General features: G+C 27.7%; 5 protein-coding genes across 5 annotated transcripts; 2 read left to right on the top strand and 3 right to left on the bottom strand.

Annotated features, from left to right (window-relative positions):
• Positions 1 to 4,267: 4,267 nt before the first annotated feature.
• LOC113551882 lies at positions 4,268 to 21,293 on the top strand. Its single transcript, XM_026954434.2, has 6 exons — positions 4,268 to 4,471; positions 15,450 to 15,704; positions 15,827 to 16,130; positions 16,203 to 16,451; positions 18,072 to 18,893; positions 20,940 to 21,293. Coding segments are annotated over exons 1-6 (1,638 nt in total). The 5' UTR covers positions 4,268 to 4,465; the 3' UTR covers positions 20,942 to 21,293.
• A 3,552-nt stretch (positions 21,294 to 24,845) lies between these two features.
• LOC113554915 lies at positions 24,846 to 26,645 on the top strand. The gene is made up of 2 exons (XM_026959012.1): positions 24,846 to 25,118; positions 25,938 to 26,645. Exons 1-2 carry the CDS (start codon positions 24,846 to 24,848, stop codon positions 26,643 to 26,645), a joined length of 981 nt encoding a protein of 326 aa, XP_026814813.1.
• Positions 26,646 to 33,975: 7,330 nt separating this feature from the next.
• On the bottom strand, positions 33,976 to 36,204 carry LOC113554076 (ubiquitin-like protein ATG12). The gene is made up of 3 exons (XM_026957755.2): positions 35,786 to 36,204; positions 35,580 to 35,716; positions 33,976 to 34,242 (listed from the first exon to the last, which is right to left on the bottom strand). Exons 1-3 carry the CDS (start codon positions 35,847 to 35,849, stop codon positions 34,120 to 34,122), a joined length of 324 nt encoding a protein of 107 aa, XP_026813556.1. The 5' UTR covers positions 35,850 to 36,204; the 3' UTR covers positions 33,976 to 34,119.
• A 1,551-nt stretch (positions 36,205 to 37,755) lies between these two features.
• LOC113553434 (neuroglian-like) lies at positions 37,756 to 48,258 on the bottom strand. The gene is given in 23 exon segments (XM_026956761.2): positions 37,756 to 39,514; positions 40,176 to 40,264; positions 40,343 to 40,550; positions 40,757 to 40,923; positions 41,008 to 41,178; positions 41,248 to 41,515; positions 41,675 to 41,861; positions 41,923 to 42,041; positions 42,101 to 42,335; positions 42,401 to 42,726; positions 42,729 to 42,768; positions 42,839 to 43,119; positions 43,183 to 43,274; positions 44,021 to 44,198; positions 44,269 to 44,544; positions 44,632 to 44,822; positions 44,900 to 45,061; positions 45,127 to 45,266; positions 45,347 to 45,540; positions 45,608 to 45,723; positions 45,795 to 45,924; positions 46,366 to 46,478; positions 48,083 to 48,258. Coding segments are annotated over 22 exon segments (3,789 nt in total). The 5' UTR covers positions 46,442 to 46,478; positions 48,083 to 48,258; the 3' UTR covers positions 37,756 to 39,371.
• Positions 48,259 to 55,345: 7,087 nt separating this feature from the next.
• On the bottom strand, positions 55,346 to 60,716 carry LOC113552301 (6-phosphofructo-2-kinase/fructose-2,6-bisphosphatase-like). The gene is made up of 9 exons (XM_026955106.2): positions 59,497 to 60,716; positions 58,543 to 58,659; positions 57,519 to 57,679; positions 57,170 to 57,455; positions 56,998 to 57,101; positions 56,700 to 56,921; positions 56,395 to 56,632; positions 56,176 to 56,303; positions 55,346 to 56,041 (listed from the first exon to the last, which is right to left on the bottom strand). Exons 1-9 carry the CDS (start codon positions 59,615 to 59,617, stop codon positions 55,940 to 55,942), a joined length of 1,479 nt encoding a protein of 492 aa, XP_026810907.1. The 5' UTR covers positions 59,618 to 60,716; the 3' UTR covers positions 55,346 to 55,939.
• Positions 60,717 to 63,297: the final 2,581 nt, after the last annotated feature.

The following is a 63,297-nucleotide window of genomic DNA, read 5'->3' as shown; positions in this document are numbered from 1 at the left end:
TTTGTAGTACATGGTACTAGTAGTTTTTTAGTACATTTTATTGTATTCTGACACTGCTAGATTTTATTAAATATATATTCATGTTTAGCTTAATAATTTTAAGTTATTTAATTATTTGTATTAAAAACTTTAAAAATAAATTAAAACAATTTTAATCTTAGAACAAGGGTAGATAATTTAATTTTTACTTTATTGATTATATAATAATTTAATTTAATTTATACTTTACCGATTGTACAATAGTTAAAGAATTAGTTATGCCACATAGGTATGTAATATATGGCGTAGTTTAGGACACGGATTTGTTCTACGCGTGTTTATCTTTATTCACAATTTATATTTTACATTTTCATCTTACATTACCGTATAATAATATGATGTATTGCTGTATATTACACAACGGTCAAATTGGCATGCAACAAAATAATAATATATAATCTTTTCGATTTTATAAACTATAAACCGTATAAGTCCTTAATCCATTGTCCACAAATCCGTCAATACTAACATAAATTGATGATTTTTAACTAAAGAAAACTTCAATTATTCTTGTAAAAGTGTACAATTCCGCTTTTTCTGTATAAACTATATTTATTAAAATGTTCTTACTTTATAACTTTGATTTTAATTGATTCGAATTAATAATATTAAATTCTTTAAGATTAGATATTTATTAATATTATGTAATTGGTAGATGTATATTGTTTAGATAATAATATTTCACTATTTTCCAGAAAAATTGATCATTTACAAATATTAGGCACCTAATTGATAATGAAGCTTAAAGCTTCTGTTTTCTATGCGAATACAATTATTAAAATTAATTATTTATTTTGTTCATAATTTTGTACTTCCATTTTTTTTATGTGCCTATAACTTATAGTATTATAAAATATTCTATATATTTATGTAATTCGTAACTTTTTAATATTTTTAATTAATAACCAATTACTCATCTTTAATTAGTTTAGTTAAATTTAAAGTTATTTTTAAAATGATTGCTAATTATTAATAACTTCACATTTTTTTTTATATAAGTGTAAAGAAAATGGGTTATCAAAATCTAAAAACTGAAATTTGTTGTGATAGAAAATGAAAATATATATTACCATACCAACGGAAAATTAAAAGGTCGATTTTGGTAGAAAAGTGGAATATTCGGTTATAATAAACTATATTTATTAAATATTAATGACTTAGAAGTATATATTGCCAATTGTCATATCTCTTATGTTTTGATTTAGTACGTGTATTTTTTTCTATATGATACTAAATATGATACAAATTTAATAAAATTACTACTATGTTATCAATGCTATCACACGTTAGGTTAATTAACACTAGGTAGTTAAAATATATTTTCATAATAACATTTCAATTGAATTATTACCCAAGTATTTTAGTGATATTAATTCAATATTAATTAATAATTATTCTTCATGTATAATACAGTTTTTACATTTTTATTTTAGAATCATAAATACATTTTGAATCTTATTATTATGTTACTTATGCATTCACTTTCATTATTATGTTTTATGACCATTGTCCGTAAGGTGTAATTATTAATCTGTGTGTTATATTATTAACTTTCTTCGATATAAACGTACACTATACAAAATAAATAAACATAATAAATAGATACATTACGCAGTATAAGGAAGGATGTACCTAACTTATAATTTGCATAAAACACGTTATTGTTACCAGATTTATTTAACTAGGTACCTATCTATTACTTATATGATTTTGTTCTTCATTAGAATTTTTATTTCGCATAGGTACTTATTTTAATGTTAAGTTATTTATAAGCAATAAGCATATAAGCGTATTTATAATATGTCAGATATTCAAATATCCGCATCGGATACTTTAGCTAGATCTAGGATTTAAAATCAGTTAGGGAATTTAATATATCTCCTAGCCATAAGTTACCAATGATTCGTAATAAATAATAATAATAACACCTACGTATGATAACTATATGTGTGAGATTTCAAATCTAGTGGAAAAAATTATTGATTGTAACTAACGCATTTATACTGTCGAGATTCAATTTCATACGGTTTGCGTGATAATTTTCCACTCGTACCACATGGAATAATGGCAACAACGAGATCAAAACACAGATAACCGTGTCCGTGATCGACATGTCATAACATCAAACTATGTTATAGGAAATCATCAACGATTCGACACAATATAATAATAATAATAATAATATTATTATTATTATTATTATTATTATTATTACCGTCCGTGCGCCATGAAGGCGGCAAACGTGGTAAATAATGGTCATTTAACCGAATATGATATATTTTACTTGAAAATATATGTGGATCACTTCGGGCGAGTTCCATAGACACTTAAATTGGTCAAATACTCAAATAAAAGAAATATTATATAATTTGCGAATTTATCGAGTATAAATAGTATAATATTATGCTTTCCAGCGATAGGTATTCCCATACTCAAATTATTTTCGTTTTCCCTGCCCTGTAAGTAGAATGATTTTAATATACAATATCTTTTTCAGCGTAGGTTTTCAAACAGTGGCGTCATTTGGGGGGGGAGGGTGGCAGGGTGGACATTGTTATAAATAATAGTTCATACATTGAGGTATAATTCCCCTCAAAATAAGTCATCATATAGTAGCTAATAGCATTGAGTATACAAAATATATTCAATGCTAATAGGTAATATTGGGTATCCCTCTACATATTATTTAGTCATTGTAATCTCTCAAGAAATATGTTATTTATACCTAGAATATAGATAACCGTGATAGTAACTACTAGTTACTACCCTAGTAATTGTATAAAATTATGTAAGAAGTATAGATGGACATTTAATTGAATTTTTATAGGGATGCTATAATTATCCAATGTAAAGTGATCTGCAGAGGCTTCGCCCTCGCCACTCCTTTTCTACACAAGTATAACATATCACCTTCGATTTTTGTGGGGATAAGCCCCCCACCGATGTTAAGAAGGCTATTTATATTGAGACAAAAATGTAATTGTTAGTGAGTAGTTTTTTTTTTCATTATGGGCAGGTCAAAACTTTTGCCCCTCCCCTCAAAAACTGAAATGATGCTACTATTTTCAGAACAAGTTAACTTATTTACATTGAGAGACTCGGGAAAACAATATAATGCTTACGGTTTACCTAATTATTTTGAACTCTTGCGTGGCACATTTTATATTATTAAATTTTTTCTTGATATATTATATTATTAATATTGTAGCATATAGAGTGGAAATAATAATCAAAATTCATGATGTATGTTGTTTGGAAGAAGAAGGTTCAAAGTTCAAACATCTTAAATTCCTGCTTTGTGTTCAAAATAAATAGATACAGACAACTAAAAAAAATAAATCACTTTCTGTAAGGGTTCTAAAACATAATGATAAAAATGTTAAACTTTATAGAGAACGATTGACAATAAAAATGATAAGACAAATAACGATGGCTAAACGTTTTTAAAATTTCGTTTTCTTTAGATATATTTTTATTACATAAATTAATTATTTAATCTTAAAACTACTTACTCAAACCAATATTAAACTGATATAATCTTACTTAATATTGCTATAATGCCTATATTATAAATTATAATTTAATACAAATCAATAATTATTTTATTTTATCATAATGTATAACTACATAAGGGTTAATATAGATATTATTTGTATAATGTTAATTTCAGTGCCAAAATGAAATCACCTAAATTTAAAATTAAAATTTCTTTTTACGTTACACATATATTTGGCTACAAATTTCCATATAAGCTTAAACATAATAAATTAATAACTGGTTCAAAACATGTTTTTTAGCAGTATGTAAAATATCTAACTCAGTTACTCCGGGTGTATGAATAAAACGGATTTTAGGAAAAAAGGCAATCTCCAATTCAAGGCTGACTGGGAAGACCACCTCTGGAAAAAAAGTCATTTTTGTATTCTTGTCTTTCAATTGTGTGCCTATGTAAGTTTTTTTTTTATTCATTTGAAAAACAAGTCTAGTAAATATGTAATAGTCCCCTCCATCAAAGTTCCTGAATCCAAATATCATGTTTTATATTTTATACTGAGCATGGTTGGGTTTGAGTGCCCGGTATAAAAATAATAACAGTAATGTGTGGAGAAAGGACCTCGTGGTCGTTGTGTAAGACAATATTATTACCGTGTTCCGTGGTGGGGTCACTGCGCGGTAACCGTCCGGGTAAAAGCCTCATGTGATGATACCGAGCACTGTATGACGTACGGAGCTCGTGAGAGTGCAAGTGCTTCCCGCGCGCCTGATATAGTGAGAGTGCTTATTTAATTTACATAAATTATTTTCTACCGGTGGAAATATATTATTTTTTTTATACGGAGCCATCGATTTGGTTGTTATTTTTATTATTTTTGTTATTGATATTGTTTAAGTATAAATACTGTGCTATTGATGTTAAATTGTTAAAATGAAGGTACGTTTAAACAACTTTTTTTTTTACTAAGTATATATTTATTTTTCTTTACTATATTTTGATAGCCGTTTGAATTTATTTAATTTAATTTTAAGCCGTTATCATATACCTAATATATTATTCATAACACTTATTGATAAAATTAACAGAATTAATTTAGACCAAAAACAAATAGACTTATAAACCTAATGTTACCCAATATTAAATATCAAGTATTTTAGTTTCTAGAATATTTTTCAGAAGTAAACATTCTGACCAATGTGGATTGATCATTAACTTACACTTTAAATTTCAGTAATTTATGTGTCTACGAAAATATTATAATTTTTTGTTTGGTATAAATTATTATGTATATATTGTATATTACTAAACTATTTAAACTATGGAGTAATAGTATACCATAAATGCTGATTAGTTTAATTTACTTAAGGAAATTTTAATTTCTAAAAATATCAGCCGTTTAAGTTTAAATTGCCCATAACGTTTCCTATAACGATGTATTTTTCAGTCATTGTTTTAATTTACAATTAAATAATTTATATCTTAATTGCATTTTAATTTAATAAAATATGTTCAGTTAAGTATATCATATTTTAATGACAGTTGATTTTTATTCTAGATAAATTTGGTAAAATTATTAAATTGGAATAAGTAATATTTTAATATTTATATAGAATTATATTATTAAAACAATGTTCAAATAATTCATTCAAAAATCATTTATACCTACCTTCTTTTATTTTAATTAAATATACGTAGTTTTTTATAATAAATAATAATTTATTTTTCTTATATTTATATATATATATAAAAGTTACGTATGGTAAAAATGTCATAACAATGTCATTTCAAACGCGTGTACTACATAAACATTCTAAAACCTCTGATATGGAATTTTGATACTAGAATATGTAATTATTATTATCATAACGTAACTTTTTTTGGCATTTAAATGTTGTATTTATATACTAAATTATTCAGTTTTCTTAATAGTAACGTGTTTCCAATGGTTTTGATAATAAAAAAAATATTTTGTCTTATTTTAATTCTAGTAAAAGTTTTCACTAATATTTATTTAAAATTGAAAATATTTAATTAAGAAAAATTATATTTACCTACTAATTAGTGTCACATTGCATAATGCTTTCACTATTAGAGTATTACTGAATAATTGATGCGACATCATCCTCATTAAATCATGAACCATTGTATATTTACTTTCGCGAATCGTAGCTATTATTAATTACTTGATTTCGTTAAGAAACTTATTGTCATTTTAATCCTTGACACAAGTCCTAAACGTCAGACTGCAAGTATATTATATTGTGATATTGTCATTTGTCATACTACGGAAATTTTTAAAAAGTACTGCTATAGTGCTATGAATTTATGGACCAAATATAACGAATATCCATAGATATTTTTTATAAATATCATTACTTCGTTAGGTATACTGAGTTAGAACTCAGTGGTCGAGCCTTAAAATCGAATCAATTAATATTTGCATGGATAATTTAAAACGTAATAGTTACAATTGATTATTATGAACTTCAAAAATATCGTAAATACAAATTACCCGATGAATGGTATATAAAATATCTATATTTGTTGCATTCGTATAGCTATATGCGTATTTGCCGCCAAAACATCAACCTGCGGCAGTGTTGACGTCTGAAGGTGAAAGTCAGTTGTAACGGCATAAACATCTCACGCGCGCTATACAAAAAAAAAATGATATTAAAAAACTGAATACAATAGTAATAATAACGATAATAGATATAAAAATAATAGTTACAACTGTAGAATAAATGATTGTCTTTTCTGTATCGGCAACAGCACAACCAACATGGATAAAGATATAGGTACCTACGTATTTAAAGTCGTTTCAAATGGGACTTGAAACGTAGTGGAAAATGTCCAAATTATTACATATGTGACTATTAAAATTTACATGAATTATATGTTACAATTTACAATTTGATGGATCTACTCTTGTGCAGACGAAATATTTTCACTATAATGACATAAAGCGTAATTAAAAAAAAAAATATGAGTAGGTACTACATTTTTCTGAATTAAATGAGAAATAATATAATTATCACTGCATTTGATCGTCACTCATCAGGTTTTAATTTTAATACACTATAGAATTGACTTTAAATCAGTATATTTAATTTAACTAAGGTACAGTTATTAATAATTACCTAGTTTGTGTGAATATGAAAGTACGATTTCTATGAAAAAATTATATAGATCAATATAGTATTGAATATTTTATAATTAAGAAAAAACAGTATTTTTCTTTTTTATTAGATAACAGTTTACATAAAATAATTAGTTTCCATAGATATGTAAAATCTAGAAAATTAAAAATTAATAATTATCATTATAATACTCTACAGGTTACAATAAATATCTAGATGATAATATAACGATCGCTTTAAATTAAAACAATAATTAAATTGTCGGTTAGATTACAGTATACTCTAATTTACAATTCTCCAATATTATCACCAAAATCCACGAGCAAAGTTATGACCTGACAGACTTATAATGTGCTGTTTTTATAACAAAACATTTCGAGTGAAGTTAAAATACGATATACCTAATATTCACAGAAAGATAAGACACGTGGGTCTAAATAAAATATTTATTCGGCATAACTACAATAGTTTAATGTGATCACTGATCATAATATATCTACTGCAGTTAACAAAATGAACATAAAATTAATTTGCAAAACGAAAATTGGAAAACAAATTAAGTGTTGAGCGCTAAACGGCTCCGGCCGATGTTTAGGTTTGATTTGGGGTCAACAAAAATAGCTTGCTGTCGGTCGCCACTGAGACGGTGGCAATAATAATTTATTATTAACCTTATGTACTTCGACGGTGGCAAATTTCGCCGGGCACGCGCCGTCATTGAAGCTCGACCCGTAGGCGATTATTGGGTAGCGTATATATTACCATATTATATACTTTGTATCGACGACATTTCGCGTTTAGAAAGCATGAACGACTCGGATATCACCCGCGATATCAGCGCTACACACAGTGCTAATATGCACACCTTACGATTTTTCGTCGATCGCGTCGTCAACTGTCATCACTCATCACCATTGCAATTTTATATGACGCACAGTGACCATTAATCGTCTTCATAAACATCTGTTGGTGATCTGCCAGCGGATTATCATGAAATACGTACATATTGTTACACGTGATATAACAATAGTAAGTCGCAGCCTACAGTCGATCAACTGTAGCGGTAGAGAATAGTTCGACCCGTGAAGGTCGTCATCGAATGATTTCGCGCAACTGCGGACGCCACGCCATATAGATATGATTTTTATTACTTGCATTCAGTACATGGTAATCTTGTAATGATCGTTAATTTAGTATTTTAAAAATAGCTCTATGGTTATGCGTGTCTTATTAAGATCCCAAGTGAAAATATTTATTATTTTTTGTTGTGTCATCAACGTTTTTTATTTTGTTAATGTTGAAAGAAGAGCGGAAAATCTATTTATGTTTCTGTGAGACGGTAAACTATGAAATGGTAGATAATTTCCGAGTGGGACTCCAAGTTAAATAATATAGGTTAGATAATATTAATATGTATAGATATATAGATATTCTTAAAAAAAACAGTTTCTATACGTTAAAATATAACTACTTAGCCCACCTAACTAAGTCAGAGTAGTTTTCAAAAAAAAGAGTACCTATACACGGATATTTTGGTTCATACTAAGCGATTTTTTTTAGTGGATATAACATAATAAGTATGATGTTAATACATAACAAATACATTTATATTCAATTATTTCGGAGTTACATTTACTTGTATCTATATAATAACAATATAATGCTGTAAAGTAGTGTAGTACAATTTATTATGCATTTATTTTCTTTAGATACATTTTTGGAGAGCTAGTATACACTGAATAATTATTTTATATCGATATTTGTTTATGCATTTTTAAAATAATTTACTAAACTACATGTAAAAATGTCACTGAATTGATTTTTCGTTTTGAAAATTTATCCGTTCATCTATAATATAGGGGCCAGTTGGTAAAATATATTATATACTACTTTACTACTAAGAAAGCAGTGCCTCTTCGTGTGATTGGTGGTTCAAATACTAAATAAATGATATACATGTTTAAATAATAATACATTTGCTCAGATTTTAATTTTTAGAATTTATAAATAAATTTATAGTTAAATCGTATTTTCAAATCTTTGTGTTACTTAAGGAGTATCCTGAGACGATACAAACTTCTATTTTTTAAATGAGAGCCTTCTTTTCTAATATAAATTATTAAGATTTAGAAGACAGTTTTTCTAAAAATATTGATGTACCTTATTCAGAATTCGAATAAATAGTTTCTCAGTTATGAAAGTATAAATAATAATGATAATAGTCCTTAAAAATGTTAATATAAAAATATAAATTATAAATAATATTTAATTTGTTGTTATTATATTTGGAAAATTTTTACACATTATAAATACTGATGCATTAAATTAACTAACTCAAAAACTACTAGTTTGAATTTTGATTGTGATACGTAAAAATTTTTAAAAATTGCCTAATACTTTACAGTAGAACAGGGGCTTCTCATTCAAAAAATAAGAAATTGATACCTCCTCAGGACACTCGTTAATACTCTATATGTTGAGAAAGTGACACATTCATTTCGTTCGGATTTGTTAAATAATTTAAAATAAGCATATTAAACCATGTGATTATAATCATCACTTAATATAATCTATACGGATAAGGCCGTAATTGAAAAAAACTTCTGGGGGGTTCCAACATTTTTTTTAAAATATAAATGCTGAAAATTTATAGCCAATAAACTATATTCACCACTAACATATTTCTATTTTTAAAAATGTCGGAAGGTCCGGACCCCTGGACTCCCCAATTATGGAATAGTAGTAAACTATAGTAAACCATATGGAAGATTCGTACATATATATTTTTTTTTTTTGTAATAAAATAATAAAAACTTTTTTGTTCTCTTCGCGGGGAGACGAAACTTACTGTTATTCGCAATACAATAATTTAAGAATCATTTAACCATTTAATTTTATAAATTAATATAATAATAATAATATATTTTACATAATTATTAAATTATGTAACTGAATTATTTTTAAATTATAATATGAGTATGTAATATGTATAGGTACAGTTCGCCCATACAATCTCACCGGTTGGAAATACACAGTTGCTTATTAGTTATTTGCACACTTTTTTTTTTGACTATTCAGTGATCACTATTAAATTAATTTAAAATTTGGAAGTATAATTATCTACATCAAACTAACTTGAGTGATTGGTCAAAACCTATAGAATGGCCTGCGGTACTGCTGAAAAAATATGTACTTTCTTTGAAACTCTGAAGTTTGCTCCAAGGACACGTCTAAATATCTGATTCTCCATCTCTAATTCATAGGTTATAATTACCCGTTCAGACTACGTGTGTGTATCATTATCGAGTCACACTACCGTTAACGTTTGAGGTTTTACCAAATATACAACTTCGATCCTGTTTAAGGTGTAACAAAGGTAAACTGGTTTAAACTACCTGTGTAAATGTATAACATTTCACAATATTTAAAATCAAATAAAGATTTCACCTACTTTTGTTACGTAAGGAAATGATGATGACTGTGCATAACAATACGTTTTTAATGTTTATTAGGTACTTAACAGAAATACGTTACAATAAAGTAATTGGCAATGTCCCAACATATACATCAACTTACTTATAATTTAATGGGAGCTGCACAGTCGACTAATCGAGTAAATAAACAATGATACCGCCAAGATTTTTATGGGTTTCATTAAAATACGTAATTTTTTCTTTGAATTAATTAGATCACCCACATATAAATCAAACATGATAACCACTAACATTTGAACATAAGTAAGAAGGTACCTAATAAAAAAAAAAATTATGCTGTAAAAATAAAACTTGAAAGAATTACGTAAAATCAGGATATTTGACTTCTACAACACCATTTCTATTAAAATTAAACTAGATAAAAGATAAAATATTCTTTTTTTTATTCAAAATGGCTTTGATTTATTTAAAAATATACAAACATACTGTTTACGTATTATACAATATGATCTATATGGTTATAAACATATAGAATACAGCCGTATAGGCTAAGAATTTTTAACATATATACCCAGCGGCGCAACTAGGGGGACGGGTGTGCAATGTGCACAAAGGTCTTCAGTATCTCCAAGTTCAAATTTAACATTCCTTGTTTTTATACATCTAACTATTATTATTTTAGTGAAATATCATCAATTGGTAAACTGCAGTTAACTGTTTTAGCATCCCACGTTTTAGAGATTTAGTTGCGCCTATGTATGTACCTCTATACAACTTGTGGTTGGAAAAATAAATATACCTACTTATTCATTTTACAGTATTTGAATAATCATAAATAATAAATATAAACGAAAATAAATATTTATATTTCAAAATGTGTGTCCACATTGGAGTTTGTCGTTTTGAATTGATGTAGTAATCCCAAGATATAAATAATATGTATATATACTTAATACAATATTAAATATATTGCGTAATTAAAAAAAAATATTTAAAACAGAAAAACTGAAATTCCAAAAGCCTTTATTAATTTCCATTAGTCTTTAAAAAAATAATGTACTATTAATAAGCCAATCAAAATATACTATAATTCATTAGAAACTCAACATAAAAAAAAATTGGTTATATCACAGTTAATAATTTTAACAGTAGTTAATTCATTTAATTAAGGGCACACGCTCTTTTATATTAAATAAATAAATAAGTAAGTAGAAACAAATAATTGTAATGTTTAGTGAATTATTTTCATTTATTATAAAAATATACTTTTTTAGATAACTTTATTTTATAATATTAGAATGATATTATAAACAATAATAAATTACATAAAATATAATCTAATACACTTTCAATAATATTATCAATATAAATTAAAAGAAATAAAACACTTCGTAAAACTCTGGTCAACCCATATTAGTTTAAATCGTAAGGAAGAAGTAACACCAAATTAAATTTGTCATATGAAGACGTCACATAGATATCTGATCTGATGACAAGACGTTCATTCCGTTATGCCTAACATACAATGTACAAACTACAGTTAACACATTTCTGTCCTCAGTTCAAATAACTAAGAGGCTAAAAACGAATTTCACATTCCAGAAAATCAATATGAAACTATTGGTCTATTTTAAAATGTATACGAATAAATCTCTTATTTAAAAAAAAATGTAACATTAATTTATGGATTAATCTAATGTAAATTCAATGTTCACCTAAAATAATTGTTCTAATGTAAACTAAAAAAAATTGAAGTTGATGTGCTCAAATAATGAAAAAAAATAGTATAAAATAGTATAGTATAACAGTAATAAACTAATAAAATGTATTATTATCATTATTTAATAATACTATTAAAAATTAACTGAATTAATTAAACATTTATACTTTATGTCACATAATATTAAATGTGATACACATATAATTTTATATACGCCGAGTTTGTATTAAAAAAAAACGATTAAATTAAAAATTTTCTAAGAAAATTTGAATATAATTAAAAATCAATATTGATGAACATGAATTTAGGTATGAGTTTAGTTTAAAATATTAAACAATTTATAAATATATACATATATAATATATTAACTTTGTATAGTAATAATTAGTTATCAATACACAATCACAAAATTACAATACTAAAAAGCTTGAAGATAGAAATACAATTAAATTCATAAAACCAACATTTTTACTACCTATTTAGAATTTGAACATAGCTTTACTCGTAAATTAAATATTATAGTATCAATGCATTTCGATAAATATAATGGTTAATAAATAATAACAATACTAAAACCTTATAAACATAAATGGAATTAAATATGAGTATTATAATTTATAGTAAATTATATTTTTTTCATAATTTAAATACTTATATCACGAAAAAACAATCATAATACAGATGTATTTATGTATTTTAATTTAATATTACGGAGTGAAAAGTGATATGTACAACAACAAAATTAATTATTATAAAATAATGTTATAATAATGTTACTATAAATACATACCATTCGGTTCATAGTATCCATCCTTATGTTATTATTATGATGATGATTTTGACGGATGAAGTTGATTTTTCTTTATAACATAACGTAAAATTACATAACAATGTAAAGAGTTCTTAACATACCATAACTAATTAATATTTCGTTGCACTTCCCTATTAGCCGGAGACATATGTATCTAAATAGCGTGTTAAATTTTTTTTTATGTATAACATATTAAATAATTAATAAATTATAAAATATAAGTAAAAGTTTTGAATAATTCAACAATCAAATTCAATGTAAACCAACAAAAATAAGGAGGGGAGTTTGTGGTCATAATATGCACATTATTATTCGTTGTATTGTTATATATTGTGATGATATGGAATAATACTTAATAATTATGTTAATAATGTGTTAACTGGATACATATAGATATATTGTACACATTAATAGTCTGCAAAATATTAAGTGGCAAAAATTGTACATAAGTCTCGTTGCATTAAATAATACTTTTATGTTTGTATACGATAACATTAGCTCAAAAAACAAAATCAGAAACTAAAATGTATTTCTAATTAAAAAATATATTTTATTGTACAATGATTACGATGTGCCACTTAAAAATATAAGTAATATTCATGTACAATTCTGTAAATCACCCATTCCGGAACCTGAAATGAAAGCATTACCACTTCATCTCGTGACGTCAACAGGAAGTATTGAATATTGTATCATTATCACTTTTTAATGACACGTCTCGATTACACGAAACACCTCATTATTTTTGGTAATATTCGTGAACATATTTCTCCCAAAATAAATACATAATATAATCACCTTATTGATTATTATATAATTCAAAAAGATACAAATAGACAGATGTACCTATGGTTGTTTACACCTATGCCATGAATTAAGAATAATATTCATATTCATAAAAAATACTGAAAACAAAATCTTGGTATAAATTGATTAAAAGCATTCTAAAATATAATAAAGTAATATTGCATTTAATTCGATTTTATTTACTTTGACATTTGACACTCTGATTTTGGGTTTTTATGAATATTCAGACTTATGTAACAATATAATAATAATTAATTAAATCCAATACATTTTTGTCATAATATTTACTTTCGTTAAATTCTTAAACAATTTCACTGTATATGATAAAATAATAAATAAATATACCTTTACTGCGAAACGAAGAAAGCAAGGTCTGGGTCGTTAAGGGTCAACTATATAGTATCTACGTTACGCAACTAAAATATCTAAGCAGCTTTACCTGGAACCGGTTCAAATCATGAAATAAAAATAAATATAGGCATAAATATTACGACTAGGAATTTTACTTCTGGGGAAATCTAAAAAACTACGTAGACGACAATAATCAATATTAATATACAACTATATTTTACTAGACTTTTATTAGGCTCGATTATTTTTACTTCAAGGCTACACAAATAGTAAAATTTATAATAAGAATTATTTTAATTATTTAAAAGTAAAATTAATTTATACCTTTCACTTCTACATGTCCATATTCTATTCAATAAATTAATTTTCAAGAGCTTAATTTGGAAAAATAAAGAAAAGTGTACTCGTTTATATTATTTTTACTTCCTTTCAAATAATAACGGTTTTCTTTGTAAAAAAAAACCTTTTTATTCAAAGAAATGTTAAACGATAATGATAATTTTAATTAAATCACAGCCCATAATATATTTTTATATAAATTTGTATAGGTACTTGAACTATGTAAGATTTAAATGTTAATAAATAAATACTTATCAGTTATTCAACATAATTTATTATCAAGATGTGTTTTTACATATCTCAAATAAAAATAAATACTACATAATTTATTTATTTTTAATATTTTATCGTTTTTTTAATATTAAAGAAAATAATTAATTATTTTAATAAAATACAAATCAATCATTTATATTTTATTGAGACAATACCGAAATATTAAATTTAACTATTAAAAATTGTGTTATGAGTGTTAAAACAATAGGTGAAGTTTGTTTTAATCGATTGCTTATTATACACATATTTTGAATTAGGTATTCAAAATGTATGAATGTAAAGTATAATAAAGGATCTAAGGGTAGCTGATAAAAAAAAAAAAATCAGATTAATGGTCTGGTGAGCTAGTAAACGAAATCGGATTAGGTTTTAATATTTATATTACAATGTTGCAAAATCAATAACCGTATAAACGTAATCAATTCGAATTGTATCTTAGAATACAATTAGTCACAGTTTAGTCATTAATTAACACGTAATACTATAGTATAATAATAAAGTGTTGTTTAATGAGTAATGAGTAATTACAATAGACAATGTATTTACTATTAGATACGTAGCAAACAGTCATAACAATACATGTAAAACAATACTTGTAATAATTATTATTTATTAAACTAAATTACATATTTTAATATGTTAATTGAGTACGCGTGCGATGAATGTTATAATAAACAACCCATATATCAATGATATGATATCATATATTTGTAAGCAGTGTCTAAATGAGGTAACGTATTACTTTCATTTCAAGATGACCGGAACTAGCTATATCAGGATAAACGGGTTCTGTAATAACAATATTAAACGAATCCAAACTTTCTCCTACTATACAGAATAATAATAATAATATTTAAACTTATCATCACATAACTTACTAATCACGCTTTAAGGTTTAAGACATAAAAAATGTTTCGTAACTCTTACTATAAGTCGTTCGTTGTTCTTACGATATTTTATGAAATTAGTTCTGCGATTTGATACACACACCGTCATTACAAAAATATCAGCTGTTATTTATGATGTTATTTTTTTACAGATCTTAGTGTTGACAATTGTCATTTTCGCCTTTAATGGTTATGTAACGAGAGCCACATCACTGGACCCTCTTGAAAACGTAGAAATTGATGAGACGAAAACCGATAGAGATGATTCGAGAACTAAGAGATCTGGAAACATATTTTCGTCACTATTGAAGAAAAAATTAGGATTACTCGGCTCATTATCCGGTACGTCATCGGGTAAATCTATTGGTCATTCGGAAAACTTTCCAGAACATTTCGAAGAACCATTGGTATGTCATATTTATAAACTTTATTTTAAGATTAAATCAAATGTACGTGTCTCAAATATTAACAATAATCATTTATGAATTATTTATGAAACCAACACGAACTAAAAAATATTATATTTTAGTCTTACCACACAAAATCGTTCAATTTGTGGGGCATTAAAAAAGCGATCATGTCTTCGGTGTTTCAAGCTGCTAAAGCGATAACGGGTGGAGTAATTGCTCTCAAAGGACAATTGATCAAAGCTAAAGGGCATGTGGTCGTGGCCAAAGGTAAGCTGATGCAGACCAAAGGTGAAGCGATTTCAAACTTTGGTAAAACCATTGCAACACATGCATTCGACGTCCATCAAGAACCACAGCTGGACATACATTCCAGTGTGGGCTTATACAACCATCTACCTGTAGCGCCAATACATCAACCAACTAGTAAATATTTTACATCGGCAGCTTTTTTTTTTTTCTATTCAGTATTTTAATGTACATATTTTCGATTTATAGGTTACGGAACTGCTACTGCTTTTGGGTATCAAGGACAAGTGTACCCGAGCAACGGATATCAGAGTAATGCGTACTCCAGCAACGCGTACCAAGTTGCGGCCCCTAGTTACCAAACAGGATTTGGGGTGCCACAAACAGGATACGACGGTGGCGTGGCCTACAACGGATATGGCGGTAATGGCTATACGGCAAAAAGAGCTGCAGTGCAGAATGCACAGGAGTCCACTGTCAATCAAGTGCAAAATGCATGTAAGTATAAAATAATACATTTAGTTGATACATTTTTACTCAATAAGTATTTAAAAAGTAAAAAGTATCTTTTTCGATAATTTTAAAGATAATCTATAGCAGAACTTTGTACCAAAACTAATACGTAATAATATCAAGACCCAACATATGTTGACCGTTTTAATTTTTAGATAGAAACACGCCTATTAGCCACTAAAACTTAAATAAATTATTTAGCTTAGCCGTAGTCAGAATTATTATCAAAAAGTTTTAAATAATTAATTAAAACATTTATTTGTAAGTACTTCTTGCGATTAAATTAGAAGTAATAGGAAAAAAATGAATTGAGGCATTGTTTTTAGTTTAACAATCTATGGAGCTCTATATCAACTGGTAATTTAATAGTGATCAACTGTAAATTTTCTATTTTGTAATACAAAAAAAAATTATTAAAATATTTATGTCTATATATCAAGTAACTATATTTTATATTTTTTCAGGAAAAGATTATGATAATTTAATTGAATTGACTTTAAAATTCTAACACGTATGTTACATATACGAGTACATGACATTTATTTTTAAAAACTCGAATTAATCAGTATAAAATATAAATTCGACTATAAACGGAAATGTTAAATAATCTATAGGCTATATGGGTTATAATGGTTATATAACCCGAATTTCTTTGTCACAACTGAAACTCAAAACTCGAAAGTCTTAATACATAATAGGCTCGTGGTAATAAATTTAAATATTGCCCACTTGTTGGCCAGTTATTCAATTTTGATGATATTTAAAAAATATATATAAATAGTTATGAAATTAACATAGGCAACTGTAGTTTTAAAGTATGTTTTGAATAGGTACTAAAATTAATAACTTGTAGAATACATTATTATTTATTTGTATAGGTAGGAAGATTTTTAATTTCAAAATCATATTTATGATACAAATTTCTTAAATATCGGCATGTATAAGAAATTAAATGTTTTGAAATTCAAGAACTATAACCGTCATCAATTTTGCTCATTTTACTTTTAAATTAAAATACGAGTATACCTCATCTATATTTATGATGTAAACAATAATTTTCAATATTCACCTACTGCAACGTAATAATCTCTTTGTAATATAATATAGTTATTTGTATTATCAATCGATTTTGTTATTTTAATTGCAAACATGTTAAATTAAAATATTTTTGTACTTAGTAGGTATTAACCGTAACATTTTTTTTATAGACTATGTAGTCAATTGACAACAATGTAAAATATTACGTTATTGTGTTGGTTAATACAAACCGAGAGCCCCACGGCATACATCCTCATGTAGTATGCCACGGTAGTAGTCAGTGATAGGTACTTTCTACAATTTGACCATTTTGTACGTGATTAATGAGTATACCACGGAGTCACGTACACGGAAAATAAACATGCTAAGATGTACATCACCACTTCGAATTTCGTAGACATATATATATATATATATATATATTAGAATACGCTTATTGGATCATAAAAAACTTGGCACGGCCAAGTCGGTCGTATATAAAAGCAACAATTGAATTTTGTATTATTTTCAACGCGTTATATATATTATAATATAAAGTTATTATTACTTAACATGTATTTTGCGCAGTCGACAAGGATTCGGTTCACGCAGGATTGTTGATCTTCAAACCAATCAAAATGCCTGTGCAGAACGTACCGACGGGCAATAATCTGGCGTCGTCTCAGGGCACGGTTAGCTCGCAACAGGTGATCGGTCAACGACCGTCGCAACAACTGGGCGGTGGATTCAATCCTACAGATCTTAAGACGCCGCAGCAAGGTTACGGATTCCAAAAACAGTTTCCCGCCGGATTCCAAGCAAACGCGCAATCTGAAGAATATTCGCAGTACTTGAACCCTGGTTACCAAGCACAGAACTTTGGTTACCAGGCACCCAACCTAGGTTACCAATTGAACAGCGGCAGTGCCGAACAGATCGCAGGTCAAAGTTACAGCAACGGACTGCAGAACTTCGACTTCCAACAGCCGGCCAACAGTCAAGAGCTGGGCCAACAGTTGGCCGCAATCTCTGGCCAACAGCTGCAGCAGCCGTCCTTTACGCAGGAGGGTTACAGCGGTGAACAACGTGACTTGGTTTCGGGCGCGGATGAGCGAGTAGCGCAGCCGTCGTACAAACGCGCTAGTCTGGTTGTCAGTCCCAAGCGAAGTGTACCGGGATCGACATTATCCGAACGACTCGCCATTGCAGCAGGACAATCGAAATCGACGGTCTCCGCGGGCTACGACGACGGCGATGACGCAAAAACGAAAAAACGAAGCGCACCGTTGCCGCCGTCCCACGAAGACGTAATCGTGCCGTTGAAGTACCACAACGAGTCGACGGCTGAGGATCAAGCCAGATTGAAGCAAACCGTCCAACGTTTCTTCAGCATGCTACAAAAACAACGCTGTAAGTATAATAATAATTAAAGTATATAAAGTAATATCCGCGAAATAAATAAAAACATCGAAAAATATTAAGCCCGAATTTGTACTACGAAAGCAAATGAATAAAAAATTAATAAACGAAAAAAATTCTCTGTATAATAATGTAATGGATATATTATATAGGTAATAGGTAGCCCAGGTACGTAATAACTGATAAGACTATAATGATAAAATATCGTAAACAATACTGACATTGCATTGTCATAATGAAGATAATTAAACTTAAACATTTTTTCTGAATATTTAAATCATGCAAAAATATACTATGTGTCTATGTGATACACTAGAACTAGACTATTTGAGACCTTTGCGCAAACCAAAATCTAGAGACCCTGCAATAGTATGAGGCCTGTGGCCCGTAGGCGGTGCACACTCTGCACACACGGTTTTTACGACACTGGACCTGGCTATTATCAAATTTAACTGTAAGAACATATCTGGGTTTTTTACAATAGTTTTTTATAAGTGAACTATGAGAATTTTCAAATATTTATATTTTACATACTAATAACCAGGGCTCGGGACTTAATGTACTTAAAATCTTAAAATTATGCGCATACATATGCATTTATTTTTAATTAAAAAATACATACTTTTTCAAATTTAATTTAAAAAAAAACAAATCTTGTATATATTAGGTACTAAAAATTTATATTTCATACATAATATATTATTAAAAAAAAATTTCAAACTGTTGAATGGGAGGTCTTTGGATTTTTCAACACTCAGCGTCTTCTATATCTAGCAATTACAATTTTTATATATTAAAAAATAATCATTTTATAATTCTAATCATGTATTTACCTGCGTTAGAAGTAAAAATAATATTGTCTTCAGAGCTAAAAATAAAATGGATTCCTCGTAACGCTATTGATTATCGCCTTATCGGTATTATTGCCGAAAAAATCATGTAGATAAAATTGATTAATTTACTAAAAATATTATTTAAGAGTAAATAATCAAAAATTATTTTAAAATATGCAATAAAAATCAATAAATCTTAAAAATATGCATTTGTAAAAAAAAATTCCAAAATATGCAAACATATGCACAATAAATTTTTAAACTTTAACTCTAAACACCACAACACAAATTTGTACTGAATCAGATTTATTCTATTTACTACCTGAACAAATATGCAAATGCATAAAGTCCCGAGCCCTGCTAATAACTCACTTAAAAATTAAAATACTGTAAAACACCGTTGAGAGAACACAGATAATCTTTTCACTCTAATATTTAAGCTAAACACACAAAATTACAAAGTTGGAACTAATGAAATATATTTTGGTATGGTATGCGTTAGTAAGACGAAGATAGTACATACGGACACGACGTCCTTCTTAATACATAGTTTATATACTATTACTAACCAATTCGTTAATATTGTTCCATTTCAATTTTTTTACTCTTTAAACCACATGCTTATAATATAGCTTACGAATTGCGTAATTAAAACTGGTATTTTTAATCAAATTTCGTAATAATTTTTTTTTTATTAGGTTGTCAAAACCACATAAACCTTTACGTGTGATCGAAACTATTACTATACTGTAATACTTGTACATAATAATAATGTGCTGTTACTAATTAATAATTATTATTAACGTGAGACAATGTAAAAGAGTATACTTGTAGATCTTTGTTTTTCGTAAATATGACGATATCTGATACTTAAATAGGCATTTCATTTAACCCTTTCAGATCCCATGTCCCTCACTTGTCTATAATAAATTACATATTTTATGATATAATTAATCTCCATGATCATTTTTATGATTTATAAATTATTATTGTCTAAAACGATAGTGTTAGAAAAATATATCAATAAAGAAAATTTTTTAGATTTTTCTATACCTAGATAACAACAACTTTTTCTCATTATTACGACTACAAAAAAGTCACTAAGTATTAAAACCTAATTAATAATGATTTATTAAGAAAAAAATTGCTTTACGCGAACAAACAATAAAATTATTTAATAATTATAAACTGATTTTTGTTCTAGGAGTGTATCTACTTATGGACTTAAAAGTAATCTATGGAATCAGAATAATTGTGAGAAAAACCATTCACACAAATCAAACATAGTCGGAATCATCTACAAACGACTATGTTTACATAGCTAGTCACTTTTATGATGTATTATTTTGTATGCATGTGCAACCCATTGTTTTATATAATTTTTTTATTACTTGATTTTATTCTTACGTTTTTATTGAAACATATCAGTTGCTCAAATTCAAATAAGATGGAACATATTTGATTAAAAAAGGTTTGCGAAGAAGTATTTAAAATTATCATAACAATTATTTATTAATAATAAATCGTGTTTTGTTTTTTTGAAACCAAGAAAAGCAAAAATGATTTATTTTATAAACACATAATATATATTATAGTAATAGTAGTATACCTATTGTAAATTGTTAATTGTGTATTAGTATATTATGTAGTTTAGTAATAATCATTTAATACGTTTAATTTAGTTTATAATAAATTATGGGTTTAGTAATTATATACAACACGTATAGTTTAGAAAATATAGTGTAAATATGAATTTTGTCACAAATTAATACAAATATGAAACTATTAATTGTAAACTGATTAAAATTATTGTATAAAATAATATATAAAACACCCATAATTTTAAATTATCAAGATATTTATCTATTATTTTTATTTTTTAGCCGATACTATACCTAAGATCTAATTAGTCTTCTTCTCCTACTTCCTATTATCCTATTATGTACATAGTAAATATTGAAACGTTAATATATTAAGGTTGTTGATTCTTTTGAATTGCTTGAAAGTTGGCGAATAACATGTAGGTACGTATTTTCTTCTTCATTCAACATCGTGAAATTTAACATTACACTATATTTAATATTACTTATAAGTATAGGCATAACGGGGTGAGTGAGAGGTAGTAAATATCTAAAATTTAAACAGTAGTAATGCCTTTCTTTGTATGTTTTATATAAAGTAGAAAAATGAATTTTGGATTTGTAAGTTGTTTAATTTTATAAAAGTATTTATAATATTTTTTAACAATTAACGGCAGAAATAAAAATAACAGCTTAGCCTCAAGATTTTTTTTATCACCAGAAACGATAGGTACTAAATATAATACTTCTAACCACTGAACGTCTACATGGTTACCTCAAAGTTCGTCTTCTTCTATTGATGAATTTCGCCAGGTAGTCCGGTACAGAATTGATGTTGTTAAATAAAATAAATTTATTTTTATATTCAGAAAGGCAGAACTCACACATAGTTCCGAGAGTATCAACCTACTACATAAGGTTATCGGTGTAAAAAAGTATTAAAATAAAATAAGAAATTAATGAGCCATAATATGACACCATCTCTGGACTATATCAGGACCGGTAATTGAAGGTATAGACGCGGCATCAACCCGTACCTTTACCATGTATGCAGTCACCAACGTGAATAACTGTTTAATACTTTTATATTGCGATTTATTTTTGAATGAATAAGATTTTGAACAATACTAATATAATGTATACATTTACAATAGAGACTAATTATTGAAATAACGTAAAAATGAAAGATTAAAGCTCGAGTCAGTTAAGGATATAATCCGAATGATTTCCCAAACTTATAAGTTCTAAATAACGTTATCACTTATCAGATACAAGTTTAATAATTCAACATTACCTTGCCCCAATATTCAGATGATCAATCCTCGAAAACACGATCTCGAGACTCGTCTGAATATTGGAGGATCGTGTAATCGAGAATTGATCTAATAACATTTATTGTACCTACCAAAACAGTGTTTCGTAAAATATATAGTTTTATCTGGCTTACAGAATGATCATATTATTATGTAATTGTTTAATAATATTAATATAGAAGATTTATTATCAATACATTTTTTAATATTTTTTTTATTTATATTATTAAATATAAATTTGTTTTTATAATAATTATATTCACAATTCACTAATATTTCTATTTAACTAATATTATACATTATTTTCTTTTAGTCGACTTACATATTAATTTTTTTATTTATATAGATAATCTTATTTTTTGTTCCACGTACTTAGTAACTAATTTCATTTTTTTTTTTTTTTTTGATACAATAATGAGCATGAATACATTCTTTATTAATTTTTTTTTATATAATATAGTGTAAACATAATATGTTTACCCAAGTTCTGTAACATGCTGTTCTTAATAAATTTAATTTATAGGCTTATGCCATAGACTAGGATTCCTCAAAATAGATGTAGATCTAATATTTTCAAAACATTATGACATACAGAAAACCATATAAAAACCAATGTTAAGCATTAAGATGCAACAGGAATACTATATATACATTAATATCTTAACCCAATTTTTTCTGTTGCCTGATAATAATTGTTATTTGATAAATTCAATAGAACAGGTTAGTGTAAATAATTACCTATATAGTTACAAATTTTGATGTATAATTACTATATTGTACTGAAATCTGTAGTATAAATTTAACTTATCTTTAAAAAGTAAAGATAAGTTTGGATTTACCTATTTAAAATGTGAGAATTTTGAACAGTTGTTTTTTTTTTTTATGGCGGTATGTAGTCCAGGAGTAGGCCCGAAGGCCTAGTTCGGACGCCTTCGAACAGTTGTTAATTTGTTATGACACAAACTTTAATACAATATTATTTCAATCAAAACATTGTTATAAAATAAATTATATACCCACTACAAAATTATATGGTTCATCAAGTAAAATAATATAATATAACATTAATTCGATCGAATACAGTAAATGTTTGGAAGTTCTGTCCATTTTGATATTCCTATGTTCCAAATATATTAATTAAAAGCTAAAAAAACATATGTATATGTCGTTTTTAATACTGTTATAATTATGTATTTATATTTTTTAATATAGGTAACATAAACAAAGCCAGTTTAATCAAATTGTATTAAAAAAATACCTTCACAATTAAAATATAATTTTATTATTTTCAACTTACCGATATTTAGCAACTTGTAACAAACATATCAACGAAACAAAATATAAAATAACCAGAAGTCCAGAATCATCATAGCGCTAAAAATTACATTGTTGAATGTTTTTGTGAAATGAACAACAAAGAAGAAATTCCAACCAATAACCTCACAAATCCACAATACCTCGTAAGTAATGATGAGTCATGTTGTTACAAGAATATCGCTTTATGGCGTAAATATTGTGTCCGTATTAGAGATAGTAAATTCCCTTTTATCTATTATAATATAAGGTTGTCAACACTGTTTTGTTGAACCGCGAAAATTTTTTTTCTGTATGCATTTCAGTGAAAATACTACATATACATTTAACATTTTAACATATAATTTATGATTTGTATGTATTTAAAATTTACATATTGATTATTCCTCCTGGCTGCATCAACAATAACAAAATTTTAATGAATCAATAATGAGCTAATAGTTTCTTAAACATGATTTAGTGGCTCGTGATTTGTCCATTATTTTTTTTTTGAATCATTAAATTAATTACATTTTCATGCATATCATATCGGTATTAAAATATTAAATGAGAATAATGAAAGAAGTCAATATAATGGACTCTAGATGTAAGTCGTGAATAATAATAAAACGTTATAAATATACAACAAAAAAGTTTGCGGAAATAGCAATTTTTAAGCAAACCCAGATTAAAATAAAATTGATTTTATTATTTATTTTTATTATTAAAACACGGCACCTTCTCGATATTTTTATCAAATGTTTATATAAGCATTTTCTATAGGTACAAAACATAATTTTTAAGATTTTTACTTTTTTACTATTTATTTATTTAATTATATTATTTTGTTGTCAATAGTTACACATATAACTAATATTTACAAACATTTTCATGTCGAATAACACTAAAATACTCTAAATCACAATGAAGAAAACTCAAAACTTACGAACAAATGGGGAAAAAAAGTCCAATTATAAATTTACTACATATCCTATACGACCAAAAGCCAGTAAACGAAAAATTGATAACAACATCAAAGAAAAACTATTTCAAGCCAAAATTCACTCATACAAAGTTAAACAAAAAGTATTATTAGACAATATCAAAGAAGTGATCACAGTATACAAGAAATGCATACATATGTCTAAACAAATTTCTCAGCCAAAAAGTAAATATTTTGAAGACGTTGAGTTAGCGGTAAGTTATTAAATAAATTATTTTAATATTTTGGGTACACACTTTGGTAGTCTCTAAAAAGTTTCTTCGTCATACAAATCAAAATTAGTTATTATAAAACCGTTAAGAAGGTTAAAAGGATAATACTTCTTAATATTGATAGTCTTTAGTTTTCATAAGAACTTATGATAAGCGTCTGTTCATTTTAAACAATAATAGGCATTTCAAAAATGTTTAAATAGGTACCTAATCATGTAATTTTTTTTTAGTTGGTAATATATAGTAATATAATTTGTAATATATTAAGTACTAAGCTTGGTCTAAGGTTGTTGATTAATATTGTTCATATGGCCAATAAGGAGGGAGGGCTATAGTGTATTAGTATAAAATATGTTTAATAATGTACGAGTATACTTAGCTATTAATATTAATAAGTTTTAAAAATAAATACCTACTTATAACAACTAATAAATTAAAAGTTTCTTTATTTGTAAAAACATACGAAATCATAATATTTTATAAACTTTTCTACGTTGATATTATAACTTATGTGTTATTTAAGAAAAATATATTGTGTAATTCATGATTACCTAACAATAACCATTAAATAACGATACACTTTATCACAGTAATTAACGGTGTAAACAAAAATAAGCAGTAGCCCTAATATCCACCAAGGTCAGGCTTAGAATTTAAAAATCTCTAAATGTGCATAAATCACTAAGATTTTTTTCATCCCCTCTTAAAATAAAAAAAACATACAATTAAATTCGTTATTCGAGGCATCGTAGTGCCAAAACAATTAAACGTTATTATATAATGTCAGAACGTGATGATCAGGTGGCTCGGATCGTAGACGAGGCATTCGGGATGCGAGTGCAAGCGCATGACACAAACGACGAGGAAACGATCAAACGACGGGACGCGAAAGAGTCGACGGTTTCGACGCTCAGGATGAGTGACATAAGAGTGTGGGACCGGCGGTCTCCGAACGACGGGGTCCTGAATTCGATTGCCGGAAGATTGTTAGTCCATCACCGGCGGTTACAGGCGGAGACGGACCGTCTGGCCGCGGACAGGGAACGGCTGCGCTGGTTGATCGCGCAATCGGTGTCCAATGCAAGCAATCCGGTCGACGAACTTACACGGGTGTTGGACGGCGACCTGTCCGCGAGTGTACCGGCCGTTTTGCAGAAACGTGAGCTGATCGAAATCATGACGCGTATCCGGGACGCTTTGTCGGCGAACCGAGGGAACAGGCTGTGCGTGGCCGAGAATGGCGGGAACTCGTGTTGCAATCGACGGCTGCACGGTCTGACGGGCGCCCACGAGTTGCGAGAGCTCCGGAAGCGGCTGGCTCTGGTTACGGACAGACTAAGAGCAGCTGAAAAGGACAAATCTGATCTGCTAGGTATCGTGGAAAGGAGCAGATCCGACCCGACTCCGATCGAATCGCTCCGGGCCGTACTCAGCAAAGAGAAAGAGAAAAATGATCACTTGCAATCGGTTGTCGACGTCATGTTTACTGCCATCCACAAAAATGCGTGAAACAGGCAACATCGTCATTGCATCAACGGTACTCCTCTGATTATTTGTATGTCGTATAAATAAAGTTTAAATTTTCATTTTTTTACAGCTTCAACCCTATTACACGTGAACCGATGAACCCACGAAAGTATCTATTATTAGTATAAACAGAATAATATATTCTAATTATTCTGAACTTTTCAGAGTAACTAACTCTTATGTCTTTTGCAACTTGAAGATACACATGTTTCTATCACATGAATGTCCATTACTATGATTATATGTCTATATTCATAATATTCTAAAACCCCCATATCTGCAGTAAATGTAAAACTTAGACGGTGAATACTCGTGTTTTTGTCCCACAGACATCTGTTAATATCATCATTTACCCACCAGACAATCCAAACTCCTACTTCGTAATAGTTCGTACAACTTCGACATAATCATAATGTGTATGTAATTTGAATACCATGAAAATAATTAAAGAGTCTTTAAACAATCTTCCTCGTCCTACAGATACTTCGTCTATTAATACCTACTTTTTCTTTTCGTTATACATTTTGACTGTTCGATGCGTCGTAGGTTATGATTGAATTGTTAGTATTTAGTAATTAGTTTTGTATTTAAAAACTATATTAGCATATGAGCAGAAATCTAAATTGAAAGTAGAATATTAGTTATAAGTGTTAAATTATAATGTTTAGATTTTGTTAAACACAATAAAGTTGACGAGACCATGCCTATGATTTATGATTTATTTGTATGATCATGTAATCTTGCATTGACAAGACACAATCAAGGTTAGCTTTAATTATAGGCAAGTAGTATATGACCTACATCTGAACGGTCTTAGCTACTTAAAATAGTCTATAACGACTTTCTTTGGCTGACCACCTTCATCATACTCCCTATGGCTTACATGCCTATAATAATATTATGTTTAGGTTTTTACGTCATCTGGTGAACGATCGTATTGAGTCGCGTATTAATTTGTTATGCGTTTATGGTATACCAGTTAGAAAAATGTATAATGTCCATCTATAATCTCTCACAATCTTGTAAAGAAACCTCAATAAATATTTTCAAGTTATCGGCGAAAAACTAAAATTTATAGAAATTGAATTTACGATTTGTAAACCATTTATGAATAATAAAAAAGCAAAGGTAATAGTAGTACTCCTCGAGGGACACCCTAATACCCGACGATGTAGCAAAGATAATTGAAAATTTATCTGAAATAATAACCTTTATTGCGTCCTTCCTGTTTATTGTTATATAAGAGCTTAATTAAGATAAAATTGTGGGGGAGGGTTAGGTAAATTGAGTCCGAAATACCGTTTTTGTGGTTAACTGAGTCCTGAATTTGAAAAGGTATAAGGTAAACCGAGTACCTGTACATAAATAGGTTTAGTTTCCAAAACAGCACATTTTCCTTCTCACTTTTACAGGCTTAGTACTATCTGTTATGTTAACATAATTGGCGTGGTTAAAAATGAGCTTTTTTTGCTTTTAATATTTAATATAATTCACAACGTTGTACATAAAAATCACAATTAATTAAATATAAAATATACAAATTCAAGTCAATTTTTTTTTTTTATTACTATTTATTGTTATTATGTTAGATAATTTATTCTTAACGAATTTAAATCTTGAAATATTTTTATTTTAATATTCCAACATTTATTGTCTCAAAAAAATTGTTTTATATTGTTATTTTTTTCATTTTAATTATCTACCTCTTTACTCCGTATTTTTATAAATATATCTATTTGAATGTATTTATGTAAACAAATCGATAATTGATTATCACTAATTGGTGACTATACTCACTATACAGACTCATTGAATGTAGAAACTTTTTATTTTTAATTAGGTACATCGTTGTTATTCATAAATTATTCTTTCGAAAAATATTATTACTTGGGACTCAGTTTTTACGGGCATCATTCATTTGGGCAAATAATCCAAAATTTACCTGAGTATAGCATATATTAGTTAGGCGATAAATTAACCGATCGTTTATGTGAATTAATTTATAAATTATACAGGGATATATACTGGGAATAATAGGGAAGTAACATACTTACCTATACAATAATTTTTATATTTGTATTTACTACAATGTATTCAACTCAATATTATTATTATATCGTTTCGGCTGATTGGTGATAATTATTTATAACTTTATAAAAATTAATACTATCAACACACAAAAAATCAATATATTACGTAAAAATACTAAAGAAAAACAAAACTATACATTAAAATCAAACCGGAAAATTAACAATATTAATTATATTTAAAAAAATGGGCATGAGACACCATGCTAATTATTAATTATTATAATTAGTTAGGATTTTTAATACAATATATTATTATGATAATTTATATAAGAATATAATATATAGTGTGTATAAATAAACAAAATTATACACATTTCAAAATGTATAGTAAAAAAAAATGTCATTTTTAAAGTAGAATAAAAATACTACTTTCGTAGGTACATTTCGGCATTTCGTCAATTTGCCATACACTTGCTACACCACTGGCTAAACCTATTTAATACCTACTTATAGCACTTTCATAGTTGTTATTATTTCTTATTATCGTATGTTAGCTTCAGACATAATATAAAACGTAAACTATTTATTTATATTTTATATTATAATTATAATTTATTATGAATGTTAATAAAATAATATGCTGGCTGAATAATATTTGTTATTAATTTTCTTTTAATAAATATAAGGAACTAATAAACTATACCTATTAAATTGTTTCCTTGTTTCTTTTTGTTCAAGTAGAATTGTTTTTTTTTTATTCTAAATATAAATCATTATACTGATATAACACTTTTAAGTTATAACTTACAGTTTCAAAGATATACACATCAACAATGAATGCAATTTTAAATTAACAACGGTTCCTATTCTTCAGAACACAGATCCTAGAATAGTTTTATGTATCTCAATAGTCAATGTTATATAACAGTTAAACATATAATGTAGAAAAATGATTGTAAGCCCACATGATGGTAAGAAATTACTTTTATATAAGTTTTGGCAGGCCCGGATAGCTCGATGAATTATACCGAGAAAACTCGATGGGCCGCAAAAATTTTGGGCCGTTCAAGTTATGACGATCTGCTGACCGAAAATATATTAAGAGTTAAAAGTATAAGAAATGAAAACTAAATGTCGGACTTAAATATACCATAGTTACATGGTTGCAGGTTGTTGATATTAATAAAACTATAAAACTCGGTGAGCCGAATTTATCCAACCCGGCCCTGAGTCTTGGTCAATACAGCTAACAGCTAAGTTAAACTAGATACTTTATTCAAGTAAGATAATTTTATGTATTTTGTAAATATATGTATATGTATAGATATATAAACTATTAAATTATTTTTAGTATTTATTGTAGTTGCAATGTAGTAGTCCTATAATATTTAAGTATTTTAATCGCAGCTTTATACGTATTTAATACATTTACGGATAGAGGATCACCTGTGATTGAGGCAAATGATAATGAATTTGGCAATTGCGTTTTGAGTAGATGGGAACAAAAATTGTTCATGTCGCTGTCGCATCATCCCCGAATTATTCGTACCACGTAGGTACCTATTATATTATTATTTTATTATATTACTTACTGTCCGTGTAACTCAATTCCGGTGTGTAACCACTTAATTATCCAAGATCCAACACATCGACTATAGTTATATAAATATTATACGTTATATCACCAGCCGGAAACACATACACACATCATACATACCTATACCTATTGACCGTTTTTTCGACATTTTATAATATACAGTATAATGTTAAAATTTGTAAAACTGCGTAAATTTTTTTTTCTAGATTTTTATATTAAGCTAAATTATACTATATTATTGGTAGTTGGTACATTATTTAAATTATTTTAATGCATTCATATTTTGTGTGCTAAACGCTACGGAATTTATTATATTTTTAACGGTGTACCTAAATATTTGTAAAATTACTACAATAATATGTCTATTATCTTGTGCGTGAGTTTTGTTAAAATAATTTTTATCGTCATACAGGATCAGATGGATCAGCTAACTAATTTGCGATCTGTAAAATAATTATACATCATTTGGTGAGTAATATTTATTCATTTCAGTTGTTATACTTTTATAGACTAAAAACCCTAGAGCATTGTAATTTTAATAGTTCAGCTGTATGTCTAATCTAAATATTTACAGTATCTAGTACTAGTATTATATCATAGACAATTATATTTATTATTAATTTATGTATTATGTTGTATACTTATATTATTATATAATAATATTTATATATTAAGTATAGTTTTAGTATTAGAAAAGTGTTGAATTTAAATAATAGTATAACCAGAGGAAGAGTATTGTCTTTGATGTAAAATGTAACATAATTACTTTTTTTCAAATAATAATTTTTTCTATATATTATATTTCACAAATAAAAAAACTTGCAATTCATCCATTTAAATATGTTAGTAATGCTAATTTATAGATAATCGAACATTTTTGGTTATTAATGATTCAAAATGGTTGTTATTATTATATCAAAACGTATAATTCATAATTTATATATTCTAGTTTCGTCAAATTATTAATTTAGGGAGTAAAAATGGGTAACCCGCAAAATATGTTACCCTATTCCATACTTGAAACCCACCCATACAGATTATACAGCGACAGCACCTTACCTGGCTTCCTCGTAAATTTTACCCAGTTTCAAATGAGAAACTCAAAAACAATTTTACCCGGTCTTGAACGCAAAACCCGTAACCCATAATATTTTTACCTGTATTTTAATACAAAATCCAATTAACAGGTACCCAAACAATTTTTAACCTATTTTAACTCCCTGAACTTATAATAGGATGTGACTTTAATAATTTCTCATCACCTACAGTCTCACTTATTTCTTTAGAAGCTAAGACACGTATTTAAATTAAACACTAGTACATTGGAAATAGGCGAATGCCGTGCTACGACAAAAATAACATTATAAATTTAAACCAATTAACACGAGTAATTGCATTTGCTAATCCGGCTAGCTATATCTATATCAATTGTTATAGTCGATTGGCATTCGCTCGTTCTCGCTTATGATGTGCATTAGGCCTACCGGGGACACCACATTAAAAATAAAACGCGCCTTGTGTAATACCTCAAAAATAACACGATGTTTTGTTGTATGTCGTTTAACAATAAAGGTGGTGAAGAAAATTACACTAACCTGTTACCTATTTTAGATCTTACAATAAATTCTTACATAAAGTAATTATCAATTAAATAATTATTTATATCAAGAAACGAGAATTATTGATGTTTTTTAAAGTACAGAGATTCAAATGTATTACAATAGGTACAATAGTTTTTTTAAAAAAAATGTATTCTTTAACTTATTATTAAAAGACTCCCAAGTTAGGTTAATAGTTATTAATATTTAATATTACCCCTTATTTTACTATCAAAAGCACAAACGAAAGTGAGTTAAATTTAATATTATCAGAAATATTGTATGTATATTGTACTAATATTAATGTATTGTATTAATCATTTTATTTTTATTTCATGTAAATTTAAAACTTTATATTTTACTTATTTACTGAATCATTGGTTAAGTATTTGTGTTGACATACGCAAATAAAAATGTTTGTATGAGATTTTACTAAACATAGACTATAATTCCTTTAAAATTATTTTTTATTCAGAATTATCGGCAATCTGCTTGACTTCTGATAGCTGGTAGATGTGTTAGTGCATGGCTAAATACATTTAGCCATAAGCTAGTGCTAATATCATAAGCATTGGCAGCATTGGCATCAATATTTTCACTTAAAAAATAAAATCATTAAAATTAATTCATTAGTCATCACTCATTACCTTAAACATATTTACAGATTGTATTATAAATTATTTTTTGATGACAGTATCCTTACAGTTGACTGTATAATGTAATGAGGTTTACATAGGCTATACTTACAAGTTATAACATTATTCAAAAGTTAAATTTTTACTTTTTACTTGACACTCGTCAAATTTTAATTTAATGATTTATAATTTTATATAAAAAATGGTTTTGAGCAGTGATGACTTGTCATCAGCTTATTATTATTATTTTTTTTTTTTAGCTTCAATAGCCCATCTAGGGCCTTTGCTGCTTTTACTATTTGATGCCATCTATCTCCGTCTACACACTCTTCTAATTTTGATCCTGGTGCACATTCTTCGAGGTCTAATTGTATTAAGTCTATCCACCTTTACCTTGGTTGTCCCCTAAGTTTTTTCCCATCAATAGTGCCAATCATTATGTCTTTTATTATATCAGTGGATTTCCAGGCATGCCCCGCCCATTCTAACCATTTGCTTCTTAAAAAGGACTTGATATTGGGTTTTTAATATATTTGGTAGATTTCATTATTGGTTCTTCTTCTGTATTCACCATTTTCTATGATAGGGCCATAAATACGTCTTAGTATTTTCCTTTTGAAAGTCAAAAGTTTCTCTTCATCTACCTTTGTAACCGACCACGTTTCGCATCCATAGGTCAGAACTGGTCATAGATAGCTTGAGTAAAGTGTAGATTTTGATTTCGTAGATAATAACTTTGATTTGAATAATTTTCCTAGTGCAAAGTAACTTTTGTTAGCGGCAGCAATTTTAAGTTTTATCTCGTTATGAATATTATTTGAATTATTTATATTAATCCCTAAATGTTTAAAGTCAGTAACAGCCTGAAAAGTATAATTGTCAAATATTAGGTTTTGTATGTTTCCAGTCCTTCTGCCTATGACCATATACTTGGTCTTATCTTGGTTAATATCAAGTCCTATTTTCTTAGCCGCCATTAAAAGGTCAGCCGTTTTTGTAATAATTTCTTCACGTGAACACCCAATCACCATAATATCATCCGCATAGGCAAGTATCGTTTTATTTCCAATTAATTCCATTCATCGATAAACTGGCAAAGATCTTATTATTTTCTCTAGGACAAAGTTAAACAAGGTTAGGCTTATATTACTAAGTATATTTTATGATATATCGTTATGTTTCTTAAGTTTATTTATATAATTAATAAAGTAATTTATTTTATAGTTATTTTCAGTTATATTTTGTGTGGTCCACTATTATGGCGTATTCCAAAAAATATTGTAAATAGTTAAATAATAAGTGTTTTTTTTTTTTATTGTGATTATTGATATATAATATAATAAATAAATATTTACTTGTGGTAATACAAACTTTTTAATTGAATATTGTTTACGATATCATATTTTGACCATCTGAGTATACTAGATTTAGATTTAAATAATTGTAAAATGGTTTTATTTTTATACACAATATACATATTTATTAATAAAAAAAATTCTATAATTATAATAACTTATAAATTTATAATACAATGTCACAAATTTAAACATTTTTAATTCCTAGGAAACAAAATGTAAGTTTGTGAAATTTATGATCTCACCCCCAAGCTTGGGTTTTACAATAATGTAATATGAGATGACCATTTGTGTTGTAACATTCATACAAATTTTTCATTGTCTGATCAGGTGATGGTGCAAATGCTTGATTCACATATAAGAACTGCAAAAAAATAAGTATAATTTAATAGGTATAAATTAAAATTGTTCATAAAAATTGATCTAGGTCAATATGTAGTAGATAATTCATAATGTTAATTTATAGAGCATAAATAGATCTCGAGTGAGTTTTGGTAGATTAATATTATACGGAATTTTGTTACAAAATATTTAAGTTTTGGTGTACATACTATGCACTAACAAATAAAGTTGTTGAAGAATTTGAAAAACTTTTAGAAACTAATTATTATGTTCAAAATGAAGAAACATTAATGCCATTAATAGATTATTTTTAAGGAAATTGGATGGGTCCCTTATATAGGAACAAAAAGAGAAAATACCTTAATTTTTTAATAAATATGTGGAAATGAAATTCTTTAGTGTTTGCTGATTCACCCAGAACAAATAACTCCGAAGAAAGGTGGCACAATTTATTATTGTTTTCAATTATGTTAAGCTCCTCAATGCACTCATCAATATGGAAGTTTATAAATGCATTGCAAAAAGAGGAGCAAGTACACCAATTGACAATAGAGCAAAAGTTGCAGGAATTAAAGTACCATCAAAAAATCTTTATAAATATTGGAGTGTTAAACTCAAAAAAATTGTCTAACTTATAAATATCGTAAAATATTTTTTGTTATTTTATTAATTAAATTTTAATTCTAAGTTGTAATATTTTTTTTTAATTAATGTTTGATTATTGAATTCTGTACGATGCTACCAATTGTCATACTATGAAAAGTAGCTCACGATTAATTTACGCTCTATCAATTGACAGGATACCATAAAAAATAACATCAAACTCGAAAGTTTATTTTTTTGCAATGTTTTATGTATTATTGTATTTATAACTATAAAATGATTGTAGGTATATTAATACCTATAATAATATAATACCTATACAATTAGTTATGTTTATTTTGAAATTTTAAATTAAAATTTTTTTTAAAGTAAATAAAACTCATAATAGTATGCAGAAGTTAATGAGTATGTATTTTTTTGAAAGTTTTGGAGAAATTGATTTATAATTAAATTTTAATCATGAAATTACAAAAATAATGATTTTTTTTCACAAATAATAAGATCTATAAATAGTAAAATATATAATGATATACTGCAACTTCATGAAAAACCCAATATATCAATATAAAAATTAAAAATGAACTATTAATCTTATCTCATTTTACCATAAAACCCATAGTTGACAGTATATTATGTAAATTTGCGTGAGTCTTGTGTTTTTTGTTGATTAACATGGTATATACAAAATAGATTTAAAGATAATATTTGTAGGTCCTTTTAAACATAATTTTACTCATGAATATTTAATATATTTACCAAACTATCAGATGGTTCTAGTTTTAATAGTTTCCGTAAAAAATCATTAATAGATGCCACTGTTTTTTCTTTTTCAACCATCCATTTATTTGTCTTGAGAATTGGTGCATTACCAGTTGCTTTCAATAATATCTCAACTATAAAAAATATAAATATATTTTAAATAAATAATAACAAATTAAAATCTAAATGACTTGAATATTTACTTTTATCTTTGTTTTCAGTAACAACTTTGGAGGTATTAAATTCATTAGTAAGTTCTTCATTCATGGTAAATGTTTAAATGTTTAATAATTTTTTGAAAATCAAATATTTATTTATCAAAACTCACATAACTAATACTTTCATATTTTTAAAATCATAAAAATAAATACTCATAATAGTTTGAAAAATTGTATAGAATCCAAACAATAAACATAATTAAGAGTTGAGGTTAATAGCTTAGAGATTACTAGTTGTAGAAAGTTAAATAAGATAGATACAACATAAAAATTATATTACTTGACTGAGTACTACCTAGTTACATTACAGAAATTATTAGTTAACTAGTTATTAATTACTAGTTAATCATGCTAGTTAGTACATTACTAGTTTGCTGATTACTACTTATTACTGAAGTTTCTAGTTCAATTTTCTGCTTTGTTAAATAAAAATGATAAGAACTATCATGATTTAAAAATTATTTATTGATAAGAACTATGTATTATTGATACGACTATTGTAGAATGATGATTCACTGTTGATTGTTGATTTAAACATTATTTATTAATTTATCATTATACTTATTATAGAAGTGCGAAAATAATAAGCATTAAAACTTTTATGATTGTGAGAGGTATGAAGGAGTGAAGGATTGACAAACTAACAAGGGAGCCCATTAACGTCTAACGAATCTTCCAATAATTTTTATCACTGTAGAGATTGACTGTTGAGTACTTGAGTAATACCATGGTTAATTAATTATTTAAACATAATTAATGTTTTAGGCATGAATTAAGATATACCTATATCATTATTCATAGTTTTAGGCTGCCTGGTTCTCGATTGATTTGTTTTTAGAATTAATGAATAGTCTGACGTGCAGTCTCTATAGTACTGTAGAACAATGTCCCTAGCAACCAATATATCAGAGGTGGCCAACATAACTATGTATGCGAGCCACATATATTGATGCAATTATATCAAGAGCCAAATTATCTAATCTGTACTTTTATACCATAAAAATAATAAAGATAGCTAACATCCGATAAATATATAAAATTATGAATCATGAAATTATAAAATAGTAATAATAATAAAGACATTTTTTTTTTAAATGTATGCAAAAAAAATTAAAATTTTGGTTTTTGTAAATAAAACCGCGAGCCGCATACGTCAATGAAGAGAGCCGCATGCGGCTCACGAACCACAATTTGGCCACCCCTGCAATATGTAATATATTATTCATTATGGAATTACATTACAAAAGTAATGTCATAGCAACCACTTAGTTTTTATTTCTGTAAAAACCTAATTTGGAATATTTCAAATATTTAATAAAAAATGAGACAAATCAATTCAGTCATTCTCTAGTGAATAGCATTACGCATATAGATAATTTTTCTAAAACAATTTTATTCAAATAATTTAAAAAAATCAATTTTAGATGAATATTTTATTTTATTCATATAATTTGTACAACCCTGACTTACACTTGACCAACTAAACAATAATAGCCTGATATCAGTGGTCAGTGACAAAAGTCTTCTGAATCTAGTCTAATACTTATACTTAGTACGACATATTATACTTCACATAATAATATCGCACAGTTCATAGTACAATTCTATTGGGACAATGAATAAATTAAAAGATCAGCTTAGATTGACAATAAAAAAATTAGAAATCGTCCAACATCTTGTAATGACTAAATAATACTATACTAACAATTTTTAACTAATCAAAACATTATTTTGAAAAATGGTAGATTAATAAATAATAACTCAACATTCATCTCACTGAATAATATGAAAACTGAAAATAAAAACTACTCTTTACATAGCAAAAATGAGTGTTATTATTTAAATGAAACAAAAACATAAATCAATGTACAATAAAAGAATAATAAATAAAATATTAACATCATAAGCAATAAATATTATTTTATTGTTCGATCAATTTAGTAAATTTAACTTGTGCAATCCTTTTATATTTTATTTGTACAATATAAATGATAATTGTTATATAAGCTGTAACTTAATATTATTATGTTAACTATTTGACTTTGACTGGACTAATGATTTTCAAATTGATTAGTCTATTAGTTATTTAGAAATAACAATATACTGTATAACTTCATAATTATGTTCATAGAAAAATGGAAATTATAAAAAAAAAACACATCACATTACCTTTGCCATTTAGTTAGGTATTTTAGTATAACCTACTAGTTTATTAAAAATACAAAATTATACTTAGATTAATACTGCAAATGTGTAAAATATATCTTAACTTAAAAATAACAATTTGATGTGTTTAGAAAATAAAAATAAATAAATAATATCATAGGGCACTGGAAAATAATGACAAAAAAAAAAAATAAAAATAAAAATATATATTTTACATCTAAATTGACTTAACTAAATACAGGTGCAATATTTTATTTAAAATGTGATATACTAAAATATTAAGTGTTGTTGTTTAATATATCTCTATGAGGCAAAGTAGGCATGTCACATTATAATATTTGTTTTTGAATAAAGGTAAAAACGTTTTACATTGGTTTATAATAATATATATTTACGAACTTATCTAAGATCTATTTATAATTTATATGGAATGCATGCGTTACACTAATATGTAAAAAAAAAAAAAAAACGGTTATACAAATATAATAACAAGGATTATTCTATAAAGGGCAGTGAAAGGTGGTGGTGAAAATTTGATCAAAAATATATTTTAATATATTGTTCATATTAAAAATTGGATTGACATTTACAAAAATAAAATAAATGTTTATCTTTTAAAATAAATATTGTCATGAAACATAGGTCACTTTTATAATTAAATGTGATGTGAAATCATAGTTTGGCTTCATTTTAAATTTGATTTTGAGATCAAAAAAAGAAAAAGAAAATGCCATTGTTCATGAATAATACTGATTACAAAATAATAATACATACTAAACAGTAAACATATAAAATTATTAGAGGTCTATATATAACATAACAAATATTTAAAAAGGTGTTAAATGAAGCGCAGGCCTAGCGTGCATTTTAAAATTAATATAAATTAACAGAATTAATCACAACAACAACCAAACCATTCTAAGAATGACAGTGGCATAAAATCAAAAGTTGCAGCAATGCCTTTAATTGGTATGGTATGAATACAAAATTCTGATATTAATTTAAATATATTTATAAATGTATGAATAGTTTTAATATATTAAAAATAATACTACTTCTTCTTTTCCAATTGAAATTAAATAGTTAAGTTAGTATTCCTAATGTAACTATTTTTTTTTTTTTTTATCATGAACTTAAAAATGTTTTTATCACAGACGAGGAATTCTAATATGAAATTAATAGACACGTTACAAAAATACAACCATTAGTTACAACAAAAGACAACAATAGTCTGTGTCTTTACAATTAAATTATTTTTTTTTAAGCGTTATTGGTCAAATAATAAATAGTAATACTGACATAAAAAGCTTTGGTTTTAGGGCAGGGAAGATTTTTTAAAAATGCATAAAAATATTTCATGTACTATATAGGTAAATGAGTAAATGCCAAAAATATTTTTTGCGAATTATACATAAGTGGCAGCAGAGGACGAACCGGTGACAGCTTGAAGTGGAGATTGTGGTTGTGGTTGAGGTTGAGATTGCTGTTGCCGATTTTTTCTAGCAGTGCCATATTGACCAATAAAAGATCCGTCCTCAGTAAACTGAGCTGTTAAATTTAAACATAGATATAAATAATATGATTTTTACAAATAATACGTTTATTTTTGTGGTTATGTACTCACACATTTAGACAAGAGTAGCGAAACCGGCCGAAGTGGTTTCGCCTTGTCTTTTTTTACCATACAAGCCAATGAAAGAGCCATCTTCATTCATTCCTTCTACAAGTGAAATGGAAGAGAAAACAAAATAATAACTAACATGCAGGATATTGAAAAACAGACTAAATATAAAAATGTGTGCAATATAATAAAATATAATTATTTTACTTAATAAAATTATTATAACAATGACTGAATTATAATTAAATAAAAAATATGTTTGATAAAAACTTAGATCTCTTTAGGCAATATAATATACCAGAAATGCACAATAGTTTTTGTATTGTATAATCATTTAAAAAACATATTTACTTTGTAATGAGCTATAATGATTTTTTTTCTACAATCAAGATTCTATCTGGTGATACTAACATGCACATAGAACAACATATTTAATACAGTTTGAATTTTGAATACTAAATGAACAATTTGTACTTTAAAGTGCTATTGTCAAACGGTATAGCAATGAGGTAGTAAACGGTGTAGTAATGGATATTATGTTAACAAAATATAATGAAATTGATGCAAAAATACTAGAAAAATATATACCTGTGTCTCCTTCTCCATATTCTGCCATTGAATCTGTATCACTTTCTGGAGATTGTTTTTCACTTCCTAATCTTTTTGCACCACCAAGTCTAATAAAAAAAAAGAGAAAATACAATCATTTAACATTAATACAAAGTAATGAAAATGTACAACATTTATAAACATACGGTTGTGAATATTCATGAAAATGAGGTTCATCAGGATAATCATGTCGACCACGGGCAGCTTCTGATTCATGCACTACATATTTTCCTCCTCTATTACGTTTTATTATACATACAATAATTAACATGATAATGAGGAATAACAAAGCTAACAGCATTGCAATAAACCATCCTGATGTAGCCATATTTTCACTTCTTCGAATTATTGGATCTAAATAATTAAAATTAAAATAGTATTTTAAAAATATTAAGTGTGACCAAATTTATAAAAAGTAGTGAGTAAGGAGTTCACCTTTATATATTATTATAATTTATAACAATGTTATAAAAATAAAAATTAACTTCCTATCAGTTACTTGCATAAAATTTAAAAATGATAAGATAAGGAATAGTTATTTTAGTTTTGAATAAATGTACCTGAGCTTGATGCTTCAATTTCAGCAATATCAGATTCTTTCATGGTATTACCATCCACAGCAACTACAACAAATTCATATAATTCTCCTGGTTTTAAACCCTTGACATCAATAAAATTCATGTCAAGTTCAGGTTTAGTTTCTTCATACAAGTTGGCACCTTTAAGCCTATAAACAATTATTATATAAATTAAGCAAAAATGCATAAGTACATATGGTAAAGAATGGCATTTCTTCAAATTGTATTTTTACTTGTATTTTACAAAGAAGTGAGATCCTGGGTTTCCATCAAGTTTAGGCATCCATAAAATGCGAACTGTATCAAAATTATTATTATAACCTTTATGGACATAATTGAACTCTGGCTTATCCAATTCAGTTCCTTCGGGCAAAGGAGATTTAGTTTGTTGTTCAATAAAAAATCTATAGAAGAATAACATTGTATTATTATCTTACATATAAAAACTTAAGTTACACAAAATCTTTACGCACGGTTCGCCAACACCAGCATTAGTAGTTGCTTTAATGTAGATTCGATAATTAGTTGATGGTTTAAGTGAAGCCAATTTAGCAGTAGTTTGTTTAGGATCAGTAATAGCAGGACGTTGTGATTTTTCTCCAACGCCTTCTTGAGTCATAGCTTCATAAGAAATCTCGTAGCCTGTCAACACTCCATTTGCTTCTTCTGGTGGTTGCCAACTTAACAAAATGGCAGAAGAACCCCATTGTTCAGCTTCAACTCCATGAACAGGTCCTGGAACTAAACATAATATTTTTCATTATTACAACCCTAAAAATTAATTTATGATCTGTCATACTAATAAAGTAATAAGTAATTTGATAAATAAGAAAAATTTAGGTATTCTTTCAAATATTGAATTTTTAAATTAAATAAATTACAAATTTCTACAGTATTTACCTCCTTCAGGAGTATTAAAAGTTATTGCTTGACTAGGCGGTCCATTAAAACGACTGTTGTGTGCAAGTATACGCACATAGTGTTTAGCATTTGGTAAAAATTTCTTAATTTCCACTTTTGTCATATCCGAACTAACTTGTTCTTCAATCATATTGTTTTCTCCATCTCTCTCAGTCCAAAATTGAATCTATATCAGGTAATTAATGAATATAATCCAATTACATAATTTAAGTATTAAATAAATTTACCTTGTAGCCTTTAAAATTTCCCTTAATAGATTCTGGTGAAACAGGTTCCCAACTTAATATTGCACTTCTACTTCCAGTAACATTCAAAACAGTCAAATTTTGAGGAGTCTCGACAGGAACTATACAAATTAATAATTACAACTAAAATAGAAACAGTTAATAATGAATTATAATTTACCATCTTCGCCTGAATATCCAATAACTTCATTTTGCAGTACATTAGATTCACCCTTTTCATTGGATGCAACTACTTTGACTTTATACCGTTGGTATGTTGGTTGATTATCTATCTTTAATTCTTTAATAGTATAGTCCGTTATTTCTTCTGAATTCCAGACTTGGCCAGGTATATCTTGTTTCCAATAAACTCTATATCTTAGGCCCGGAGCATTATGTTCAATTTTTGGCATTGGCTAAATATTTTTTAATATTGTTTTAATTTTGGAAAATAATTTCTTTAAGTCAAAATATCACTTACTGTCCAGCTAATAACAAGGTTAGACGGTGTTGTACCAGCAGCTTCAACATTTTCTGGATTTTTATACGGTACATCTGGTTGAGTGGTACAAACACTTGAATGTAAAGATGGGTTTGATCTACCAATTTTGTTTACTGCAATTACTCGAAATGTAAAATTTGCCCATGGTGTCATTGGTACAATAAATGTTTGACCAGATGCAGGTACATTATCTGATGCAACTGACCATGTATCAGGAGCAAAACTAGTATTGTATTCAATAGTGTAACGTAAGATAGGTGCACGATTATCTCCCTTAGGTTGCCATTTTACAGCTGCATCTTTTTATTACAAGTAATTCCTAACAATTGTGGTGGATTGGGCTTATCCTAAAGTTTTATGTAAAAAAAATGTATAGATTAACAATGTAACATTTAACCAAATAAAAGCCTTTATTACTTGAACAATAAGCATGGCACTAGCTGTTGCTTGATCCAACTCAGTTCTAGCTAAACACGTATACATTCCAGAATCCAATTCAATAGTCTTAGTGATAGTCATGGAATAATCATTTGTTTTGACAAAACGAGGTTCAGTGTCAAAATTTATAGGTTCGTCTTTAGCTAACCAGTCAATGTTAAGATGCAAAGATTGATCAGAAGTTGCTGTACAATGAAATGTGGCTACTGCTCCAGCTACTACTTCATAATCTTCTGGTTCAGCAGTGATTTGTGTATGTTCTACAGATAAATGTTATTATTTTAGTTATAGTTAGTTTAATATAAAAATTGTTAATTGCAAACCTTTAACAGTAAGAGTTCCAGATGCATTTGCTGTTCCATAGTTATTAGTAGCAATGCAAGTATAGTTTCCAGCATCAGTAAAACTTACTTCACTAAAAAAAAGTTCAATATTAGTAATTACAAAGAAATGAATGAATTGAGCGTAATTAGTAGGGTTAGGATGTTTATCTTTTTGCATATTTTTTTAAGTTGTCCTCCAATAGCTTCCATTGTTATAAAAAAATGTATTTCATATCTATATTTAAAATATAGACACAAAAATATTCTATTAATAATTAAATTAATCTCTATACATTTATTGCATTTTTTGTCCACATTTCTTTATTTTTAAATGCATATTTTTCAAAGTTATCATGCATAACTGTTTTTAGTGCATAAACATCTTAACCCTAGTAATCAGAATAATTTAAATTTTATCGATTATTAGAGAACTGTATTAAGATATTACCGAACATTTTAATACTATTATTTATCGCATCATAACTAAATAAATACAATTTTTATAAAAATTAAAAATATTAAAAAAAAAATAATTTTAGTCAAAAAAACCTTATGATGTATTAATAGTAGGTGACACGTAAACCTTGTCAATTGACCTTTAATTGTATTAAAGATAAAAAAAAATTATTATTGTTTCTACTATAAATCATGGTAAAATTAAAGTAATATAAATAAATTAAAACTAGCAAAAATTTTTTTGCAATGCTTGGAATATAGAAAAATATTGTTAATTTAAAGAATTTTTAGTTGTTAAATATTGTCAATAAATTGGCCATAAAAATAAATTAAATTAAATGAATTGAGAATAATCATTAACCTTGAGTTCTATGAAACTAACCTTATTTGTAAGTCCCCATTATCCAGTGTTGAATAACGTCCACCAGTTAATTCTATATTGTTTCTTGTCCACTTTACATGAGGTTTTGGTACTCCAAAATTTTTACATCCAATAGTAATAGCACGGCCATCAACAGTTTCTACTTTATGAGGGGGTTCAGTGATTTCAGGTGCCAATGCTAATATACAAAAAATTAATGATGTTACAAAAAATTATAAAAATTCTAGAATGTTTTAATAATAACATACCCAATACATTAATATAAACATCCTTATACACATATCCAATACTGTTGGTTGCATTACAACCATAATTTCCAGTATCATTTTTAGTCAGTGGAGTAATTGTAATAGAATTAGAAGTTACAAATCGTCTGGGATTTGGTGATGCTTCACTTAATGGTCGACCATTATGAATCCATTTAATTGTAGGTTCTGGATTACCAGTTGCTTCACATTTAATAACTGCAGTTTCTCCTTCAGCTCCTTCAACGATTTGTGGAACCACAGTAAAATATGGCACAGCTGATAATTAAATTGTAATAAAAAAGTTTGTTTTAATAAATACATTTTATAAATTATAATTATTAATTAATATAAATATTATTGTACCCATAACATCCAGTTCAATGTTATATGATTGAGGTGATCCCACACCATTACTAACTTCACAAGTGTATTTTCCCTTATCTTCAAATTTAACTTTCCGAATAATCAAACTTTTGCCATAATTTCCCTGACTTACTCTTTCGTTGGATTGTATAGGTCTGCCATCTTTTAGCCAAACAGTTTCTGGTAAGGGACTGCAAGTATAAATTTAAAAAAATTAGTTAATTACCTAAAACATTATATAGATAAATGCATTTATAATATCACTTACGTTCCACCATAAATACAAAACAATTCAACTTTTTTATCCAACAACGCAACTTCATTTCTTCTAGTTACATATTGTTGAGTAGGTGGATATTTATTTTGTAAAGCTGTTTCTGCAGTTTGAATAACATTCAAATTTACAGGATTTCCTAGTTTATACTCGCTCCTAATAATTACAATGAGTTAAGTTCATATTTCTATGAGATATTTTAATAACTAAATAATACATACATTGTCAATGATTCGGCATAGCAAAAATATGTAGAGCCATCACTGGTATCATGTCTAGTTACATTTGAAAACCAGAGATTACCTTCCGGATCTAATGTCATTCTAGTGTTATTAACTGTTGTTAATCCACCTGCTTTATTCTAAAAGTAAATTAATCATAATTATTAATTACCTATTGCATGTATGTTTTATATAAATTAATTATTTTTCAAGTATTTACCCTTATAAGCCAATATACATTTGGCTTAGGCCATCCAGTTGGAGGATGACAAGCAAGTCTAAATGGATCACCTTCTTGAGCTTCAACATAGAGTTTTGGTTCATCTTTAAAGGAATTTAATTCAGCCTTCACAACCATCACAGATTTAGAAGTAGCTGTACCCCAAGGATTTTCAGCGAAACATTGATATTGTCCTGAAAAATAAAATGTAGTTTGATTAATTAAAATTGATAACTAATAATTATACAAAAACAAACATACCAAGATCTTCATCCCTGGGTTCAGTAACAGTTAATGAACCACGACCAGGTTGTTGAGCTATTCTGTCATCATAGGCCTGCCAATCAAAATTCTTACCATTTTTCATCCATCGATACCTATCATAAAAAATTAAAATATTGAATTGTATAATTTAAATAATGAATATATATTTTATAATTTTTAATACTTTGGAGCAGGTTCTCCTTCTGCTTCACAATCAATTACAAATGGTCTAACATTTTGATTTTGAACAGTGGCTACTTGAAATAGTAATTCATCTGTGTACGGTTCTTTGACAATTCTTGGTGGAGATTGAACTAGAATCATTTAATCATAACAAGAACATAAATACACAACTAATGGAATGAGTAAAGAATCTTGTCAAAATATTATTAATCAAATTTCTCTTTAATATAATATATTTTTTAAGTTTTTATACATATATATTTAATGATTGAAACTAAAACATATAACCATTGTCATATTTCAAAAGTTAAGACAATAAAAGTGAAACCATTAAACATTAAGGCATGTATATAAAAAATTATATACATATTTCTTTAGTTAAATATATTCTTTTTATTTTAGTTTAAAGTTGAAATAAAATAGCAAATTACAAATAAAAAAATAAAAATAAATTTAATGTCTTAATGATTATAATTAATAATTAATAATAATCTACATCATGCATTTATGTTATGTACCTAACAAAAATACTTCCATACTTTTATTTTATAAAAATAAATGTAGGTACTTACTTATAGATGAAGTTGTTACAAGAAATAAAAATAATAATTCAACTGAGTACAGTAAATGCTTGGAAATTCTGTACATTTTGATGTTTTTCTGCTCCAAATATATTGATTAAAAGCTAAAAAAAATCAATCTTAAATTAAATTTTTATCATGCTAATTATTTTAATTAAATATGAACCATACAATTTAAGATAAAGGTTTAGAAAATTAACTTTAATTATAATAGGTATATATTAATTGGATAATTAAGACTAATGTCAGTTTTTTAACTATCAAACTTATTTATATAGCTACTAATTATTAATAAAGGTTATTTAATTTGATAACAGTTCAAATTATTTCAGAATTTCAGATTTGTTTTAATTGTTTTTGTTTTAATAATTTTTTTAAAAAAATATTTCATTATTTATAAATAGAAAAATAGAGGATTCATTTTACAATTCTTATCTTAAATTTGTAAGAGCTAAGACAACTATTTATAGAGATGAAAATATGCATGACTCATTATGACTCATAAGTGTAACAAATTTTCTAGATTTTAAAACTGAAGTTAAGTAAATAGACAACAAGTAAAAGTAACTTTTTTAAGGATTATTTTAAAATAGATTTTTATAAATAACTATACAGGTGACATTAATAAAAAAAACGCAATATAATTTTAGCGATAATAATGATTTAATATTAAATTAAATTAGCTATAGCTACAAGACAAATGGTTAATAATTTTTAACTGCTATAGGCAACAAGTGTAACAAAGGTTTTTGTGCCAACTAGGAATTTTGTTTAAAAATAAATTGTTTGTCTTTAGAAAAATTCATATTCTATAAAATAGCTAAAAATTAGTAATTGTAATAGGTAAAGTAAAGAAAAAGTAGATACAAGGTAAATGTTTATCATATTTAAATTGCATACATAAAGAATTTTTTTAACCAAAATAGAAAATGGTGACCAATTCAAAGTTTATGTGAATGCTATAATTAATGATAACAAATAAATAGGAAAATGCATTATTTATCATAATTGATATCTTTAAAATTGTTATTGTAATATTACAAATATTTATGTATAAATTGTAATGAAATATAACTATTAGAATATTACTAGATTCATACCAACTAAAATTGTTACACTATTTATATTTTTCAGTATTTTTAAGTTTTATGTCAAGTAGCAGTATATAGTTTAAACATTACCTTATAGCAATATGGAAATAAGTCAAAATAAAGAAAATTGTTATTAGCAGCAAAGTTTATCTAATGGAAAGAACAGTCTACAGTAGTAACAAAACAACCAACACCATTATCCTAATAGGTCAATAGGACCTCAGTCATACATTGGCATTTATCTTTTGTAACTTACGAGCACAATTTAACAGTCAATTACAGTTGAAGGATACATAGTTTATAGTTTATAATATCCAGTATCTCATAAATATTATGAATGAGTGACCCCTACCCCCATGACAGTTTAAATCAACGTAACAATAGGTAGGTATATGTAGATAGAAAACGATTGGTTGGGGAAAAAAATTATTATGTTAAGCTCGAATAGTGGTGCTCTGGTCACGTACTCAATAATAACTCCTACGTTGTATTTAAGATTGCGTGTGAATTAAAACGGATAGCGTGTGTAAAAAAAAAATAAATTTTGTAGTTAACTGTTAACGCCTAGGTAAACCCGAAAAATGTATAATATACAAAAATTTCAACTTAACACTTACCTATTTTAATGTTATTGAACTGAACACAAACACAATATTAAACATAATTAGGTTTCGACGGCATTTAAATTTAGTACGTCAATTTAAATTATAAATTACATATTAGAAAATAAGAACCGACAATACATACAAACTATACCTCTCGGCTGACGGCTGCTGCTGTCACTAGTCACTACTGCAGTTGCAGTTACACCCACAAATAAACAAAACACAAAAATTCCATGGAAAACATGGTCACACCATGGAACATACTATTGAGGTTAGGTATATAATCAAATAAATAATTTTAAAATCGTCTTACTACAACAACAACAACCACAAACACTTTAACGGTCGGCGACCGCAATAAGATAATATGGTGATAGGCCTTCTAACAAACTACACTAGAGCGCGCTCTCATTATCGAAAAACGTGCCAAGAAGGCGAAATCATTTACCCGCCACTGCGAAATCGAAAACTGCACTGAATCAATTTTCAAACTTACGTTTTGCGGTTTTCCCATTTCACGTTATGAAAAAAAAAATGAGACAATATTAAAATGTTAACATATTAGAAATTATAACTTACCACATAAACATATTTGTGAATTATATTATTGTATTTTAATATTTTGTCATTGTTAAATCATATTTTGTTAATTTATTTATTTTTTTTGTATATGTTTATTTATTTATTCAAATATACGGACGTAAATTACAATTTCGAATGTGTGCACACAAGATATTAACAAATTAGTAAACAAGAAAAAGACATTATAACAAAAATTATACATAAAACTAATAGTATTTGTAATACTAGTAGTATGTGTAGGTTTATTATTTTTTTACGATTATTAAAGTTTAAGACTATATAAGTTCATTTCAGTGGCGATCAAACTGATAGGATGAAAAGCATAGATCCCCCCCATGACTTTTTTGCTTTAATATTTATAACAATTGAATTTATATTATATATCGCACTATAATGTCAATTTATTAAATTTCATTTTATTTTTACGCCACATAACGAAATCATTTGACCGTCACTGGTTATTTAATTGAATTTTAATCAATTTTGTTAACGTGTTTGTTTAACAGCGATTGATGTTTTGAATCAGTTATGGCATTTAAAAAAGTGAAAAATAGAAGTTGTTAAAAATAATATGTTGTATATTTTTTATAATTCTTAAATATAAAAAAAAATTAAAATACACGTAATCATGTATCTCTGATTGTTATGAATTAGAAGTCGTAGTTTAAGTGATTATATTATACTTTTCGTGATATCGCAGTTTATCATCTGCTACAACGATCATCACTTCGGCCAGAGACGATTCAAAGGGTGTTGCACTGTTGCTTTAAAGTAGAAACCAGACTACTAAAAATGTGTCACTGACTATAGTTACCATAGTAGTTATAGATTGAAGTTCAATTTATTTATAGACCATTTTTTTTATACGACTTAAACTCTCTTCCAATATGCAATCGTAAATATTTTAACAATTTTACAAGTCGTTAATTTCTAACAATTGATTAATATACTTGAAAATACGAAGAAAAAAACAATAATTCGTTGTGTTAATACGACTTCTTACTTTACCCGTAACATATTATATATACGCAAAAGATTGCGAATGGGTATAATTTTGTAGGTATTCCCACCTAAATATTTTTTATTCATACATAACAGTAATTGATATTTTAAATCAGTTATTACAGTTTAAAAAGTGAAAAATAGAAGTTAGTAAAATTACTATATAACGTTTTTTTTATTATTTATTAAAATTAAAATATTTCAGCATATTACATGCTATTACAAGTTTGATTACCTACCAATCATAAGTTATAAATTACAATTTTTAATAGCAGTTAGTTATTGATCTTCGTCTTCGCTTGATTCAGAAAGAAGGAGATCTTGCGGTAGATTTGAAACATTCGTTTCCCAGGTTATAGAATATAATTGTATATTTACAAGAAGGTTATTGAATTTGATTTTTAGCCTATCGCGGAGTAAAAGGATTCCTGTATCATTATGAATTTTTCTATTTAATAAATTTTAATAATGCTTAGATTTAAAGAAAAATCGTAGCACATAAAGTTTATAGAGTCACAAATCCCTGATCGTTGTGATCTAGAAGTTGTTTTTTACGAGATTATATTATATCGCAACTTCACACTACGGCCAAAGGACAGAGACGGCTTAAAAACTGTTGCCACAAAGTTAAAACTATACTACTATAGGGATACGTTAGTGCGTTACTAACCACTATGTCAATTAAATAGTTTGAAGTTGAATACTATATGTAATAATAATAATACTATGTTTTGTAAGACTAAATACCAATTTAACTTAGTTCAATGCAATATGCAAGTGTACACTATTATACACATTTGGGAAAGGGGATTCTTAATTTTTTGCACTATTTTGCAAATTCCTGTCCATTAGTCCCATCATAACTATATAACTATATAACTCCTATATTACTGCTGCTACAGTAATACACTTTGTAGTACCTATATCTGGTCGCATATTTTTCTCGTCGGTTTCAAATTTTATTGTTTTCCGGTGTATTCTTACAAGTTGCTAGTGTTCTCTTCGAAGTTCGAACTACTAACTATTGAACCTATTTCACCGCCTCTTCTCTTGCAATAAGCTTTGAAAATATTTTAATGATTTTATAAGTCCTTAATTTTTAATAATTGTTTTATATACTCATACATAAAAAAAATAAAACAGTAATTCATTGTGTAAATATGTTTTTCAATTTATTCACATTTTAATAACAAATCGAGGTATATATATAATTTATATAGACATGAAGTTTACAGGGTCGTGAATCTCTGCAATCGCTTTTACGAGATTATAAAACATCGCAGTTGCATAATAATTAGTAACTACTAAGGGACAACAGATAATTTAAAAGCTGTAACCTGAAAATTGAAACTTTACCACTAGAGATGCGTTACTTACCACAATGTAATTTATACAGATTGAAGTTGAGTACAATGTATATTTTATAGACCTTCAAGCTTATATGACTTATAATACTTATATTATCAATTTAGGTCAATTATGCCATATGCAAGTGTACTATACACCTACATTTTGGCGAGAGGGATTCTTGATTCTTATGTCCATTTTGCAAATTCCTGTTCATCCGTCATATTCCACTGCTGCTACAACACTCTTTAGTACCTATATCTAGTTGCTTATTTTTATCAGTCTTCCTGGTGTATTCTTACAAGTAGTGTTCTTCTCGATGGTTATAACTACTAATTGTTGAAACTATTTTGCTGCCTTTTCTATTAAATATGTCTTGCAATAAGCTTTGAAAATTTTTTAACGATTTACACTACTAATGTTTTGTATTCTATTATATGGGTAATAATATATATCGTATAGGTGGAGTATTTCACTACACAGCAGGTCTGCAAACCACGAACACTCATTCTTTTGTCTGTTCGTAAAATTTACGTGTACGACGTTGACGTGCAAAAGTTTACTTGGGCACCACGGTACCATGATATTCAATCGATGCGTCTTTACTTGAAGCTAAATTAACATCACAATATAACAGAGATCACCAATTAATATTTTTGAAGGGCCACATTAGGAATCTGAAAATTTTTCGCGGGCCTTTAAAATTCTATGTAGATATATTCGTATTATTTAAAAACCAATAATATTTAACAAAAATAATAATTTACAATAATAATACATATAATGTCGTAATATTGAATATAAAATTATGATTTACGATTGCAGGTTTCATTCGGCTGTTTTTGTCTTAATACAAAGTTATACACGTAACGCGCGGTTATTATTTCATGTGTAGATCTGATTTTTTTTTTGTCTACGGTGATAAAATCGGGTGTCACAATAATTCAAAATGGGCCAATAATACGTGTTCAAAATGTCTACGCGTGATGTATACCCGAAGTCATATAATCATTATGAAAATCAGTAAAAACGGTTTTGCGGACGAATGTTTAATAGTTATACAGTGCAGGCAAATTCCGCTTAGACCGAACCAACGGTGACGACTTAATATGAACTAAAATGATATTATATTATGCAGAATTCACGCATATTGTATGAGCCTCTGTGTGTAAAGAAAGCATTTTATCTTGTGTACGATGTACCTATACAAATATAAAAGTCGATAAAACGCCGTTCCACTATTTATGTGAGTACTATTTTTTTTTCATTTTTAGTCATTGTTTCCGTAAACGGCGTAAACTATATAATTAATTTTGTTAAAACTTTTTTCTCAGAAAAAATATTAAATGTTGTTTTAAAATAATAATATTAATACGGTCAACAGTAATCTATTAATCCAGACACGATCAACGCATAAAACATTAAAACATTCATATTACAACGTATAACGGAATTTTTATTTTGTTTAATAACACAGGAAACGATTAATTTTGTATTAAATTTTATAGATTTTTGCGTTATAGAAATTCACTGCCAGTGTCAATTCGATCTTACAAATTAATCATAAAGAATGTTAAATATGTTCGGCGGTATCCGGTCAAGGATTCGGTTCAGTTGATCGTACTGACAGAGAACTCGGCCCTTTGACATTATCCGATTATTTGACGGATTTTCGGCGAACAGTATCCGTGAACAATAAGCATAGTACATGAATTATTCCCGAAAACTTCGAGGAGTCTTTCACAGTCATCTTTGCGCCAAATAGAATTTATGAAACGACCAGATTCCCCAAGCAATACGGTAATAAGTTTACGAACATAAAATCGCCGGACAGAATTCCTGCCAAACCTTTCTGGCTGGGAGCTACAATACATTACAACCGGCACCGCAGGAATACTCCAATTTGCGGCACTTATAACTGGCTGTTAACGCGATTATGGTAAAAGTACGACGACTTCAATTCGGAACAATTCTAAGTACTTGGCGAACGGCTTGACGCTCGAGAGCAGAAATATAATAATGACAGAATAAACTTGTGTAGTCTTATTATTTAATAAAACATAACAATGTCATCTTTGACGTTTGTAGTGGCTATTCACTTTATACCCATGTATAATGTGTACGAGATTGTTTGATTTCTATGTTTCTAACAAAAGTACAAATTATTATGGAAGTATAAAAATAGTTAAAATATTAATCCAATTTTATTTATCAAAACCATAAGATGATTTTAATTTTCACTCGTTTTTGTCAAAGTTGTAGAAATTTATGCGGTATACTCATAGTGGTTTACGAATTATACGTAAAAATAAAATATCTTTTACAAAAATATCGTTTAATCAACAATCATTAAGTATAGAAATGAAATGAATATTTATTAATATATTTATCATTATCTCGGTTAACATGACGAGTTTACCGTGGTCCGCTAGGATGGTTGGACAGTCTGAAAGAAAGTACGAAGGGGAAAAATTATAAGAATTTATATATTTAATTCTTATAGACTTTAATATGAAACATCACAAATGGTGTTATAAAATTGAAAACTTTGTGATGAGGCGTGAGAATATTCAAATTTATTCTATTATAATAAATTTTTTTTTACAGTTACTTGAAGGAAAACTTATGGATAACCTTGTATTGGGTTTTTAACCTTAGGTTAGGTTAGGTATAAATTATAAACATTTTACGAATTTTAAATTTTAAATTTTCGTGATTTTAACATATTTCATAAATATTTGAACTTTAAATGTTTAGAAACAAAAATTGTGACTAACGATTTTTGATTTTTTTTTTACTACGATAAGTAAAAATTATAATAAACCTTATATTACATTTTAAAGATTTTTTGGATAGCCAATTGTTTTTTTATAGTCATTTCAAAAAAAAAAAAATAAGAAAAATTGAAAATTTTAATTGTCTATAAATAACTTAAAAAATGTTAAAATATTTTGAAAATTTAATCATAAATAGATAACACTAATATAAACATTTGGTGAAAATTTCAAAAAACACATTGTAAAATCAATACATTCCTCACTTCGTTCAGAATCTAATGTTATCACTTACCAGTTTCAGATCCACAGGTAATATAACACAAATAATTAAAAGAGCTACCTGCCTACCAATAACATTTTTTTTAAATGTATATTATACTATTTATTTTATACTGATGCAACACCCATGTTGTTGTTTATTTTGCTAATTTTCTATAATCAATTCACAAGATTTGAATTAAGATGTATATATTAAAGCCTAAAGGCCGGTTAAGACCAATTTTAGATTATTTTTAATATTCTATGAGATGAACAGCAAATGAGACATATTGTTTAAGCCATTAAGCATTTTTACTTTATCTATATATAATATAAAAGCTAAAATATTTTTTAAATTAGGTATATTAAGTAAAAAATGTTAATAATGTAATAAATAACATATTTAATCAAATACTCAAGTATTCATTTTTTTTTTTATATATTTATTAAGTTTAAATGTTTCAACATATTGTATGTTATTACAAATTTGATAAAAGGCTTACATTATATAACATATTGTTGTAACTATTTGTTAGGTACAAGTTATGTTACTATATAAATACTAAATAGTACTGATTATTAGTGAGTACTGAGTACTAACTACTGATTAGTAATAAAAATAGAATTGATAAATATTAAGAGGATGTCAGTTCTCGGCGCAATATATTAATATTTGTTTTATCTCTTGGGCCCACTTGGAACATAAGTAGATAAAATACTTTAATGTAAGTAATATCGTTTTTTATGATTTTTAAATAACTTTATAGTAAAATTGACCATTACAAAAATTATATGGGATATTATAATTGAGAGTTTTCTATGTGTTATACTCTCATAAATATCATTGATGCTGTTTAGTCTAGTGTAAGCCAGAGAGAGAAAACAGTACGCTAACATATTGTTAGTATATAATATTATTCCAATTCAAAATAAAATACAATAAATTGGAAATATTAAACTTATTTATTATCTTATTTACTGAAATCCAGACTAAACATCATAATGTTAAATGTAGATGAATCAATAAGCTACAAAAGTATGCTACGTTAACAATTTTTATCCAAAATCAATAATATTACTGATTTTTTTTTTTTTTTTTAAACAACAATGTATATGGTTTAAAGTAAAAAACATATAATAAATCAAAAATAACTACAGTACAAAAATATTTAAACTAATAATTAAAATGGAAGAATAGAATAGTTTGTTATAAAAAAAAAAAAAATAATAATTAATATAATTATTGGATTTCATATATCTTTTATCGACATTAATATTTTTTCTGTCGCTGCTACATAGAAACATGTTCGTATTTTAGCAGAGTTATAATGCAGTGTTTGTGCGATCATAAAATTTTGTAAATAATGTAAGAGATCAAACACATATACTCATTCATTATGATTTTTTTTTTTTTTTTTTAATAACATCAAATGATTTTAATACTGAAACTAGCATGGGAACTAGAGACAATAAAATTTAGTTTGTTTAAAGTTAGATATAAATATAACAATATTCTAAATTAATGTATTAATAAACTATAGAAATCCATAACTTTCCATGTACTTATAATTTATTATACTTAATCCCTAATAAATAATATTTAATTTGTATTCTTCCGAATCTATACTTAAAAATTATTAAAATATCTCTAATATTTATCATCTCCTAACATGGTCCGTTAATGTCAAAAACAATCAAATTACTAATATTCACTTTGAATATTCTTATCATAGTATAAAGTTAATGTGAAAATTCTATACCTGAAATTAAACATTATGTTTTTTATATTATCAAACCATTTTAAATGCCATGACGTTATAAACTTTAAAGATCTAAGATTATTGGGATATCGTATATGAATTTAAATCTATGAGACATTAATATATCTAATTATATATTATGTTCAAAGCTGAACAATTGGCGCATGATTCCACAAAGATAAATTCTCAAAATGAGCTGGCACTGTTAGTAAGGCATCATCAGTTGAACGATTGACAGAACAGTTCTGTAATACATTTAAATTATAAAAATAATATTATTTAATAGAATTGAACAAATAGATGATCAGTAACAAATTTACTAAATTGAGCATTAAAAAAGATAAATAAATAAAACTATTTTTTTTTGTATTAAGTATACCTTTGGTTGCATACGATATGTGTCCACACATTCAATGTTTAGCTTAATCACTTCCATTTTGCATTTGTATCCGCTTAATGTCAGCTTGATGATGGTATGTAAAGGTACGTTAATGTACGGTAATTCTTCTGCAAGTAAAATATAAATGAGATAAATAAAATTGTAAAATACAAAATGTTTAAACCTTAAATTTTAGTTTTATTAAATAAATTAAATTACCATGTTTCTTATTTAAGAAATATCCAAGTAAGCATCTTAAAACAGCTTGGTGACTGATTATTAATAAATTATCCATATCTCCTTCAAGTTCCAACAATACTGGTTTCAATCGTGTCATAATATCTATGTAAGATTCTCCCCATGGATAACGATACTGTAACTTATCTTGATCACGCCAAGCAAACTCTTGTGGAAATTTGCATTGCATCTCTTCATAACTCAATCCTTCACATACACCCTAAAAATTAAATAAGACATTTAACATTAGAGTTACTAAAATATAAACAAATAATATGTGTACTTACAGCATATAACTCATTAAGGAAAGGTACAGGTTCTATTGGAGCTTTAATACCTTGAGCTGTTTGATGGGTGCGTTTCAATTCACTAGTCCACACACGTAGTCCTTCTAAACGATTCTCATTATTAAAATAGCGTGCTAATGCTGCAGCATAAGTGCGACCACGGACTGATAATTCTGCATCTCCACCAATACGACCCAAAACATTATTTTCACTTTCGCCATGCTATAAATAAGTTATGAAGTTGTTATGAAAGTAAAAATTAAAAAATTATAGTTTATTTATTATAGTTAAAACCTACTCTTGAAAAATAAAATGTTTTTGCTAATGGTTTGAAATTTGAAACAAAGGCTAGCACCTCACTTTGCATAGGAGAATTCAAACGACAAACAGTTAGTGATTCTCCTGAATACAATTTTAACATTAATTAAAATAACATGTATATTTTTTCAGCTGATTGTTTTATATATTACCTGCATTTAAATATTTTATGTAGCTATAGCCATCTGATTTTGGTTTCATAGGTTCATGTTGTTCCATATAATGTTCAATCTTGTGATGAAAATCATCGAGAGCTTTCTCACTAGACATATTTCTATAGTCCTTACTGAATTGCATCACTTCTTTGACATTGTGCTCAATAAGCATCTCATCGTCACAAACACACTCAATAAATAATACCTTATATCCCATAACCTTAGCAAAATGATCATATACTGTTTGACGGCGAGCTTGTGTTATATGAGTGCCATCCAATATCTAAAACATTTACAAATCTAATAGTTTAAAATTCTATAAAATATATAAAAACTTAATACATACAGCTACGTCTCCTCCATCTTGTAACCATTTGGTGGCGTCATCTTGTGCTTCTTGTGCACTTAATTGACGAATCTCAGCCGCTTCACTATTTTCCTTTCGAAATAGGTCATGGCTACTATATAACTCAATGTGTTTACGTCTGTATGAGCTCACAGAAAACACTAAAAATAATACAAAAAATAATTATTTATTTAACACAAATATGTAAACACATAAACATTAAACAGGTAATAAAGGTCTAATATAAATTAGTGTCGATAAATAAAAACTGATATTAAGTATATAATTCTCTTAATTGTTAAGATAACAAAGTTCAATAAAAAAAATAAAATGTACATAATTTTAACTAACTATCATAATTATATGAACATAACTTATTTACATACTCTTGTATTTTTAATTTACTAGATAATATTATTTTGCAGCTCTTGTGTGACATAGTGATATAAAAAATAAAAATTTATACTTTTATAAGACTATTTTTAGAATATAAGTTTATTGAATCATTTTAAATTTAATATTGAAGTTTTGAGTTATGAATATTGATTAGGATATTTTAACTAGGGGAATTATGATTGATTATAATAGGTACATTTGCACTTATAAGGTTTCAAAATAAACCAAAACATTAGCAAATTAATTGATTTTGCTATTGTGTCCTTCAACTATTTAGATTAATTTAAATTACCAAAGTATTATTGTGTAATTCATATTTAATTTGTTTGATAGAAAAAAAATGCTATTTACATTAATTTTAAACAAGGAAGGCCTGGTCTGTATGATACACTGATAACTGATATAGTAGCCTGGCCTCTTAGTATTACAAATTACCTAACAGCTGGATAAATGTTGGCTATAATACATTTATTTGTATAAATATTTTTCTCAAACCGGGTTTTCAATAGAATATTGTAAACATAGTGAATAACTATTACTTATTACTAGACATGATTACATTTAAACCTTTATTTTGAATCAAATTAAATGTCGTGCTTAGTTTTAATGATTATGAATTTAAACATACCTTTGGCCTTATGATTTGTCCAGTTGAGATATTGTTGAATCTTATAAGCAAGAATGGTTTTGCCACGTGCTGGCAATCCTACCATTGTTATAACCAAGGGCACAAAATGTTGGCCGACTGAAAAATTATACATAAAAATGTTAATGCCCGGCAATAATATGCAATATATACAAAACTTAAACTATAGTTAATAGAAAAACATGAAAGGTACTATTTGGCCAGGTATTCTCAATAATTTATTGGCCAATGTTCAGCAAATCACTTGAAAATAGATTTTTTGGCTAGTCAACACACCATTAGATTACTTAATAAATAAATCTTACCTATAAGTAGTTTAGTACCTACATTAAGTAGTAGGTACATACTAATATACTACCATTGACTTTTACATTTGCCTATGCAAAAAAATAATTGTTTCTAAATTAATTTTAAAAAATGAACGTTAAAGATACAATTTCTTAATTATTATTTTAAACATAGTATAAATGAAAATTGAAACACTGCAGGTTACTTAGAGAAGAAATTATTCATAGGTACAACTGATGTTACAATATTGATATTTTTAATAATTGTACCTATTAATTATGCTGGAAAATAAATTCAATACCAAAAATAACTATTAATACAACAATAACATTAAGATTTCTTTAAAACACATCATAATAAATATTGTAATTTTATTGTTGGAGTCTGGCCAAATGTAAAAGTATTTTACATTATCAACAGAATACTTTTTTAGCCACCCACACGGCCACAGCAATACGTCATACTTAAAAAATATAATATAAATGAAATAGTTTTAAAATAAACAGAACCTGTTGTTTTAATACCTAATACCTAAACAGTCTATATTAATTCAAATTGAATTTTATGTTGATACCGTTGAGAACTTTAAGCTTTTGCATGGTTTTAACAATCTATATTATGTGTTGCTATGTGAAAATTTGTTTTCACCTTGGAACATTACTAGCGGCATTAAATCTTTCTTTCCAACCAAATCGTCATCCTCAGATTCAGACTGTGACTGACGTTGCCAGTCCTTTTTAGTGGGCCGCATCATGATAGTAGGCGCCATGATGTTGGAGTTTACAGTCACACTAAAAATAGGACTTTGCTCACACCAATTATAACTATTCTATACTGCTAGCGGTGTGTGGGACTAGAGCACGGCGATGGTGTCTAGCTCTGAAAAGTGGTCTGAAGATGTGTGATAGATAAGCTTCTGCAGGTCTGGCCTCATGCCACCAATGGATCTTCTACGAACGACGTAGTCCACTTTGCTGGCCAGTGTGATGGTGCACAGGAAATTTGTCGAGTCCACTTTGGCCACCGGCGTGTAGAAGCGCAAACGAATGGTATAAAGGATACCGGATGTCTGTCTGTTCGTCCGTGAACACTTACGCAACGTGTGGTATCTGTGCAGCGATCGACGCTACGTGTGCAAACGCAAAGGTAGAACGCGCTGCGACGAGAGAAAGACAACAGCGGTCGGCGAACGAGTAGGAGTGGTGGAAGTGGCGGTCGGAGCAGTGTCGGAACCGGAATATGGGTACCTAAGCACACACCGGTAAGACTAGTGCGTTTTTTACGACAATGGTAAAAAAATATTCAGCCCTTGAGTTGCAACACTCGCGTGATGAGATTGACGTCGGCGGATTTCAAACGGCAACAGAAGTACAAATACATTGTCGACAGGTGCGAACGGTAAGTCGGAAATTGAGTTCTGTGCGCTTGTAAAATAATAAACGTTCTCTTTCAAACACCGAAACTATACAGTGCAAAACAATATGAACGACAAAAAATGATAAAAAAAAATAAAAAATAATATTATGAACCACTATAATATATTATCTATTCTACTACAGCACAACGAACTCGGGAGACGAACGACTGAACACTGTGCACTGTGCACTGACGTCGAGTGATGACTGACGAAGGGGGGCAATACTAAAAAGTGGCGCGACGAGCTGTACGACGGTGCGCCGAGCGTACACGGATTATACACGGACACTCTCACGCGAGACGGATCGGCGCGCGACGAACTACGGTGCGGATGCGGCGGCGACGACAGCGACGTGCTGCGGCGGACTCTGATAACTGTGTCGTCCGAGAGAAACGGTGCGATCGCGTGTGCGGGGCCGGGGGGAACCGAAAACGGGACGACGTGCTCGGCGCGCGTTAATGTATAGCTGCTACTGGCCGCAAAATCGCAGTAAATCGATAGCAATCCGTCCGGGTCTCGACGGAGCCGGCGCGTAACGTGATATTATGATGATGTGAAAAATACAGTCGTCCCGAACAAGTGTGGTGGGGATGGGCATCATTGACGCGCGCGCAGTGCCGCACGCCCGCATACGCGCATACCCTTAACCCGTCCCAGATCGTGTGGTCGGCTACGGCGGTGGCTTGCTGCCGTCGTGCCTTAAACACCGCAAATCGCTGGCGTTGTTGTTGTTGTTGTTGTTGTTATTGTTGACCTGTTACCGCTTACTAGTCCAATACTACCACTACACCAACCACAATACTACGCAGAGTCTGGAGTATTTTATTTCTAGCGCGCCACGACTGCAGGCAGCCCTCTTCGTCGAGGACTTGAACGTTTTTAGTGTTTTTAGTTTTTACGACGTAGTTTCACGGCTTCGGTCAAGGTCGTGTACCGTTCATCCCCTTATTCGTACCACCTCACACATTTTATAATTTGTTATCCCCTCGACCTTTACACGTGGACTCTGCGTCCGTAAACAGTGAATCGTGTTTCTTTTAGATTACGAGGAAGCGATACACTCTATACGACTACGCATGTCGTCGACCACACGGATTTGAAACTACAATTTAATATAAATCATAATAAATATACACAAATATTCAGCTACCAGCCGTTTATTTTCGCTAAATATTTCATACGTATATTGTATATACCTACATAATATATATGATACCTATATATTATATTATGATATGCCGATATGGTATGTTCATAATATTCTTAATGTATCAATATGTATGATAAATTGCACTGTGTAGTCACTTCCTACTCCCATTCCCATACCAATTACCATGGATAATATCTTTTTCTTATATAAGATATTTTACTTATTTTAATATATCAGGTATATAGTGTGAATTTATTTTTTCTTATTCAAATGTAAAAGATTCGTATTTGATTTAGTTTGTATGTTTATGTAACATATATCACGCAACATAAATATTAACGTATTAGCAATTAAAATTTTAAACTAAATGTATTACATGTATTTTAATATATTCACGTGTCAAGTATATGCTTAACTTAAAAGTTCATAGAGTGATTAGCACTTAACAAGTAACGACTTAACAGCTGCCCTAAGTAGGTCCTGATTATCCTATGCGACCATACGGACTTTCATGCTTTGGTGCTTAATGCATATTGTTAGGTATATATAATAATATGCTTTTTACATATGCTGCTGTATCCATAATTTTTCTGTCTGTCCATTCGCGAACACACCCGCGTAAAAATACAAAATTGGTCGAAACATTTTATAAAGATTCTATTTTAACATTAGATATGTTGATTTAAATTTGGCTTTAGATACTGTCGATATATTATTCGAAGTAATTTCAAACTGATATCCATACCTACTTTGTTTCATGCATCAGCTAGAATTTTAATATTTACCTACTATCACGATCACGTCTTATTCTGACGTGTTTACTGTCTTAATATAATGTGAAATATTGAAATATTGCTTGGATCATAATATTATAGAAGCCTATTAAAAATTACGAAATGTAAGTTATAAATGTATACAATTGATTGTTCCTTACTCATAAATTACACAAATACACCAGAAAATCACGCTCACCGAATGCAGAGTGGGATCGATTTTTCTAACTTGTATTTTTCGTCGGCATCCCATCGATGAATCGACGACTCAATCGACTAATAATATTCAGCGGATATAGTACGCATTAAATTTCCTGTTTACGGAAACCACGGTTCCCCGAATAATATAATATTATACAATCGAGTTTTGTCAGTCGTCATTGTCCTTTAATGCGTGTGTCACAGATTTCATAGTGGATAAGTGCGTAAAGCATTTTTTTAACAAAGGCATATTTTGGAATGTATATATAGACATATTATTATTATATAAAGACAATAAAAAAGTATTCGAGCTACTGTTTAGTATATAAAATCGTTTTTGTTCGCTTCTTATACAACTAAATTAAAATAAACGAATTATTATGTATAGATAATCTAAACTCACAAAACCACAATAGTTACAAGCCACAATCTACATATTTATTTACAATGCCTGTTGTAAGATAAATATTAAGTATGATTAACTAAACATAATGAATGTCTTATATAAACTAATTGGCGTTTATATTGTTACTTGTCGGTACAAACTACTTATTTACATTATTTTTACTCTCGGTTATATAAGCACCAACATGCATCAATAATCCCTAAACCTACCTTAAAATACAATCAGCAATCAATTGGAAAGGGCGAGGCACGTTTGGGCCAGGGACATTTAGGTCACTAATAAAAATGCAACCCGTTTGGACCAAATTTTTTTTAGTACATTTTAAATTAAGTACCTTTAAGTAATTACTAGAAAGCTCGATTATGCTCGTTTTACATGGACGCGTATTGTACGCTCACGCTTTTATTTTACATTAGTTAAGTTCATACGCGCCGTATCGGCGAGCAAAACGGGTCATCGTCGGAGTAATAAGAAGTTCAGTTAAACTGTGTAAACTAATTTG

The sequence above is a fragment of the Rhopalosiphum maidis genome, chromosome 1 (genome assembly GCF_003676215.2).
Source record: "Rhopalosiphum maidis isolate BTI-1 chromosome 1, ASM367621v3, whole genome shotgun sequence".
Classification (NCBI taxonomy): domain Eukaryota; kingdom Metazoa; phylum Arthropoda; class Insecta; order Hemiptera; family Aphididae; genus Rhopalosiphum; species Rhopalosiphum maidis.
Note: the sequence above shows the minus strand (reverse complement) of the source record. Positions and strands in the feature narration are given on the sequence as shown.

What these genes read in the sequence shown, in the direction of transcription:
- LOC113551882 (XM_026954434.2), top strand. An exon ending in AACATTTCGAAGAACCATTG is followed by an intron (nt 15,705 to 15,826) that starts GTATGTCATATT and finishes ATTATATTTTAG; the next exon opens with TCTTACCACACAAAATCGTT. An exon ending in GCCAATACATCAACCAACTA is followed by an intron (nt 16,131 to 16,202) that starts GTAAATATTTTA and finishes TTCGATTTATAG; the next exon opens with GTTACGGAACTGCTACTGCT.
- LOC113554915 (XM_026959012.1), top strand. Translation starts at nt 24,846, where the DNA reads ATGAAGAAAACTCAAAACTTACGAACAAATGGGGAAAAAAAGTCCAAT. An exon ending in TTGAAGACGTTGAGTTAGCG is followed by an intron (nt 25,119 to 25,937) that starts GTAAGTTATTAA and finishes CGTGATGATCAG; the next exon opens with GTGGCTCGGATCGTAGACGA.
- LOC113554076 (XM_026957755.2), bottom strand. Translation starts at nt 35,849, where the DNA reads ATGAATGAAGAACTTACTAATGAATTTAATACCTCCAAAGTTGTTACT. An exon ending in TACTGAAAACAAAGATAAAA is followed by an intron (nt 35,717 to 35,785) that starts GTAAATATTCAA and finishes TATTTTTTATAG; the next exon opens with TTGAGATATTATTGAAAGCA. An exon ending in TAGAACCATCTGATAGTTTG is followed by an intron (nt 34,243 to 35,579) that starts GTAAATATATTA and finishes ATTTTTTTGCAG; the next exon opens with TTCTTATATGTGAATCAAGC.
- LOC113552301 (XM_026955106.2), bottom strand. Translation starts at nt 59,617, where the DNA reads ATGGCGCCTACTATCATGATGCGGCCCACTAAAAAGGACTGGCAACGT. An exon ending in CATAAAATATTTAAATGCAG is followed by an intron (nt 57,102 to 57,169) that starts GTAATATATAAA and finishes AATTGTATTCAG; the next exon opens with GAGAATCACTAACTGTTTGT. An exon ending in TCCTTAATGAGTTATATGCT is followed by an intron (nt 56,633 to 56,699) that starts GTAAGTACACAT and finishes TTTAATTTTTAG; the next exon opens with GGTGTATGTGAAGGATTGAG.